Source organism: Petromyzon marinus (assembly GCF_048934315.1).
Source record: "Petromyzon marinus isolate PM22_M1 ecotype Great Lakes invasive population chromosome 70 unlocalized genomic scaffold, UKy_Petmar_22M1.pri1.0 chr70_unloc.1, whole genome shotgun sequence".
NCBI classification, from domain to species: Eukaryota; Metazoa; Chordata; class Hyperoartia; order Petromyzontiformes; family Petromyzontidae; genus Petromyzon; species Petromyzon marinus.
In genome coordinates, this window is record NW_027422603.1 from 523,246 (window position 1) to 593,840 (window position 70,595).

At 48.3% G+C, this 70,595-nt stretch overlaps 1 protein-coding gene across 1 annotated transcript; it reads right to left on the reverse strand.

Moving 5' to 3' along the window:
- Window positions 1-1,683: 1,683 nt before the first annotated feature.
- On the reverse strand, window positions 1,684-18,737 carry LOC116957159 (profilin-2-like). Its single transcript, XM_032979137.2, has 3 exons — window positions 18,273-18,737; window positions 3,163-3,355; window positions 1,684-2,129 (listed from the first exon to the last, which is right to left on the reverse strand). Exons 1-3 carry the CDS (start codon window positions 18,393-18,395, stop codon window positions 2,032-2,034), a joined length of 414 nt encoding a protein of 137 aa, XP_032835028.1. The 5' UTR covers window positions 18,396-18,737; the 3' UTR covers window positions 1,684-2,031.
- Window positions 18,738-70,595: the final 51,858 nt, after the last annotated feature.

Sequence of the window (70,595 nt, forward strand, 5' to 3'; positions counted from 1 at the left end):
AATGAAGAGGCTTACCGCAGCCTTTGCTCGGAGGTTCGAAGAGCCGTGAGGCGCTGCAAGAATGGGTGGTGGTCACGGGTTGCTCAGGAGATGGAATCTGCCTCAGTGGCCCGTGATCACAAGTCGCTATTTAATTCCATCAAAAATAACTTGCAGCACCACAACTATCACCATCCTTAGGGGAAAGAAAGGTTATCCGATCTACGACCCCCAGGAACAGGTTTTTGTAGATTTCCAGAGTATTTATGTGGAGTTATTGGGGAGAGGAAATCCCCCAGGCCAAAAAACATCATGGGGCAAGGTGGGGATGACCCTGCTGGGGCTGTGGTGCCTCAAATATTGTAAAAAGTTGTCACCCCCTGTGAGTGGCTGGCTGAGGTGCCATCTGTTGAGGACGTACTGAAGGCAATCCAGCGTCTGAGAGGAGGAAACGTTCCGGGCAGAGATGATCTCCCAAGTGAACTGCTGAGGGAAGGTGGCGTTTGTTTGCAGACTGACCTATATGACATCATAATAACAGTCTGGACGGGTTCTGTACGATTAGAAGGATGCCCTGGTGGTCCCCCTCTTTAAGCAGATGTGTAAATATATATTCTTAGTTTTTTCGGTAAAGTCACGTTGAAGGGAAACAACAAAATAATAAAATATATATAAAACAATAAAAAAATAAAAAATTCTCACGATGTTTCGACCATAACTCAAACGGTCATCTTCAGGTGTGTTGGTTTGCATATTAACCAACACACCTGAAGATGACCGTTTGAGTTATGGTCGAAACGTCGTGAGAATTTTTTATTTTTTATTGTTTTATATATATTTTATTATTTTGTTGTTTCCCTTCAACGTGACTTTACCGAAAAAACTAAGAATATGAATTACTGCAGTCACGAAAGCTTTAAATCAAAATCAGATGTGTAAATGTTGTGGATTCACACTTCACCATACCGGTGGGCTAAAGTAGTGAACTATTTGTTTTTTGTCAACGTGACACATTTTTTGCTGATTGGCCGTGTCGGGTGGTGGAGGGTTACGACACATTTATAAATAACGCGATCTAACCCAAAATCCTATATTATGAATGATATTGGTCGCGAAAGCCTACGTGTTAAACTGTAGGCAATTCCAACAAAACCTACATCTCTGCTTTATTGACCTGGTCAAGGCCTATGATACAATCAGTAGGCCTGGGCTCTGGGTTGTTCTTAGTGCTTTCGGAGTCCCTGACGCTCTGCTCACAATCATTAAGAACCTACATGATGGTGGGCAGATCCAGATAAAGCTACGTGGCCAGAAGTTGGAGCCATTCCCTGCTCACCTTGGGGTGCGACAGGGATTTCCTCTGGCTCCCACATTATTTTACTTATATTTTGACCACGTAGTTTGTGAAGTGTTCAATGGCTGTACTGGAGGAATTTCCATCTGGTACAGATACAATGGGAGGCTGATCGATGCCCGGGTGTGGTCGAGGGATGGCTCCCCTATTGGTCAACCACGTTATGTATGCCGACGACCTGGTAATTGCCGCTCACTCAGAGGAGGAGTTGGAGGCGCTGCTGCTGAACCTGGTGCTTGCCACTAAGAGGTGGGGCCTTTACCATCAGCCCCACTAAAACTAAGCACCTGCCTGGGTATTTTGTGTCATTAATCACACCACACACACCATACACGTCACCACGCAGGTAATAATTCAATCACGACTGTATGCATTTATTATCATTGGCATTCATGAGTAATAGGGATGATGATTCTGTGATGATGATTCTGTGATGATTATGATGATGATTCCGTGACGATGGTAGGAGTCTTGGTGGAGGTGGTGGAGGCGGTGATGGTAGTGGTGATGGCTGTAGTGGTGGTGGTGATGGCTGTAATGGTGGTGGTGATGGTAGTGGTGGTGATAGTAGTGGTGGTGGTGATGGTAGCAGTGATGGTGAAGGTGATGGTAGTGGTGGTGGTGATGGTAGTGCTGGTGCAGCTAGTGGAGGTGGTGGTGGCGGGCAGCTCCGCTCAACATGGGCATCATCAGCAGCGTCAGTAGCCGTTATCCCGGAGGTATCGTGCCACCTTGAACGCCTCCGTGTTGATCTCTCCACCGTGTACCCCATCCTTGCCCACCGCCACCACCAGCGCTACGGGGTGGGGGGGGGGCAGGGGGATGGAAGAAGGCACGACCAGTCGCATCATCAGCAGAAGCAGCATCATTCTCATCTCATCCCAATCTCCACCACCACCACCTCTACTCTGACCACCACGACCGCCACCACCTCCATCACCACCTACCCCAACCATCATGATCATCATCGCCACCTCCACCACCTCCACCACCTCCACCACCTCCACCATCATCACCACCTCCACTACCTCCACCACCTCCACCATCATCACCACCTCCACCACCTCCACCACCTCCACCACCGCCACCATCATCACCACCTCCACCATCATCACCACCTCCACCACCACCTCCACCATCATCACCACCTCCACCACCGCCACCATCAACACCACCTCCAACACCTTCACCACTAACACCACCATCGGGAAAGACCCACCTCGCCACCTATAACCTTAACAGACTGTTAGGGAGCAGCACCTACGAAGGCTGGCAAGGTACACGAGTGGGTGGGTGGCCAGCACCACGCCCGACCGCCTTTGTTTCCCGAGCAGCGATGTTTACTACACCACCACCGCTACACCAGGTACTAATTTGAGGCTGAGTCGACCTAGGGGAGGCCCAATACCGGTTCACATATTCGTCACTGGTGTCGGCCGTGGGCTCGGGTTGGTGGGCTCCTGGCAGAGTGCTAACCGATACACAACCGCTCACCACCACCTCTACCACCACCATCACCACCACCTTCACTTCCACCTCCACCACCACTTTCACTTCCACCATCACCACGACCACCATCACCACTACTACCTCCACCACCACAACCACCTCCACTTCCACCATCACCACGACCACCACCACGACCAATTCCACTTCCACACCTCCAACACCTCCACTTCCACCATCACCACTACCTTTACCACCACTACCACCACCATCACCACTTCCATCATCACCACGACCACCACCACCACTACTACCTCCACCACCACGACCACCTCCACTTCCACCACCACCACCACCACGACCAGCCAGCCAGCCAGCCTCACCTTTGGAGGCGGACGCGATGCTGATGTTGAGCGTTGGCTCCCCCGCGGCGCTCTTGGTCTTGAGGTCCATAGTCCAGTCGTCGGCCAGGTTCAGCTGGTCCCTGAGCACCGAGCACTTTGCCCCGCCCAGGGTCAGCCCGTTGATGAAGAACTTCTGCCGGTCCTTGCCCAGGATCACGTCCAGCTCGGCCGCCTTCACGTGACAAAGGCACGGGCAAAAAAGGTCACCACCACCGCCCCGGCTGGTCCACAGATAAAGGTCCCCCAGGTGGACCACACAGATAAAGGTCCCCCAGGTGGACCACACAGATAAAGGTCCCCCAGGTGGACCACACAGATAAAGGTCCTCTAGGTGGTCACACAGATAAAGGTCCCCCAGGTGGACCACACAGATAAAGGTCCCCCAGGTGGACCACACAGATAAAGGTCCCCCAGGTGGACCACACAGATAAAGGTCCCCCAGGTGATCACACAGATAAAGGTCCCCCAGGTGGACCACACAGATAAAGGTCCCCCAGGTGGACCACACAGATAAAGGTCCCCCAGGTGGTCACACAGATAAAGGTCCCCCAGGTGGACCACACAGATAAAGGTCCCCCAGGTGGACCACACAGATAAAGGTCCCCTAGGTGGACCACACAGATAAAGGTCCCCCAGGTGGACCACACAGATAAAGGTCCTCTAGGTGGTCACACAGATGAAGGTTCCCCAGGTGATCACACAGATAAAGGTCCTCCAGGTGGTCACACAGATAAAGGTCCCCAAGCTGATCACACGGACAAAGGTCCCCCAGGTGACCACACAGATAAAGGTCCCCCAGGTGGACCACACAGATAAAGGTCCCCCAGGTGATCACACAGATAAAGGTCCACCAGGTGGACCACACAGATAAAGGTCTCCCAGGTGGTCACACAGATAAAGGTCCCCCAGGTGATCACACAGATAAAGGTCACCCAGGTGATCACACAGATAAAGGTCCCCAAGCTGATCACACGGACAAAGGTCCCCCAGGTGACCACACAGATAAAGGTCCCCCAGGTGGACCACACAGATAAAGGTCCCCCAGGTGATCACACAGATAAAGGTCCCCCAGGTGGTCACACAGATAAAGGTCCCCCAGGTGGACCACACAGATAAAGGTCCCCCAGGTGGTCACACAGATAAAGGTCCCCCAGGTGGACCACACAGATAAAGGTCCCCCAGGTGGACCACACAGATAAAGGTCTCCCAGGTGGACCACACAGATAAAGGTCCCCCAGGTGGACCACACAGATAAAGGTCCCCCAGGTGGTCACACAGATAAAGGTCCCCCAGGTGATCACACAGATAAAGGTCCCCCAGGTGATCACACAGATAAAGGTCCCCCAGGTGATCACACAGATAAAGGTCCCCCAGGTGGACCACACAGATAAAGGTCCCCCAGGTGGTCACACAGATAAAGGTCCCCCAGGTGGACCACACAGATAAAGGTCCCCCAGGTGGACCACACAGATAAAGGTCCCCCAGGTGGACCACACAGATAAAGGTCCCCCAGGTGAACCACACAGATAAAAGTCCCCCAGGTGGACCACACAGATAAAGGTCCCCCAGGTGGTCACACAGACAAAGGTACCACGCACAGACAAAGGTCTCCCGTGTAGCCGTTACAGACTGTAGGTGCAAATGCTGTTAGAGAGAAGCAGTGCCTATGGTGGGCACTGTGGCTCACGAGAAGGTGGGTGGCCAGCACCACGCCCGGCCGCCTTTGTCTCCCGAGTGGCAATGTTTGTACAACATCTCACCAGGTACTCATTTGAGGCTAAATCTACCTAGGGGAGGCCCAGGACTGGTGTTGGTGACCGAGAGCGGGAATCAAACTCAGGTCGCCAGGTTCATAGTGCAGTGCTAACCTCTACACCACCGCTGCCTAAAGTTATACATACACACAGATGTACATACACACAGATACACATTCAGATATACATACACACAGCTATACATACACACAGATATACATACACACAGATATACACACAGATATACATACACACAGACATACATACACACAGATATACATTCAGATATACATACACAGAGATACACATACACAGAGATACACATACACACAGATATACATACACACAGATATACAAACACAGATATACATTCAGATATACATACACACAGATATACACACAGATATACATTCAGATATACATACACACAGATATACACACACAGATATACATACACACAGATATACATACACACAGATATACATTCAGATATACATACACACAGATATACATATACACAGATATACACACACAGATATACACACAGATATACATACACACAGATATACATACAGATATACATACACACAGATACACATTCAGATATACATACACACAGATATACACACAGATATACATACACACAGATATACAAACACAGATATACACACAGATATACATACACACAGGTATACACACAGATATACATACACACAGATATACACACACAGATATACATACACACAGATATACATACACACAGATATACATTCAGATATACATACACACAGGCATACATACAGATATACATACAGTGAGGGAAAAAAGTATTTGATCCCCTGCTGATTTTGTACGTTTGCCCACTGACAAAGAAATGCTCAGTCTATAATTTTAATAGTAGGTTTATTTGAACAGTGAGAGACAGAATAACAACAAAAAAATCCAGAAAAACGCATGTCAGAAATGTTATAAATTGATTTGCATTTTAATGAGGGACATAAGTATTTGACCCCCTCTCAATCAGAAAGATTTCTGGCTCCCAGGTGTCTTTTATACAGGTTACAAGCTGAGATTAGGAGCACACTCTTAAAGGCAGTGCTCCTAATCTCAGCTTGTTACCGGTATAAAAGACACCTATCCACAGAAACAATCAATCAATCAGATTCCAAACTCTCCACCATGGCCAAGACCAAAGAGCTCTCCAAGGATGTCAGGGACAAGATTGTCGACCTACAAAAGGCTGGAATTGGCTACAAGACCATTGCCAAGCAGCTTGGTAAGAAGGTGCCAAAAGTTGGTGCGATTATTCGCAAATGGAAGAAACACAAAAGAACTGTCAATCTCCCTCGGCCTGGGGCTCCATGCAAGATCTCACCTCGTGGAGTTGCAATGATCATGAGAACGGTGAGGAATGAGCCCAGAACTACACGGGAGGATCTTGTCAATGATCTCAAGGCAGCTGGGACCATAGTAATCAAGAAAACATTTGGTAACACGCTACGCCGTGAAGGACTGAAATCCTGCAGCGCACGCAAGGTCCCCCTGCTTAAGAAAGCACATATACATGCCCGTCTGAAGTTTGCCCATGAACATCTTAATGATTCAGAGGACAACTGGGTGAAAGCGTTGTGGTCAGATGAGACCAAAATAGAGCTCTTTGGCATCAACTCAACTCGCTGTGTTTGGAGGAGGAGGAATGCTGCCTATGACCCCAAGAACACCATCCCACCGTCAAGCATGGAGGTGGAAACATTATGCTTTGGGGGTGTTTTTCTGCTAAGGGGACAGGACAACTTCACCGCATCAAAGGGACGATGGACGGGGCCATGTACCGTCAAATCTTGGGTGAGAACCTCCTTCCCTCAGCCAGGGCATTGAAAATGGGTCGTGGATGGGTATTCCAGCATGACAATGACCCAAAACACACGGCCAAGGCAACAAAGGAGTGGCTCTAGAAGAAGCACATTAAGGTCCTGGAGTGGCCTAGCCAGTCTCCAGACCTTAATCCCATATAAAATCTGTGGAGGGAGCTGAAGGTTCGAGTTGCCAAACGTCAGCCTCGAAACCTTAATGACTTGGAGAAGATCTGCAAAGAGGAGTGGGACAAAATCCCTCCTGAGATGTGTGCAAACTTGGTGGCCAACTACAAGAAACGTCTGACCTCTGTGATTGCCAACAAGGGTTTTGCCACCAAGTACTAAGTTATGTTTTGCAGAGGGGTCAAATACTTATTTCCCTCATTAAAATGCAAATCAATTTATAGCATTTTTGACATGCGTTTTTCTGGATTTTTTGTCGTTATTCTGTCTTTTACTGTTCAAATAAACCTACCATTAAAATCATAGACTGATCATTTCTTTGTCAGTGGGCAAAGGTACAAAATCAGCAGGGGATCAAATACTTTTGTCCCTCACTGTACACACAGATATACATACACACAGATATACACACAGATATACATACACACAGATACACATACACAGATATACATACACACAGATATACATACACACAGATATACATACACACAGATATACATACAGATATACATACACACAGATATACATACACACAGATACACATACACACAGATATACATACACACAGATATACATACACACAGATACACATACAGATATACATACACACAGATATACATACAGATATACATACACACAGATACACACACACAGATACACATACACACTTATATACATACACACAGATATACATACACACTTATATACATACACGTACATACGTACACACATAGACATACATAGATATACATACATATACACAAGTAGATACACACACACGACACCGATCCCCCGTTTAGCCTTAATAGACTGTTGGGGCAAATGCTGTTAGCGAGCAGCACCTATGAAGGCCGGCACGGCACACGAGGGGGTGGGTGATCGGCACCACTCCCGGCCGCCTTTGTCTCACGATGAGCAGTCGGTCCTTAGGCGCTCTCTCTCTCTCTGTGTGTGTGGCCTTTCAGCGCCAGATTTGTTGTCTCCCAAGAACTTTTTGGTTCGCAGTAGCGACGCGACGAAGGTGGATGGGTGAGTGGGTTGGTGGGTGAGTGGATAGTGGGTGGATGGGTGAGTGGGTGGGTGGGTGAGTGAGTGAGTGGGTCGGTGGGTGAGTGGGTGGGTGAGTGGGTGGGTGGGTGAGTGGATAGTGGGTGAGTGGGTGGGTGGGTGAGTGAGTGAGTGGGTCGGTGAGTGAGTGGGTGGGTGGGTGGATGGGTGAGTGGGTGGGTGGGTGAGTGGGTGGGTGGGTGGGTGAGTGGGTGGGTGGGTGGGTGAGTGGGTGGTGGGTGAGTGAGTGGGTGGGTGGGTGGGTGAGTGGGTGGGTGGGTGAATGGGTGGGTGAATGGGTAGTGGGTGAGTGATTGAGTGGGTGAATGGGTGTGTGGGTAAGTGAGTGAGTGAGTGGGTGAATGTGTGGGTGAGTGTGTGGGTGGGTGAGTGGGTAGTGGGTGAGTGGGTGTGTGGGTGAGTAGGTGGGTCAGTGGGTAGTGGGTGAGTGGGTGTGTGGGTGAGTAGGTGGGTGAGTGGGTGAGTGGGTGGATAAGTGAGTGGGTTGGCGGATGGATGAGTGAGTGGGTGAGCGGGTGGGTGAGTGGGTGGGTGAATGGATAAGTAGTTGGATGATTGGTTGGTTCTCTATCTCCCATAGCGAAACCCCCAAACACAGAGGAACTGCAGCTATCGGGCCAAAACCACACCCGCAGTGCTGAACAGAAATGCCCTGCAGCTGCAAATTCCTCAACTGCAGCATCGCCCCTTCCACCCCCGACTGCGATAACCTATTAACTATTAGCTAACTAAACATTTCATGTCGCCAAGTGTAAGCCTCCCCCCCCAGAGCGACGTAATTCTCTCTCAGTAGCGACCTGTGTGTAGATTTGTAGCGGCAGCCAAATAACTCGCGTGATTCTACGGACTCACAGAACCGCATAAAGTCCCGCAGAGATCCCGAGACTTATATTGAACCATAGAGACCCACAGAGACCAAGTTAAAACCATAGAGACCCATAGTTAAACTGAGCTATTTTTTTAAAAAAATGTTTTTAACTAGGTAAGGACCCCCTGAGCGACGTAGCTTTTTCTCAGAAGCGACCTGGCCATCACGAACGACGGCTCTCGACGAAGTGGCGGACGTTTATAGCAGCAGCAGACAAACACTCGGAGCGCGTGGAGATGTTGGTTACAAATGTGGAGGGGTAAAACCGACCACGGGGAGAGAGAGAGAGAGACAGAGACGAAAACTCCAAATATACAGCAGCAGCAACAGGCGTCGTCAGGGTCGGGATGGAACCCACGACCTCCTGTGTACCAGGCGAGGTAGTCAACATCTCATAGACACTGTGGTGGTGATGATGATGAGAGAGATACACTCAGAGACTCCACATCTACAGCAGCAGCAGCAGTAGGCGTCGTCAGGGTCCGGGATGGAACCCACGACCTCCTGTACACCAGGCGAGGTAGTCAACATCTCATAGCCACCGTGATGATGATGATGATGAGAGAGAGACGCAGACTCCAAATATACAGCAGCGGGCGTCAGGGTCCGGGATGGAACCCACGACTTCCTGTACACCAGGCGAGGTAGTCAACATCTCCTAGCCACTGTGGTGGTGATGATGAGAGAGAGACACTCAGAGACTCCACATCTACAGCAGCAGCAGCAGTAGGCGTCGTCAGGGTCCGGGATGGAACCCACGACCTCCTGTACACCAGGCGAGGTAGTCAACATCTCATAGCCACTGTGATGATGATGATGATGAGAGAGAGACACTCAGAGACTCCACATCTACAGCAGTAGCAGCAGGCATCGTCAGGGTCGGGATGGAACCCACGACCTCCTGTACACCAGGCGAGGTAGTCAACATCTCATAGCCACTGTGGTGGTGGTGGTGATGAGAGAGAGACACTCAGAGACTCCACATCTACAGCAGCAGCAGCAGTAGGCGTCGTCAGGGTCGGGATCGAACCCAAGACCTCCTGTACACCAGGCGAGGTAGTCAACATCTCATAGCCACTGTGGTGGTGATGATGATGAGAGAGAGACACTCAGAGACTCCACATCTACAGCAGTAGCAGCAGTAGGCGTCGTCAGGGTCGGGATCGAACCCACGACCTCCTGTACACCAGGCGAGGTAGTCAACATCTCATAGCCACCGTGATGATGATGATGATGAGAGAGAGACGCAGACTCCAAATATACAGCAGCGGGCGTCAGGGTCCGGGATGGAACCCACGACTTCCTGTGTACCAGGCGAGGAAGTCAACATCTCCTAGCCACTGTGGTGGTGATGATGAGAGAGAGACACTCAGAGACTCCACATCTACAGCAGCAGCAGCAGTAGGCGTCGTCAGGGTCCGGGATGGAACCCACGACCTCCTGTACACCAGGCGAGGTAGTCAACATCTCATAGCCACTGTGGTGGTGATGATGATGAGAGAGAGACACTCAGAGACTCCACATCTACAGCAGTAGCAGCAGTAGGCGTCGTCAGGGTCGGGATCGAACCCACGACCTCCTGTACACCAGGCGAGGTAGTCAACATCTCCTAGCCACTGTGGTGGTGGTGATGATGAGAGAGAGACACTCAGAGACTCCAAATATACAGCAGCAGCAGGCGTCGTCAGGGTCGGGATGGAACCCACGACCTCCTGTACACCAGGCGAGGTAGTCAACATCTCATAGCCACCGTGATGATGATGATGATGAGAGAGAGACGCAGACTCCAAATATACAGCAGCGGGCGTCAGGGTCCGGGATGGAACCCACGACTTCCTGTACACCAGGCGAGGTAGTCAACATCTCCTAGCCACTGTGGTGGTGATGATGAGAGAGAGACACTCAGAGACTCCACATCTACAGCAGCAGCAGCAGTAGGCGTCGTCAGGGTCCGGGATGGAACCCACGACCTCCTGTACACCAGGCGAGGTAGTCAACATCTCCTAGCCACTGTGGTGGTGGTGATGATGAGAGAGAGACACTCAGAGACTCCACATCTACAGCAGCAGCAGCAGGCGTCGTCAGGGTCGGGATGGAACCCACGACCTCCTGTACACCAGGCGAGGTAGTCAACATCTCATAGACACTGTGGTGGTGATGATGATGAGAGAGAGACACTCAGAGACTCCACATCTACAGCAGCAGCAGCAGGCGTCGTCAGGGTCGGGATGGAACCCACGACTTCCTGTGTACCAGGCGAGGTAGTCAACATCTCCTAGCCACTGTGGTGGTGGTGATGATGATGAGAGACACTCAGAGACTCCACATCTACAGCAGCAGCAGGCGTCGTCAGGGTCGGGATGGAACCCACGACTTCCTGTGTACCAGGCGAGGTAGTCAACATCTCCTAGCCACTGTGGTGGTGGTGATGATGATGAGAGACACTCAGAGACTCCACATCTACAGCAGCAGCAGGCGTCGTCAGGGTCGGGATGGAACCCACGACTTCCTGTGTACCAGGCGAGGTAGTCAACATCTCCTAGCCACTGTGGTGGTGGTGATGATGATGAGAGACACTCAGAGACTCCACATCTACAGCAGCAGCAGCAGTAGGTGTCGTCAGGGTCCGGGATGGAACCCACGACCTCCTGTGTACCAGGCGAGGTAGTCAACATCTCATAGCCACTGTGATGATGATGATGAGAGAGAGACACTCAGAGACTCCACATCTACAGCAGTAGCAGCAGTAGGTGTCGTCAGGGTCCGGGATGGAACCCACGACCTCCTGTACACCAGGCGAGGTAGTCAACATCTCATAGCCACTGTGGTGGTGATGATGATGAGAGAGAGACACTCAGAGACTCCACATCTACAGCAGCAGCAGCAGGCATCGTCAGGGTCCGGGATGGAACCCACGACATCCTACCTACAACATACGTACAGCACACGTACATACAACATGCATACAAAATTACAATCAACAAACATACAACATGCAAACAACACCGTCTGTGTGTGTGTGTGTGTGGCCTTACATCGTTACTGGGGAGACAAAGGCGGCCGGGCGTGGTGCTGGCCACCCACCCCCTCGTGTGCCACAGTGCCGGCAGCCTTCATAGGTGCTGCTACTTGCTACTAACAGCACTTGCCCCTACAGCCTGTTAAGGCTACACGGGGGATCTTTGTCTGTGTATAGGCGCTGCTGCTACTCGCTACTAACAGCACTTGCCCCTACAGCCTGTTAAGGCTACACGGGGGATCTTTGTCTGTGTATAGGCGCTGCTGCTACTCGCTACTAACAGCACTTGCTCCTACAGCCTGTTAGAGGCTACACGGGGGATCTTTGTCTGTGTATAGGCGCTGCTGCTACTCGCTACTAACAGCACTTGCCCCTACAGCCTGTTAGAGGCTACACGGGGGACCTTTGTCTGTGTATAGGCGCTGCTGCTACTCGCTACTAACAGCACTTGCCCCTACAGCCCTGCTAGAGGCTACACGGGGGATCTTTGTCTGTGTATAAGCGCTGCTGCTACTCGCTACTAACAGCACTTGCCCCTACAGCCTGTTAGAGGCTACACGGGGAATCTTTGTCTGTGTATAGGCGCTGCTGCTACACGCTACTAACAGCACTTGCCCCTACAGCCCTGTTAGAGGCTACACGGGGGATCTTTGTCTGTGTCTAGGACTCTAGGTGCTGCTACTACTCGCTACTAACAGCACTTGCTCCTACAGTCTGTTAAGGCTACACGGGGGATCTTTGTCTGTGTCTAGGTGCTGCTACTCGCTACTAACAGCACTTGCCCCTACAGCCTGTTAGAGGCTACACGGGGGATCTTTGTCTGTGTATAGGCGCTGCTGCTACTCGCTACTAACAGCACTTGCCCCTACAGTCTGTTAGAGGCTATACGGGGGATCTTTGTCTGTGTCTAGGTGCTGCTACTCGCTACTAACAGCACTTGCCCCTACAACCTATTAGAGGCTACACGGGGGATCTTTGTGTGTAGGTGCTGCTACTCGCTACTAACAGCACTTGCCCCTACAGCCCTGTTAGAGGCTACACGGGGGATCTTTGTCTGTGTATAGGCGCTGCTGCTACTCGCTACTAACAGCACTTGCCCCTACAGCCTGTAAGAGGCTACACGGGGGATCTTTGTCTGTGTATAAGCGCTGCTGCTACTCGCTACTAACAGCACTTGCCCCTACAGCCTGTTAGAGGCTACACGGGGGATCTTTGTCTGTGTATAGGCGCTGCTGCTACACGCTACTAACAGCACTTGCCCCTACAGCCCTGTTAGAGGCTACACGGGGGATCTTTGTCTGTGTCTAGGACTCTATGTGCTGCTACTACTCGCTACTAACAGCACTTGCTCCTACAGTCTGTTAAGGCTACACGGGGGATCTTTGTCTGTGTATAGGTGCTGCTGCTACTCGCTACTAACAGCACTTGCCCCTACAGCCCTGTTAGAGGTTACACGGGGGATCTTTGTCTGTGTATAGATGCTGCTACTCGCTACTAACAGAACTTGCCCCTACAGTCTGTTAAGGCTACACGGGGGATCTTTGTCTGTGTCTAGGTGCTGCTACTCGCTACTAACAGCACTTGCCCCTACAGCCTGTTAGAGGCTACACGGGGGATCTTTGTCTGTGTATAGGCGCTGCTGCTACTCGCTACTAACAGCACTTGCCCCTACAGTCTGTTAGAGGCTATACGGGGGATCTTTGTCTGTGTCTAGGTGCTGCTACTCGCTACTAACAGCACTTGCCCCTACAACCTATTAGAGGCTACACGGGGGATCTTTGTCTGTGTATAGGCGCTGCTGCTACTCGATACTAACAGCACTTGCCCCTACAGCCTGTTAGAGGCTACACGGGGGGTCTTTGTCTGTGTATAGGCGCTACTGCTACTAACAGCACTTGCCCCTACAGCCCTGTTAGAGGCTACACGGGGGATCTTTGTCTGTGTGTAGGCGCTGCTGCTACTCGCTACTAACAGCACTTGCCCCTACAGCCCTGTTAGAGGCTACACGGGGGATCTTTGTCTGTGTGTAGGCGCTGCTGCTACTCGCTACTAACAGCACTTGCCCCTACAGCCTGTTAGAGGCTACACGGGGGATCTTTGTCTGTGTATAGGCGCTGCTGCTATTCGCTACTAACAGCACTTGCCCCTACAGTCTGTTAAGGCTACACGGGGGGTCTTTGTCTGTGTATAGGCGCTACTGCTACTTGCTACTAACAGCACTTGCCCCTACAGCCCTGTTAGAGGCTACACGGGGGATCTTTGTCTGTGTGTAGGCGCTGCTGCTACTCGCTACTAACAGCACTTGCCCCTACAGCCTGTTAGAGGCTACAAGGGGGATCTTTGTCTGTGTATAGGTGCTGCTGCTACTCGCTAACAGCACTTGCCTCTACAGCCTGTTAGAGGCTACACGGGGGATCTTTGTCTGTGTGTAGGTGCTGCTACTCGCTACTAACAGCACTTGCCTCTACAGCCTGTTAGAGGCTACACGGGGGATCTTTGTCTGTGTGTAGGTGCTGCTACTCGCTACTAACAGCACTTGCCCCTACAGCCCTGTTAGAGGCTACACGGGGGATCTTTGTCTGTGTATAGGCGCTGCTGCTACTCGCTACTAACAGCACTTGCCCCTACAGCCTGTTAGAGGCTATACGGGGGATCTTTGTCTGTGTCTAGGTGCTGCTACTCGCTACTAACAGCACTTGCCCCTACAGCCTGTTAGAGGCTATACGGGGGATCTTTGTCTGTGTCTAGGTGCTGATACTCGCTACTAACAGCACTTGCCCCTACAGCCCTGTTAGAGGCTACACGGGGGATCTTTGTCTGTGTATAGGCGTTGCTGCTACTCGCTACTAACAGCACTTGCCCCTACAGTCTGTTAAGGCTACACGGGGGATCTTTGTCTGTGTATAGGTGCTGCTACTCGCTACTAACAGCACTTGCCTCTACAGCCTGTTAGAGGCTACACGGGGGATCTTTGTCTGTGTGTAGGTGCTGCTACTCGCTACTAACAGCACTTGCCCCTACAGCCCTGTTAGAGGCTACACGGGGGATCTTTGTCTGTGTATAGGCGCTGCTGCTACTCGCTACTAACAGCACTTGCCCCTACAGCCTGTTAGAGGCTATACGGGGGATCTTTGTCTGTGTCTAGGTGCTGCTACTCGCTACTAACAGCACTTGCCCCTACAGCCTGTTAGAGGCTATACGGGGGATCTTTGTCTGTGTCTAGGTGCTGATACTCGCTACTAACAGCACTTGCCCCTACAGCCCTGTTAGAGGCTACACGGGGGATCTTTGTCTGTGTATAGGCGTTGCTGCTACTCGCTACTAACAGCACTTGCCCCTACAGTCTGTTAAGGCTACACGGGGGATCTTTGTCTGTTTATAGGCGCTGCTGCTACTCGCTACTAACAGCACTTGCCCCTACAGCCCTGTTAGAGGCTACACGGGGGATCTTTGTCTGTGTATAGGCGCTGCTGCTACTTGCTACTAACAGCACTTGCCCCTACAGCCTGTTAGAGGCTACACGGGGGATCTTTGTCTGTGTATAGGTGCTGCTGCTACTCGCTACTAACAGCACTTGCCCCTACAGCCCTGTTAGAGGCTACACGGGGGATCTTTGTCTGTGTATAGGCGCTGCTGCTACTCGCTACTAACAGCACTTGCCCCTACAGCCTGTTAGAGGCTACACGGGGGATCTTTGTCTGTGTATAGGCGTTGCTGCTACTCGCTACTAACAGCACTTGCCCCTACAGTCTGTTAAGGCTACACGGGGGATCTTTGTCTGTTTATAGGCGCTGCTGCTACTCGCTACTAACAGCACTTGCCCCTACAGTCTGTTAAGGCTACACGGGGGATCTTTGTCTGTTTATAGGCGCTGCTGCTACTCGCTACTAACAGCACTTGCCCCTACAGTCTGTTTAGGCTACACGGGGGATCTTTGTCTTGGGGGCCTTACATCGGAAAATAGATCAGAGATGACGTTTCGGGCTATGTGCCTTCTTCTTCATCCCAAATAATCGTTTCACATACCACTTAAATGGAACTGTGTGCGCTGTACAAGGGCCATTGCCCGAAACGTTGCCTATTGTATACGTCTCCTCTCACAAAGACAAAGATTCCCCGTATAGCATTTAAAGACTGTTGGGGAAAGGGGGCGGGTGGCCAGCAACACGCTCGACCGCCTTTGTCTCCCTAGTGGCGATGTTTGCTACACACCGCCACCAGGTACTCATTTGAGGCTGAGTCGACCTAAAGGAGGTCCAGGACCGGTTCAGATAATCGTCACTGCTGGTGTTGGCCTCGAGCGAAAATCGGACTCGGGTGGGGAGGTTCGTAGTGCAGCTTAGCGCTAACCACTACAATACCGCTCCCCCCACAGACAGCGACACATAGAGATGGACATACAAAGAGACAAACACACACGGACACACACACATAGACACACACATAGACACACAGATACACACAGACACACACACACACATAGACACACAGACACACACACACAGACACACAGATACACAGAGACACACACATAGACACACAGATACACACAAACACACATAGACACACAGATACACACAGACACACACAAACACACGCGCACACACGTAGAAACACAGATACACACATAGACACACACAGACACACACATAGACACACACATAGACACACAGATACACACAGACACACACACAGACACACACATAGACACACAGATACACACATAGACACACAGACACACACATAGACACACACATAGACACACAGATACACACAGACACACACAAACAGACACGCACACACAGACGCACACACAGATACACACACAGACACACACATAGACACACACAGAAACACAAAGATACACACAGAACACACACACAGACACACACACACAAACAGACACATACACACACAGACACACAGATACACACATACACACAACAACAACCGCCATTCGCCACTAAGTGGCGGTGACGTCACCACGACGCTTGTGCCAGGCTATGTGCAACCTGAGGCCACGTGAAGTGTCGAACGCCCGCTGGCAGGAGGTCACGGGGCAGACCCAGGTGCCACGGGTCAACTGACTGAGATGACTGGCTGATGCACCACCTGTGCCCCCTACTATGCCAACCTGCTGTGCTTTAGCCACCCGGCGCTCCGCTCGTTGTTGTGAGCGTCGCTCCTCCACCCTCCGTTGTTGTTGGAGGGCGACTGCCTCCAACTGCCCAGTAGCATCCTTCACGAGCCTCCTCCACAGAGGCCGATCTTGACACCGCTGGTACCAGTCATCGGCAAGTCCACTCAGCTCCACGTCCTCCTATACCACATCACTCCATCTCTTCTCTAGCCCATGCCGCGCCCGCTTAGCCCCCTCGATCCGGCCAAACAAAAGCTGTTTCGGCATGCGGTGGCTGGGCATGCGGGCTACATGACCCAGCCAACGCAGCCTTGCCCGCCGGAGGAGCTCACCGATGGGACCTTGCCCAGATCTTTCAAGGATTTGTGAGCTCCTCACACAATGCAGCCTGGTTAAACCCAGGATGGATTGTAGGCAGGCCAGCCTAAATGTTTCTAACCGGCGAAGATGTTCCATTAAGGGGGTCCACGTTTCGCAAGCATAGAGAAGGGAGGGAATGACCGTGGCCGAGAAGACCTGAAGCTTAGTGCGGAGCGACAGACCAGGTAGCTTCCACACAGCGTTACGCAACCGATGAAAAGATATTGCCGCTCGACTGATTCGGAGTGAGACACACACACAGACACACACACAGACATACACACACACATACACACACAGACATACACACACACATACACACACACACAGACATACACACACACACGTACACACACAGACATACACACACACACATACACGCACAGACACACAGACACACACACAGACACCCCCCCACACAGACACACACAGACATACACACACACATACACACACAGACATACACACACACGTACACACACAGACATACACACACACACATACACAGACATACACACAGACACACACATACACACACACAGACACACACACAGACACACACACACAGACACACACACAGACACACACACAGATACACACAGACACACACACAGACACACACACAGACACACACACACAGACACACACACGGACACACATACACACACAGACACACACACACACAGACACACACACACAGACACACACACAGACACATACACATACAGAGACAAATACACACACACACATACGCACACACAGACATACACACACAGACACACACACACAGACACACACACACAAAGACACACACACACAGACACGTGTGTGTGTGTGTTACCGTGATGTTGGCGAGGAGTTTGCCATGCGACGCCCAAACGGTTTTGGTGGCGATGCCTACGACGGCGGCGTCCGTGAACTTGCCCATGGCCATGAGGTTCTCCACGTAGCTGTTCCACGACATCGTCCGCTCGGAAAGTTCGCTCGCCCGACAAGTTCGAGGTTCTATCGATGTATTGATTTATCTGTTTCGTAGTAAACTTTGGAGCAAATGTTTTTTCAAACGAAAAAAGGTGAAGTTTATTTTAAAAAAATGTTTTGCTGGTGGTGGGTTGGTGATGGTGGTGGTGGGTTGGTGGTGGGTTGGTGATGGTGGGTTGGTGATGGTGGTGGTGGGTTGGTGATGGTGGTGGTGGTGGGTTGGTGGTGGTGGTGGGTTGGTGATGGTGGTGGTGGTGGGTTGGTGATGGTGGTGGTGGGTTTGGTGATTGATGGGCTCAGCTCACACGCGAAGCTCAATCAGCCCGTGCGAGCGAGTGGCGACGCGGGGAAGGAAGTACCCCGACTACTTATACGGCTGTGCGTGTGTGTGTGCGTGTCTGCGTGTGTGTGTGCGTGCGTGTGTGTGCGTGAGTGTGTCTGCGTGTGTGTGTGCGCGTGTCTGCGTGTGTGCGTGTGTGCGTGTGTGTACTCACACTCACGCACGCACGCACACGCATTCTACGTACATTCAAGCACACAAAACATTTAACTCCAAAGACATACACACGTATATCTTTTTACAAATATATACACACACACATATGCATCTGCAAAGACATACACACATATGCATTTCGTGGTGGCCGGGTCATCGGTGGTGGTCGGGTCATTGGTGGTGGGTTTGCAGCGCATCTATGGGTCTGTGTGAGTGAGTCTATGGGTCTGTGTGGAGTGGGCCTATGGGTCTGTGTGTGAAGTGAGTCTATGGGTCTCTGTGTGAGTCTATGGGTCTCTGTGTGAGTGAATCTATGGGTCTCTATGTGAGTGAGTCTATGGGTCTCTGTGTGAGTCTATGGGTCTCTGTGTGAGTGAATCTATGGGTCTCTGTGTGAGTCTATGGGTCTAGGTGTGAGTGAGTCTATGGGTCTCTATGTGAGTGAGTCTATGGGTCTCTGTGTGAGTGAGTCTATGAGCCTCTGTGTGAGTCTATGGGTCTCTGTGTGAGTGAGTCTATGGGTATGTGTGAGTCTACGATTCTCTGTGTGAGTGGGTCTGTGTGAGTCTATGTATCTCTGTGTAACTGAGTCTGTGCGTTTCTGTGTGAGTGAGTCTATTGGTCTCTGTGTGATTGAGTCTATGGGTCTCTGTGTGAGTGAGTCTATGGGTCTGTGTGAGTGAGTCTATGGGTCTGTGTGAGTGAGTCTATGGGTCTCTGTGTGAGTGAGTCTATGGGTCTCTGTGTGAGTGAGTCTATGGGTCTCTGTGTGAGTAAGTCTATGGGTCTCTGTGTGAGTGAGTCTATGGGTCTGTGTGAGTGAGTCTATGGTTCTGTGTGAGTGAATCTATGGGTCTCGGTGTGAGTGAGTCTATGGGTCTAGGTGTGACTCAGTCTATGGGTGTGTGTGAGTCTATGGGTCTCGGTGTGAGTCTATGGGTCTCTGTGTGAGTGAGTCTATGGGTCTCTGTGTGATGAGTCTATGGGTCTCTATGTGAGTGAGTCTATGGGTCTCTGTGTGAGTGAATCTATGGGTCTCTGTGTGAGTCTATGGGTCTCTGTGTGAGTGAGTCTATGGGTCTCTGTGTGAGTGAGTCTATGGGTCTCTGTGTGAGTGAGTCTATGGGTCTCTTTGTGAGTCTATGGGTCTCTGTGTGAGTGAGTCTATGGGTCTCTGTGTGAGTCTATGGGTCTCTGTGTGAGTGAGTCTATGGGTCTTTGTGTGAGTGAGTCTATGGGTCTCTGTGTGAGTGAGTCTATGGGTGTCTGTGTGAGTGAGTCTATGGGTGTCTGTATGAGGGAGTCTATGGGTGTTTGTGTGGAGTGAGTCTATGGCTCTGTGTGAGTCTATGATTCTCTGTGTGAGTCTATGGTTCTCTGTGTGAGTCTATGGTTCTCTGTGTGAGTGAATCTATGGGTCTGTGTGGAGTGAGTCTATGGGTCTCTGTGTGAGTGAGTCTATGGGTCTCTGTGTGAGTGAGTCTATAGGTCTCTGTGTGAGTGAGTCTATGGGTCTCTGTGTGAGTGAGTCTATGGGTCTACGTGTGAGTGAGTCTATGGGTCTCTGTGTCAGTGAGTTTATGGGTATCTGTGTGAGTGAGTCTATGGGTCTGTGTGGAGTGAGTCTATGGGTCTCCGGGTGTGAGTGAGTCTATGGGTCTCTGTGTGAGTGAGTCTATGGGTCTCTGTGTGGAGTGAGTCTATTGGTCTCTGTGTAAGTGAGTCTATGGGTCTCTGTGTGAGTGAGTCTATGGGTCTCTGTGTGAGTGAGTCTATGGGTCTGTGTGAGTGAGTCTATGGGTTTCTGTGTGAGTGATTCTGTGTCTCTGTGTGAGTGAGTCTATGGGTCTCTGTGTGAGTGAGTCTATGGGTCTCTGTGTGAGTCTATGGATCTCTGTGTGAGTGAATCTATGGGTCTCTGTGTGAGTCTATGGGTCTCTGTGTGAGTGAGTCTATGGGTCTGTGTGGAGTGAGTCTGTGGATCTGTGTGAGTCTATGATTCTATGTGTGAGTGAGTCTATGGTTCTCTGTGTGAGTGAGTCTATGGTTCTCTGTGTGAGTGAGTCTATGGGTCTAGGTGTGAGTGAGTCTATGGGTCTGTGTGAGTTAGTCTATGGTTCTGTGTGAGTGCGTCTATGGGTCTCTGTGTGAGTGAGTCTATGGGTCTCTGTGTGAGTGATTCTATGAGTCTCTGTGTGAGTGAGTCTATGGGTCTCTGTGTGAGTGAGTCTATGGGTCTCTGTGTGAGTCTATGGGTCTGTGTGGAGTGAGTCTATGGGTCTCTGTGTGAGTGAGTCTATGGGTCTCTGTGTGGAGTGAGTCTATGGGTCTGTGTGAGTGAGTCTATGGGTCTGTGTGTGAGTGAGTCTATAGGTCTCTGTGTGAGTGAGTCCATGGGTCTCTGTGTGAGTGAGTCTATGGGTCTCCGTGTGAGTGGGTCTATGGGTCTATGTGTGAGTGAGTCTATGGGTCTCTGTGTGAGTGAGTCCATGGGTCTCGGTGTGAGTGAGTCTATGGGTCTCCGTGTGAGTGAGTCAATGGGTCTGTGTGGAGTGAGTCTATGGGTCTCTGTGTGAGTGAATCTATGGGTCTCTGTGTGAGTCTATGGGTTCTCTGTGTGAGTCTATGGGTCTCTGTGTTAGTGAGTCTATGAGTCTCTGTGTGAGTGAGTCTATGGGTCTCTGTGTTAGTGAGTCTATGGGTCTCTGTGTGAGTGAGTCTATGGGTCTCTGTGTGAGTCTATGGGTCTCTGTGTGAGTGAGTCTATGGGTCTCTGTGTGAGTGAGTCTATGGGTCTGTGTGGAGTGAGTCTATGGGTCTCTGTGTGAGTGAATGTATGGGTCTCTGTGTGAGTCTATGGGTCTCTGTGTGAGTGAGTCTATGAGTCTCTGTGTGAGTCTATGGGTCTCTGTGTGAGTGAGTCTATGGGTCTCTGTGTGAGTGAGTCTATGGGTCTGTGTGGAGTGAGTCTATGGCTCTGTGTGAGTCTATGATTCTCTGTGTGAGTCTATGGTTCTCTGTGTGAGTCTATGGTTCTCTGTGTGAGTGAGTCTATGGGTCTAGGTGTGAGTGAGTCTATGGGTCTGTGTGAGTGAATCTATGGGTCTCTGTGTGAATAAGTCTATGGGTCTCTGTGTGAGTGAGTCTATGGGTCTGTGTGGAGTGAGTCTATGGCTCTGTGTGAGTCTATGATTCTTTGCGTGAGTCTATGGGTCTCTGTGTGAGTCTATGGTTCTCTGTGTGAGTGAGTCTATGGGTCTAGGTGTGAGTGAGTCTATGGGTCTGTGTGAGTGAATCTATGGGTCTCTGTGTGAGTAAGTCTATGGGTCTCTGTGTGAGTGAGTCTATGGGTCTGTGTGGAGTGAGTCTATGGCTCTGTGTGAGTCTATGATTCTCTGTGTGAGTCTATGGTCCTCTGTGTGAGTCTATGGTTCTCTATGTGAGTGAGTCTATGGGTCTAGGTGTGAGTGAGTCTATGGGTCTCTGTGTGAGTGAGTCTATGGGTCTCTGTGTGAGTGAGTTTATGAGTCTCTGTGTGAGTCTATGGGTCTTTGTGTGAGTGAGTCTATGGGTCTGTGTGAGTCTACGATTCTCTGTGTGAGTGGGTCTGTGTGAGTCTATGTATCTCTGTGTAACTGAGTCTGTGCGTTTCTGTGTGAGTGAGTCTATTGTTCTCTGTGTGAGTGAGTCTATGGGTCTCTGTGTGAGTGAATATATGGGTCTCTGTGTGACTGAGTCTATGGGTCTCTGTGTGAGTGATTCTATGGGTCTAGGTGTGAGTGAGTCTGTGGGTCTCTGTGTGAGTGAGTCTATGGGTCTCTGTGTGAGTGAGTCTATGGGTCTCTGTGTGAGTGAGTCTATGGGTCTCTGTGTGAGTGAGTCTATTGGTCTCTGTGTGAGTGAATCTATGGGTCTCTGTGTGAGTGAGTCTATGGGTCTCTGTGTGAGTGAGTCTATGGGTCTAGGTGTGAGTGAGTCTGTGGGTCTCTGTGTGAGTGAGTCTATGGGTCTAGGTGTGAGTGAGTCTATGGGTCTCTGTGTGAGTGAGTCTGTGGGTCTCTGTGTGAGTGAGTCTATGGGTCTCTGTGTGAGTGAGTCTATGGGTCTAGGTGTGAGTGAGTCTATGGGTCTCTGTGTGAGTGAGTCTGTGGGTCTCTGTGTGAGTGAGTCTGTGGGTCTCTGTGTGAGTGAGTCTATGGGTCTCTGTGTGAGTGAGTCTATGGGTCTCTGTGTGAGTGAGTCTATGGGTCTAGGTGTGAGTGAGTCTATGGGTCTCTGTGTGAGTGAGTCTATGGGTCTCTGTGTGAGTGAGTCTATGGGTCTCTGTGTGAGTGAGTCTATGGGTCTCTGTGTGAGTGAGTCTATGGGTCTCTGTGTGAGTGAGTCTGTGGGTCTAAGTGTGAGTGTGTCTATGGGTCTCTGTGTGAGTGAGTCTATGGGTCTAGGTGTGAGTGAGTCTATGGGTCTCTGTGTGAGTGAGTCTGTGGGTCTCTGTGTGAGTGAGTCTGTGGGTCTCTGTGTGAGTGAGTCTATGGGTCTCTGTGTGAGTGAGTCTATGGGTCTCTGTGTGAGTGAGTCTATGGGTCTAGGTGTGAGTGAGTCTATGGGTCTCTGTGTGAGTGAGTCTATGGGTCTCTGTGTGAGTGAGTCTATGGGTCTCTGTGTGAGTGAGTCTATGGGTCTCTGTTTGAGTGAGTCTATGGGTCTCTGTGTGAGTGAGTCTATGGGTCTCTGTGTGAGTGAGTCTATGGGTCTCTGTTTGAGTGAGTCTATGGGTCTCTGTGTGAGTGAGTCTGTGGGTCTCTGTGTGAGTGAGTCTATGGGTCTCTGTGTGAGTGAGTCTATGGGTCTCTGTGTGAGTGAGTCGATAGGGCGCGGCAGTTGAAACAAAAGACGTTCGTGCGTGTGGGAGTGTGTACAGGGTGTGTGTGTGTGCCTGTGTGTGTGGGAGTGTGTACAGGGTGTGTGTGTGTGCCTGTGTGTGTGAGAGTGAGTACAGGGGGTGTGTGTGTGTGCCTGTGTGTGTGGGAGTGTGTACAGGGTGTGTGTGTGCCTGTGTGTCTGAGAGTGAGTACAGGGGGTGTGTGTGTGCCTGTGCGTGTGGGAGTGTGTACAGGGGGTGTGTGTGTGTGCCTGTGCGTGTGTGTGCCTGTGCGCGTGGGAGTGTGTACATGGGGTGTGTGTGTGTGCCTGTGCGTGTGTGTGCCGGTGTGTGTGGGGGAGTGTGTACAGGGTCTGTGTGTGTGCCTGTGCGTGTGGGAGTGTGTACAGGGGGTGTGTGTGTGTGTGCCTGTGCGTGTGTGTGCCTGTGCGTGTGGGAGTGTGTACAGGGTCTGTGTGTGTGCCTGTGGGTGTGGGAGTGAGTACTGGCTGACAGAGGAGGTGTTCAGGATTGTTGAGTAAAAGCGACAGGCCCACTGTCATCGGCTACAGAATCCCACGTCAGAGAATGACGAGGCTTACCGCAGCCTTCGCTCGGAGGTTCGGAGAGCCGTGAGGCGCTGCAAGGATGGGTGGTGGTCGCGGGTTGCTGAGGAGATGGAGTCTGCCTCAGTGGCCCGTGATCACAATTCTCTATTTAACTCCATCAAAAAAGTAACCTGCAGCGCCACACCTATTACCATCATTAGGGGAAAAAACGGTGATCCAATCTCCGAGCCCCAGAAACAGGTTTGCAGATTTGCTGAGCATTTCTGTGAGGTCCTGGGGGAGGGAAAATCCCTCAGCCAGAAAAACATCGTGGCACAAGGTGAGGATGACCCTGCTGAGGCTGCGGTGCCTCAAATATTGGAAGAAGTCACCCCCTGTGAGTGGCTGGCTGAGGTGCCATCTGTTGAGGAAGTACTGAAGGCAATCCGGAGTCTGAGACCAGGAAAGGCAGCGGGCAGAGATGATCTCCTAAGCGAAATGCTGAGGGAGGGTGGCGTTTGTGCACAGACTGCCCTATATGACATCATAACAACGGTCTGGACCACTGGACGGGTTCCGCAGGATTGGAAGGATGCCCTGGTGGTCCCCCTTTTTAAGAAGGGTGACCGCACAGACTGTAACAACTACAGGGGCATCTCACTCCTCAGTGTGCCGGGAAAGGTCCTGGCAAGGATTATTCAACATCGCCTCACCAGGCACGCTGAGGAGAGGCTTGCGGAGCCCCAATGCGGTTTCAGGAAAGGGTGGTCCTGCACAGATGCCATATTTTCTGTTCATCTGCTACAGCAGAGGTTTAGTGAATTCCAACAAGACCTACATCTCTGCTTTATTGACCTGGTCAAGGCCTATGATACCATCAGTAGGCCTGGGCTCTGGGTTGTTCTTCGTGCTTTTGGAGTACCTGACCCTCTGCTCATGATCATTAAGGACCTTCATGATGGTGAGCGGGCCCGGGTAAAACTACGTGGCCGGGAGTCAGAGCCATTCCCTGTACACCTTGGGGTGCGACAGGGATGTCCTCCGGCTCCCACATTATTTAACATCTATTTTGACCACGTAGTTCGTGAAGCCTTCAATGGCTGTACCAGGGGAATCTCCATATGGTACAGATATAATGGGAGGCTGATCGACGCCCGGGTGCAGTCAAGGGATGGCTCCTTATTGCTCAACCACGTTATGTATGCTGATGATTTGGTAATAGCTGCTCATTCAGAGGAGGAGTTGGAGATGCTGTGGCTGAGACTGGAGCGTGCCACTAAGAGGTGGGGCCTTACCATCAGCCCCACCAAAACTAAGCACCTGCCTGGGTATTTTGTACCATCGGACACTCCACCCCCACAACTCCCAATCGGTGATGGGGCAGTTGTGGAGAGAGTGAAGAGTTTCCCATACCTGGGCAGTGTGCTTATGAATGGCTCCAGTTTAACAGCAGAGGTCTCACTCCGAATCAGTCAAGCGGCAATATCTTTTCATCGGTTGCGTAATGCTGTGTGGAAGCTACCTGGTCTGTCACTCTGCACTAAGCTTCAGGTCTTCTCGGCCACGGTCATTCCCTCCCGTCTCTACGCTTGCGAAACGTGGACCCCCCTAATGGAACATCTTCGCCGGTTAGAAACATTTAGGCTGGCCTGCCTACGATCCATCCTGGGTTTAACCAGACTGGATTGTGTGAGGAGCTCACAAATCCTTGAAAGATCTGGGCAAGGTCCCATTGGTGAGCTCCTCCGGCGGGGAAGGCTGCGATGGCTGGGTCATGTAGCCCTCATGCCCAGCCACCGCATGCTGAAACAGCTTTTGTTCGGCCGGATTGAGGGGGCTAAGCGGGCGCGGCACGGGCTAGAGAAGAGATGGAGTGATGTGGTACAGGAGGACGTGGAGCTGAGTGGACTTGCCGATGACTGGTACCAGCGGTGTCAAGATCGGCCTCTGTGGAGGAGGCTCGTGAAGGATGCTACTGGGCAGTTGGAGGCAGTTGCCCTCCAACAACAACGGAGGGCGGAGGAGCGACGCTCATAACAACGAGCGGAGCGCCGGGTGGCTAAAGCACAGCAGGTTGGCACAGTAGGGGGCACAGGTGGTGCATCAGCCAGTCATCTCAGTCAGTCGACCCGTGGCACCTGGGTCTGCCCCGTGACCTGCTGCCAGCGGGCGTTCGACACTTCACGTGGCCTCAGGGTGCACATAGCCTGGCACAAGCGTCGTGATGACGTCACCACCACTTAGTGGCGAATGGCGGTTGTTGTTGTTGTGTGAGTACAGGATATGTGTGTGTGTGTGCCTGTGCGTGTGGGAGTGAGTACAGGGGGTGTGTGTGTGGGAGTGAGTACAGGATGTGTGTGTGTGTGGGAGTGTGTACAGGGTGTGTGTGTGCCTGTGCGTGTGGGAGTGAGTTAGTTTATAGTTTAGTTTAATTGATTTGGTATAGCCCTGTGAGCCATTCGGCTCTTGAATCGGGTGCAACCGCAACAAACAAAAAAACAAAAACATGAACAAGAAAACATCTTAAAGTGACTTTGTGTGATTGTGCAAACAGAAAATACAGGGAAAAAAAAACATCAAAATATTCCTGAAATAGCACCGTACCGTACACCAACGCTGTGTGCAAAAATCCCAGTGGGATGCAAGTCAAACAACAACAACAACAACCACAAGACAACTAAGATTAAGGCCATCAGTCTAACTCCGTACTACAATAAACAAAAACATGGCCAAACCAAAAAACTTTTAGAAATCACCAAAATAAATCCATAAATGCAATGTAACAGTGATCATAGGAACTGTGACCGAGTTTTTAACAATAAACTACATAAATGACATGTAACACCAAACCCCAGAGCCACAGCTGGCTGCATGAGTCACTCCACAAACAACAGGAGCATCAGTTGGAGTATCACATTTTTCAATGCACCTTTAAGATCAGCACACTAAATCAAAATACAGATAATACTTTGCAGCGGTCATCCGGAGCGAAACTTTTTATTTTATTTTAGGCCACTGAATAGCAGTGGCAGCTAAGGGTGTACAACTCCTCTAGAGCAGTTTTGAGTGAAGATCTCTCATAGGTAGTGATTCAAGTTGCAGTTTATTGGCAATAGCATTCCAGACCCTGGGGGCATCAATAGCAAAGGCCCTTCCAGTTTTTGTACGGCAATAGGGAATGTGAAACTGGTAAATGAGTGAAGACCTGAGGTCAAATTTGTTCTTTGAAACAGAGAGGAGATCCAGCAGGTAGTCTGCGGATATTTTTGTAAGTACATCGTGAATAAATAAGATCTGGTGCACAAGCCGTCGAACATTAAGAGATGTTAAGTTTGACCCAATGTAGAGATCACAGTGGTGAGTCCTATATGGGCAGTTCAATGCAAATCTTAAGGCCGAGTGATAGATGGAATCAAGCTTCTTCAATACAGTACTTGGGGCTGATTTATACACGATGTCACAGTAATCAAGTAGAAGCAGTATGGTAGCTTTTATCAATTCCAAACGGAACATAGGGGGGAAGCAGTGCTTGTGTCGATACAGAAACCCAATTTTTATTTTTGTCTTTTTACCAATATAATCAATGTGATCTTCAAAATTCAGTTTTGAATCCAGGATGACCCCAAGATACTTATAGAACTTAACTTGCTCTATTTGATCATTATTTAAGTATTGTAATTTGGGAAAAATAACTTCCTGCTTTAGTCCCGGTGAGAAGCATAGCACCTTGGTTTTGGAGGTATTTAGGACTAGTTTAAGAGCAACAAGCTGATGTTGTAGTTTGTTGAAATTACCCTGGAGCTTAGCAATCACGTCATCTGGAGAGCGGCCAGCAGTAATCAGTATCGTGTCATCTGCAAAAAGATTTACCCTGGAATGATCCAGGTCAGTGCCCAAGTCATTGACATAAAGAGAGAACAAGAGGGGGCCGAGGATGGAACCCTGTGGAACCCCTTTTGTTATCTTAACACTGTTTGACCTCCAACAATCTGTGAATACAGTTTGGGTGCGAGAAGAGAGGTAATTTTTTTTACCATTTTACTGTGTTTTTGGAAAAACCGAGGCAACTTAGTTTACCAAGCAGGGTGTTGTGGTCTACTGTATCAAAAGCTTTGGACAGGTCAAGAAAAAGACAGGCACAGTACTGCTTATTATCAAGGCTACTGTAAATTTGATTCAGATAGTCTAATGCAGCAGATGTGGTGCTGTATTTTTTTCGGAACCCAGATTGTTTTAGATGTAGTAGATTGTTGGTGGACAGGAAACTGCTGTCAATAATTTTTCAAAAATTTTCATCAACGGGGACAAAATTGAGATAGGTCGGTAGTTATTTGGATCATCTTTAGGGCCCCCTTTGTGAAGTGGACGGACATAGGAATGTTTCCATTCTAGAGGAACTGATTCTTCTTTGATGGACAGGTTGAAAATATGGGCGATAGGTTTGTATATTAGGTGACCAACAGTTAGTAGAGCAAAGACGGGAAAACTATCTGCTCCGGTAGAGGAGGACCCTTTGAGGTAGGACAGCTGTTTCAGAACATTACTTTCGTGGATTGGCTGGAAAATAAATTCGTTTAATGTTTGGACAGGGGTGTAGGAATTTGCATGAGCAGGGGTGACTCCCAATACATTATCAAAAAGATTACCAGCTTCAGAAAAATGAAGGTTAAAATTGTCAACTATTTTTTTGGGATCTGAAAAATATTCCCTATTTCGGTTTAGCTCAACGGGCAGATTGTCTGTTTTGGATGCCTTTTCGATACATTTGATTGTTTTCCAAAAAATCCTGGCATTTCCATGTGATTCCAGGAGAGTGGAGGAAAAGTAGGCATTTTTTGCATGCCATATTTTTTTGACGCATATATTCCTTAAAATCCTGTACTCTAGCCAGTCATTTACCAAATTACTTTTCTGTGCACATGCCCAAGCCTTGTCCCTAGTTTTCATGAGCTTTGTAATCAAAGGATCATACCATGGTGGGAGGTTGCCTTTAGTTTTAAATCTAACCAACGGAGCATGTTTGTCAAGAATTTGGAGAAACGTGTACCTGAAAGTCTCCCAAGCCGTAGTCAGGTTGGGGATATCACAGACCTTGTCAATATCCGAGTGAAGCAAATCATTAGTAAATGTCTGAGTGCTGAAGTGCCTCAAAGAGTGCTTCTCAACAATTTTAGGGGGGCTTTGGGTCTGGCTGATGATGTCACCACAAAAATGAAGGAGTGATCACTAAGGTTATTTCCCAGAACACCAGTCAGTGCGAAATTGTGAGGGGCATTTGTCAATAGGACGTCAAGCAGAGTTGACTGTCCCGGATTTTTTAGGTTGGGTCTTGTGGGGACATTTATTAATTGAAACAGGTTAAAATCATCTATAAAATTTGTGGCCACGGCTGGCGGGTTTAGCCAATTCCAATTTAGATCACCCACTAAAACTATTTCACCTTTTGGGAGGCCCTCAAAAAGCTCTCTCAGTGCAGATGCAGCTTCAACATCCTTCCCACTAGGCGGTCTATAGCAGCACACTACCAATATCTGTTTATTATTTGGGAGAGTTATTCTGAGAGCTAAACCTTCAAAGCAACATTTTTTAAACAAGGAGTGAGCTGGTGAACATGCAATAGTATTACGAACATAGATGGCAATTCCACCTCCTTTAGATCCTCGGTCAAGCCGAAAAAGGTTGTAGTTGTCAATCGTAATCTGCAAGTCATTGACGGTAGGAGTGAGAAATGTTTGTTAGGCAAAAAATGTCCGGGTCAAGATTTGCCACTTCTAGTCTTAGTTGACTTAATTTAGTCACAAGCCCTCTGATGTTGACATGTAGAACACCAACACCTTTTCTGCCAGAAAAATCTGCAGAATTATACGAGTTCTTTACATTTGGGCCAGGATGAAGCTCAATACCACCCAGAAATAAGAAAAGTAGAATGAATAGTTTGCACAAGTATTTTCTGTGAAAGGATGAAGACCGGCGAACCTTGGACGAATAGCAGTAGCTCGCAGATGGTGTCAATTTTAAGAGCAGAATGAAGTTTGGAAGGAGTTCTGGTGAAGTAATAAGACAAAGATAGGGTTCAAAAGGATACAAAGATGGAGTGTAGAAGTGTCTATGAGCTGTTTCATTAGCAGGTGTAGTGGCAAATCGAGCAACAGGCATGGACGCAAAGTAATGAGGGTAGCTGTTTGTAGAGTTGAGTGTGGCACTAGAGAATTGCCATCTCTAAAATATCCGGGGTAAACACAGATTAACAACACAAGCGGAAAAGAAAAAATATATCTATACTTGTAGCTACTGCTGTAGAAGTTGCTGTAGCAGCTGCTGTAGCTGGATCCGTTGCTGCGACTGTAACTGTTTCTGCTGCAGCAGCAGCAGCTGCTGTAGTTGCTGCTGTAGTAATTGCAGCTGCTGTTGTAGCAGCTGCTGCTGTAGCTGCATCTGTTGTTGCTGTAGCTGCTGCTGTAGTAGTTGCAGCAGCTCCTGCAGCTGCACCCGTTGTTGCTGTAGCTGCTGTAGTTGCTGCTGTAGTAGTCGAAGCAGCCGCTGCAGCTGCCGCAGCAGTCACAGCAGCTGCTGCAGCTGCTGTAGTAGTCGCTGTAGTAGTTGTAGCAGCTGCTGTAGCTGCTACAGTAGTTGTAGCAGCTGCTGTAGCTGCACCCGTTGTTGCTGTAGCTGCTGTAGTTGCTGATGTAGTAGTTGTAGCAGCTGCTGTAGTAGTTGCAGCAGCTGCTGTAGCTGCACCTGTTGTTGCTGTAGCTGCTGTAGCTGCTGCTGTAGCAGCTGCAGCAGCTGCTGTAGTTGTTGCTGTAGCTGCACCCGTAGTTGTAGCAGCTGCTGTAGCTGCACCTGTTGTTGCTGTAGCTGCTGTAGCTGCTGCTGTAGCAGCTGCAGCAGCTGTTGTAGTTGTTGCTGTAGCTGCTGCTGCTGCAGCTGCTGTAGCAGCTGCAGTAGCTGCAGCAGCTGCTGTAGCTGCACCCGTAGTTGTAGCAGCTGCTGTAGCTGCACCCGTTGTTGCTGTAGCTGCTGTAGCTGCTGCTGTAGCAGCAGCTGCTGTAGTTGTTGCTGTAGCTGCTGAAGCTGCTGCTGCAGACGCAGCAGGGGGTGTGTGTGCCTGTGTGTGTGGGAGTGTGTACAGGGTGTGTGTGTGCCTGTGTGTGTGGGAGTGTGTACAGGATGTGTGTGTGTGTGGGAGTGTGTACAGGATGTGTGTGTGCATGTGGGAGTGTGTACAGGGTGTGTATGTGGGAGTGTGTACAGGGTGTGTGTGGGAGTGTGTACAGGATGTGTGTGTGTGTGTGGGAGTGCGTACAGGGTGTGTGTGTGTGTGTGGGAGTGTGTACAGGATGTGTGTGTGTGTGTGTACAGGGTGTGTGTGTGTGTGGGAGTGTGTACAGGGTGTATGTGTGTGTGGGAGTGTGTACAGGGTGTGTGTGTGTGGGAGTGTGTACAGGGTGTGTGTGTGTGTGGGAGTGTGTACAGGGTGTGTATGTGGGAGTGTGTACAGGGTGTGTGTGGGAGTGTGTACAGGATGTGTGTGTGGGAGTGTGTACAGGATGTGTGTGTGTGTGGGAGTGTGTACAGGATGTGTGTGTGTGTGCGTGTGGGAGTGTGTACAGGATGTGTGTATGTGTGGGAGTGTGTACAGGGTGTGTGTGCCTGTGGGAGTGTGTACAGGATGTGTGTGTGTGTGTGGGAGTGTGTACAGGATGTGTGTGTGCATGTGGGAGTGTGTACAGGGTGTGTATGTGGGAGTGTGTACAGGGTGTGTGTGCCTGTGGGAGTGTGTACAGGGTGTGTGTGTGTGTGAGTGTGTACAGGATGTGTGTGTTTGTGTGGGAGTGTGTACAGGGTGTGTATGTGGGAGTGTGTACAGGGTGTGTGTGTGTGTGGGAGTGTGTACAGGATGTGTGTGTACAGGGTGTGTGTGTGGGAGTGTGTACAGGGTGTGTGTGTGTGTGGGAGTGTGTACAGGATGTGTGTGTGTGTACAGGGTGTGTGTGTGGGAGTGTGTACAGGGTGTGTGTGTGTGTGGGAGTGTGTACAGGGTGTGTGTGTGTGTGGGAGTGTGTACAGGATGTGTGTGTGTGTGTACAGGGTGTGTGTGTGGGAGTGTGTACAGGGTGTGTGTGTGGGAGTGTGTACAGGGTGTGTGTGTGGGAGTGTGTACAGGATGTGTGTGTGGGAGTGTGTACAGGGTGTGTGTGGGAGTGTGTACAGGATGTGTGTGTGGGAGTGCGTACAGGGTGTGTGTGTGTGTGGGAGTGTGTACAGGATGTGTGTGTGTGTGTGTACAGGGTGTGTGTGTGTGTGGGAGTGTGTACAGGGTGTATGTGTGTGTGGGAGTGTGTACAGGGTGTGTGTGTGTGGGAGCGTGTACAGGGTGTGTGTGTGGGAGTGTGTACAGGGTGTGTGTGTGGGAGTGTGTACAGGATGTGTGTGTGTGGGAGTGTGTACAGGGTGTGTGTGTGTGTGTGGGAGTGTGTAGAGGGTGTGTGTGGGAGTGTGTACAGGATGTGTGTGTGTGGGAGTGTGTACAGGGTGTGTGTGGGAGTGTGTACAGGGTGTGTGTGTGGGAGTGTGTAGAGGGTGTGTGTGTGTGTGGGAGTGTGTACAGGATGTGTGTGTGTGGGAGTGTGTGCAGGGTGTGTGTGTGTGTGGGAGTGTGTACAGGATGTGCGAGTGTGCGAGTGTGTACAGGGTGTGTGTGTGGGAGTGTGTACAGGGTGTGTGTGTGTGTACAGGATGTGTGTGTGGGAGTGTGTACAGGGTGTGTGTGTGGGAGTGTGTACAGGATGTGTGTGTGTGTGGGAGTGTGTACAGGGTGTGTGTGTGGGAGTGTGTACAGGATGTGTGTGTGCGTGGGAGTGTGTACAGGGTGTGTGTGTGTGTGGGAGTGTGTACAGGGTGTGTGTGTGTGCGTGTGGGAGTGTGTACAGGGTGTGTGTGTGTGTGTGTGGGAGTGTGTACAGGGTGTGTGTGTGTGTGGGAGTGTGTACAGGATGTGTGTGTGTGGGAGTGTGTACAGGGTGTGTGTGTGTGTGTACAGGGTGTGTGTGTGGGAGTGTGTACAGGGTGTGTGTGTGTGTGTGGGAGTGTGTACAGGATGTGTGTGTGTGTGTACAGGGTGTGTGTGTGTGTGGGAGTGTGTACAGGGTGTATGTGTGTGTGGGAGTGTGTACAGGGTGTGTGTGTGTGGGAGCGTGTACAGGGTGTGTGTGTGGGAGTGTGTACAGGATGTGTGTGTGTGTGTACAGGGTGTGTGTGTGGGAGTGTGTACAGGGTGTGTGTGTGGGAGTGTGTACAGGATGTGTGTGTGTGGGAGTGTGTACAGGGTGTGTGTGTGTGTGTGGGAGTGTGTAGAGGGTGTGTGTGTGTGTGGGAGTGTGTACAGGATGTGTGTGTGTGGGAGTGTGTACAGGGTGTGTGTGTGGGAGTGTGTACAGGGTGTGTGTGTGGGAGTGTGTAGAGGGTGTGTGTGTGTGTGTGGGAGTGTGTACAGGATGTGTGTGTGTGGGAGTGTGTACAGGGTGTGTGTGTGTGTGGGAGTGTGTACAGGATGTGCGAGTGTGCGAGTGTGTACAGGGTGTGTGTGTGGGAGTGTGTACAGGGTGTGTGTGTGTGTACAGGATGTGCGTGTGGGAGTGTGTACAGGGTGTGTGTGTGTGTGTGGGAGTGTGTACAGGGTGTGTGTGTGTGTGGGAGTGTGTACAGGATGTGTGTGTGGGAGTGTGTACAGGGTGTGTGTGTGTACAGGGTGTGTGTGTGGGAGTGTGTACAGGATATGTGTGTGTGTGTACAGGGTGTGTGTGTGGGAGGGTGTACAGGATGTGTGTGTGTGGGAGTGTGTACAGGGTGTGTGTGTGTGTGGGAGTGTGTACAGGATGTGTGTGTGTGTGTGTACAGGGTGTGTGTGTGGGAGTGTGTACAGGGTGTGTGTGTGGGAGTGTGTACAGGGTGTGTGTGTGGGAGTGTGTACAGGATGTGTGTGTGTGGGAGTGTGTACAGGGTGTGTGTGTGTGTGGGAGTGTGTACAGGATGTGTGTGTGTGTGTACAGGGTGTGTGTGTGGGAGTGTGTACAGGGTGTGTGTGTGTGTGTGTACAGGATGTGTGTGTGTGTGTACAGGGTGTGTGTGTGGGAGTGTGTACAGGGTGTGTGTGTGTGTGGGAGTGTGTACAGGGTGTGTGTGTGTGTGGGAGTGTGTACAGGATGTGTGTGTGGGAGTGTGTACAGGATGTATGTGTGTGTGTACAGGGGGTGTGTGTGGGAGTGTGTACAGGATGTGTGTGTGTGGGAGTGTGTACAGGATGTGTGTGTGGGAGTGTGTACAGGATGTGTGTGTGTGTGTGTACAGGATGTGTGTGTGGGAGTGTGTACAGGGTGTGTGTGTGGGAGTGTGTACAGAGTGTGTGTGTGTGTGGGAGTGTGTACAGGGTGTGTGTGTGTGTGGGAGTGTGTACAGGGTGTGTGTGTGTGTGTACAGGGTGTGTGTGTGGGAGTGTGTACAGGTGTGTGTGTAGGAGTGTGTACAGGGTGTGTGTGTGTGTGGGAGTGTGTACAGGGTGTGTGTGTGGGAGTGTGTACAGGATGTGTGTGTGTGAGTGTGTACAGGATGTGTGTGTTCGTGTCGGAGTGTGTACAGGGTGTGTGTGTGTGCGTGTGGGAGTGTGTACAGGATGTGTGTGTGTGTGTGGGAGTGTGTACAGGGTGTGTGTGTGTGTGTACAGGGTGTGTGTGTGGGAGTGTGTACAGGGTGTGTGTGTGGGAGTGTGTACAGGGTGTGTGTGTGGGAGTGTGTACAGGGTGTGTGTGTGTGTACAGGGTGTGTATGTGTGTGTGTACAGGGTGTGTGTGTGGGAGTGTGTACAGGGTGTGTGTGTGTGTACAGGGTGTGTGTGTGGGAGTGTGTACAGGATGTGTGTGTGCGTGGGAGTGTGTACAGGGTGTGTGTGTGTGTGGGAGTGTGTACAGGGTGTGTGTGTGTGCGTGTGGGAGTGTGTACAGGGTGTGTGTGTGTGTGTGTGGGAGTGTGTACAGGGTGTGTGTGTGTGTGGGAGTGTGTACAGGATGTGTGTGTGTGGGAGTGTGTACAGGGTGTGTGTGTGTGTGTACAGGGTGTGTGTGTGGGAGTGTGTACAGGGTGTGTGTGTGTGTGTGTGTGGGAGTGTGTACAGGATGTGTGTGTGTGTGTACAGGGTGTGTGTGTGTGTGGGAGTGTGTACAGGGTGTATGTGTGTGTGGGAGTGTGTACAGGGTGTGTGTGTGTGGGAGCGTGTACAGGGTGTGTGTGTGGGAGTGTGTACAGGATGTGTGTGTGTGTGTACAGGGTGTGTGTGTGGGAGTGTGTACAGGGTGTGTGTGTGGGAGTGTGTACAGGATGTGTGTGTGTGGGAGTGTGTACAGGGTGTGTGTGTGTGTGGGAGTGTGTAGAGGGTGTGTGTGTGTGTGGGAGTGTGTACAGGATGTGTGTGTGTGGGAGTGTGTACAGGGTGTGTGTGTGGGAGTGTGTACAGGGTGTGTGTGTGGGAGTGTGTAGAGCGTGTGTGTGTGTGTGTGGGAGTGTGTACAGGATGTGTGTGTGTGGGAGTGTGTACAGGGTGTGTGTGTGTGTGGGAGTGTGTACAGGATGTGCGAGTGTGCGAGTGTGTACAGGGTGTGTGTGTGTGTGTGTACAGGATGTGCGTGTGGGAGTGTGTACAGGGTGTGTGTGTGTGTGTGGGAGTGTGTACAGGGTGTGTGTGTGTGTGGGAGTGTGTACAGGATGTGTGTGTGGGAGTGTGTACAGGGTGTGTGTGTGTACAGGGTGTGTGTGTGGGAGTGTGTACAGGATATGTGTGTGTGTGTACAGGGTGTGTGTGTGGGAGGGTGTACAGGATGTGTGTGTGTGGGAGTGTGTACAGGGTGTGTGTGTGTGTGGGAGTGTGTACAGGATGTGTGTGTGTGTGTGTACAGGGTGTGTGTGTGGGAGTGTGTACAGGGTGTGTGTGTGGGAGTGTGTACAGGGTGTGTGTGTGGGAGTGTGTACAGGATGTGTGTGTGTGGGAGTGTGTACAGGGTGTGTGTGTGTGTGGGAGTGTGTACAGGATGTGTGTGTGTGTGTGTACAGGGTGTGTGTGTGGGAGTGTGTACAGGGTGTGTGTGTGTGTGTGTACAGGATGTGTGTGTGTGTGTACAGGGTGTGTGTGTGGGAGTGTGTACAGGGTGTGTGTGTGTGTGGGAGTGTGTACAGGGTGTGTGTGTGTGTGGGAGTGTGTACAGGATGTGTGTGTGGGAGTGTGTACAGGATGTATGTGTGTGTGTACAGGGGGTGTGTGTGGGAGTGTGTACAGGATGTGTGTGTGTGGGAGTGTGTACAGGATGTGTGTGTGGGAGTGTGTACAGGATGTGTGTGTGTGTGTGTACAGGATGTGTGTGTGGGAGTGTGTACAGGGTGTGTGTGTGGGAGTGTGTACAGGGTGTGTGTGTGTGTGGGAGTGTGTACAGGGTGTGTGTGTGTGTGGGAGTGTGTACAGGGTGTGTGTGTGTGTGTGTACAGGGTGTGTGTGTGGGAGTGTGTACAGGTGTGTGTGTAGGAGTGTGTACAGGGTGTGTGTGTGTGTGGGAGTGTGTACAGGGTGTGTGTGTGGGAGTGTGTACAGGATGTGTGTGTGTGAGTGTGTACAGGATGTGTGTGTTCGTGTCGGAGTGTGTACAGGATGTGTGTGTGCGTGTGGGAGTGTGTACAGGATGTGTGTGTGTGTGTGGGAGTGTGTACAGGGTGTGTGTGTGTGTGTACAGGGTGTGTGTGTGGGAGTGTGTACAGGGTGTGTGTGTGGGAGTGTGTACAGGGTGTGTGTGTGGGAGTGTGTACAGGGTGTGTGTGTGTGTACAGGGTGTGTATGTGTGTGTGTACAGGGTGTGTGTGTGGGAGTGTGTACAGGGTGTGTGTGTGTGTACAGGGTGTGTGTGTGTGTGTACAGGGTGTGTGTGGGGAGTGTGTACAGGGTGTGTGTGTGTGGGAGTGTGTACAGGATGTGTGTGTGTGGGAGTGTGTACAGGGTGTGTGTGTGTGTGGGAGTGTGTACAGGGTGTGTGTGTGTACAGGGTGTGTGTGTGTGTGTACAGGGTGTGTGTGTGGGAGTGTGTACAGGGTGTGTGTGTTTGGGAGTGTGTACAGGATGTGTGTGTGTGTGGGAGTGTATACAGGGTGTGTGTGTGTGTACAGGGTGTGTGTGTGTACAGGGTGTGTGTGTGTGAGTGTGTACAGGGTGTGTGTGTTTGGGAGTGTGTACAGGATGTGTGTGTGGGAGTGTGTACAAGGTGTGTGTGTGCGTGTGGGAGTGTGTACAGGATGTTTGTGTGTGGGAGTGTGTACAGGGTGTGTGTGTGGGAGTGTGTACAGGGTGTGTGTGTGTGTGTGGGAGTGTGTACAGGGTGTGTGTGTGTGTGTACAGGATGTGTGTGTGTGGGAGTGTGTACAGGGTGTGTGTGTGTGTGGGAGTGTGTACAGGGTGTGTGTGTGTGGGAGTGTGTACAGGGTGTGTGTGTGTGTACAGGATGTGTGTGTGTGTGGGAGTGTGTACAGGGTGTGTGTGGGAGTGTGTACAGGGTGTGTGTGTGTGTGGGAGTGTGTACAGGGTGTGTGTGTGTGTGTACAGGATGTGTGTGTGTGGGAGTGTGTACAGGGTGTGTGTGTGTGTGGGAGTGTGTACAGGGTGTGTGTGTGTGTGGGAGTGTGTACAGGGTGTGTGTGTGTGTACAGGGTGTGTGTGTGGGAGTGTGTACAGGGTGTGTGTGGGAGTGTGTACAGGGTGTGTGTGTGTGTGGGAGTGTGTACAGGGTGTGTGTGTACAGGGTGTGTGTGTGTGTGTACAGGGTGTGTGTGTGAGAGTGTGTACAGGGTGTGTGTGGGAGTGTGTACAGGGTGTGTGTGTGTGTGGGAGTGTGTACAGGGTGTGTGTGTGTGTGTACAGGATGTGTGTGTGTGGGAGTGTGTACAGGGTGTGTGTGTGTGTGGGAGTGTGTACAGGGTGTGTGTGTGTGTGGGAGTGTGTACAGGGTGTGTGTGTGTGTACAGGGTGTGTGTGTGGGAGTGTGTACAGGGTGTGTGTGGGAGTGTGTACAGGGTGTGTGTGTGTGTGGGAGTGTGTACAGGATGTGTGTGTGTGTGTGTACAGGATGTGTGTGTGTGTGGGAGTGTGTACAGGGTGTGTGTGTGTGTGGGAGTGTGTACAGGGTGTGTGTGTGTGTGTGTACAGGATGTGTGTGTGTGTGGGAGTGTGTACAGGGTGTGTGTGTGTGTGGGAGTGTGTACAGGGTGTGTGTGTGTGTGTGGGAGTGTGTACAGGGTGTGTGTGTGTGTGTGTACAGGATGTGTGTGTGTGTGTGTGGGAATGTGTACAGGGTGTGTGTGGGAGTGTGTACAGGGTGTGTGTGTGTGTGGGAGTGTGTACAGGGTGTGTGTGGGAGTGTGTACAGGGTGTGTGTGTGTGTGGGAGTGTGTACAGGGTGTGTGTGTGTGTGTGGGAGTGTGTACAGGGTGTGTGTGTGTGTGTGGGAGTGTGTACAGGGTGTGTATGTGGGAGTGTGTACAGGGTGTGTGTGGGAGTGTGTACACGGTGTGTGTGTGTGTGGGAGTGTGTACAGGGTGTGTGTGTGGGAGTGTGTACAGGGTGTGTGTGTACAGGGTGTGTGTGTGTTTGTACAGGGTGTGTGTGTGGGAGTGTGTACAGGGTGTGTGTGTGTGTGTACAGGATGTGTGTGTGTGTGGGAGTGTGTACAGGGTGTGTGTGTGTGTGGGAGTGTGTACAGGGTGTGTGTGTGTGTGTGGGAGTGTGTACAGGGTGTGTGTGTGTGTGGGAGTGTGTACAGGGTGTGTGTGTGTGTGTGGGAGTGTGTACAGGGTGTGTGTGTGTGTGTGTACAGGATGTGTGTGTGTGTGTGTGGGAGTGTGTACAGGGTGTGTGTGGGAGTGTGTACAGGGTGTGTGTGTGTGTGGGAGTGTGTACAGGGTGTGTGTGTGTGTGGGAGTGTGTACAGGGTGTGTGTGTGTGTGGGAGTGTGTACCGGGTGTGTGTGTGTGTGGGAGTGTGTACAGGGTGTGTGTGTGTGTGGGAGTGTGTACAGGGTGTGTGTGTGTGTGTACAGGATGTGTGTGTGTGTGGGAGTGTGTACAGGGTGTGTGTGGGAGTGTGTACAGGGTGTGTGTGTGTGTGTACAGGGTGTGTGTGTGGGAGTGTGTACAGGGTGTGTGTGTTTGGGAGTGTGTACAAGATGTGTGTGTGTGTGTGGGAGTGTGTACAGGGTGTGTGTGTGTGTGTGTACAGGATGTGTGTGTGTGTGTGTACAGGGTGTGTGTGTGTGTGGGAGTGTGTACAGGATGTGTGTGTGTGTACAGGGTGTGTGTGGGAGTGTGTACAGGATGTGTGTGTGTGTGTGGGAGTGTGTACAGGATGTGCGAGTGTGGTGCTCGTAGGAAGCTGTGGACGCCGCTGATAGGGCCCGCTGGAGTCGACACCGAGCTGCAACCCCAACCGCACTCACGTACACGTGTTCACACGCGTGCGTGTGTGCGTGTGTGTGTACACGCGTGTGTGTTTGTACACGCGTGTACACGCGCGCGTGTGTGTGTGCATGTGTGTGTGTGTACACATGCGTGTGTGTACACGTGTGTCTGTGTGTACACGCGTGTGTGTGTACAGTTCGTGAAGGACGCTACTGAGAAGTTGAAGGCAGTCAGCAACAACGGAGGGCGGAGGAGCGACGCTCACAACAACGAACGGAAGGCCGGGTGGCTAAAGCACAGCAAGTTGGCACAGTAGGGGGCACAGGTGGTGCATCAGCCACTCGTCATCTCAGTCAGTCGACCCGTGGCACCTGCTGGGTTTGCCCCGTGACCTGCCAGCGGGCGTTCAACACTTCACATGGCCTCAACGTGCACCTAGCCTGGCACAGGCGCCGTGGTGACATCACCGCCACTTAGTGGCGAATGGCGGTTATTGTTGTGTGTGTGTGCGCAACCCCCTACCTCCTTGTGGTGCCGGACGGGCAACGCTGCCGTGGACAGTGCCGTGGGGGGAGGGCCAATTCCGATTGGCTTTTCCTCTCAGGGCGTTTGGAGCAACCACAGCGGCTAAATGGGGGCTCTGGACAGGTACGAGGGGCTGATAACCCTTCAATAAATTACCACTAAACCACATTCTAAAATATCTAATTAATAAGCTTGTGCCGGAGGCCCCGGGGGGAACAGGCGTCTTTGACGTTTCCTGGCCAAACCCCATTTGTTGGAGCCAGGATATTGAATCTCTACCCTCGGGGCTCCTCCAGAAACAACAAAAAGCCACTACGGATGGCCACGTCGAATGTTCGAACGCTCACTGCGGAGGAGAGGCTGCCACTCCTCTGTCTGGAGCTGGACCGGTACCGCCTGAATCTCTGTGGCATTCAGGAGGTCCGGCGGACCGGTTCTGACTCCTGCCCCCATGAGGGGTGGACAGTCCTCTACTTTGGGCAGCAGACTGCCAAACAACAGGGTGTAGTTCTTCCTCTGAACAAAATAATGACGGGGGCGTGGGAGCATGACGGTGAGGTGTGGGAAGCTGTAAGCCCAAGGCTACTTTGGGCTCACCTTCCCATCAACCGGAGGCGAGGAGTGGTAGTCGTGGTTACTCATGCCCCCACCGAAGACGAACATCCGTGGAGGGATGCAGGCAAGGCCGATGAGTCAGATGCCTTCTATGATCTCCTGTCACAGGTGCTGGCTAAAGTGGCCCCTTGGGATAGTCATCTTGTTGGGTGACTTCAATGCCCAAGTTGGTCATGATGCTGGCACTTGGTCTGGAGTGATTGGGAGGCATGGGCCAGATCAGCTCAATAACAACAGTAGGAAGCTGCTAGATTTTTGTGCAGCCCATGGGCTTGTAATTACCAACATGCTGTTCCGGCATCGGCGCATCCACACAACATCATGGATGCATGCCGGGTCCAAGCAAGAACATCTGCTGGATTACATAGTGACGGAACAGCGGATGCGAACCCATGTCCTTGACACCAGAACCTACCATTGAGCTGATCTGCCCTCTGACCATCGACTTGTCATTTGTAGGATGTGCCTGCCATTCTTCCACTCCGGTAGTGGGTGTACACCCAGGACCCCATTCCAACCTAAGGTGGCCTGGTCTCAGCTAGCTGATAAAAGTTGCAAGTGAAAATTTCATCATCGCTTGCGGCTAGGGTTGGCATCGTCCCCCACTCCTCCTGATCTCGAGGGTAAATGGGCAAGGTTTAGGACTGTGACTCATGCAGCTGCAATGGCTGCTTTGGATATGTGGTCCAGACCTCCCCAGAGACCCTGGCTGACAGAGGAGGTGTTCAGGCTGGCTGAGAAAAAGCGACAGGCCCACTCTAATCGTCTACAGCATCCCACGTCAGAGAATGAGGAGGTTTACCTTGCAGCCTTTGCTCGGAGGTTTGGAGAGCCGTGAGGCACTGCAAGGATGGGTGGTGGTCACGGGTTTGCTGAGGAGATGGAGTCTGCCTCAATGGCCTGCGATCACAAATCCCTATTTAACTCCATCAAAAAGTAACCTGCAGCGCCACACCTCTTACCATCATGAGGGGAAAAAACGGTGATCCAATCTCCGACCCCCAGGAACAGGTTTGCAGATTTGCTGAGCATTTCTGTGAAGTCCTGGGGGAGGGGAAATCCCTCGACATGGAAACATGGTGGGACAAAGTGGGGATGACCCTGCTGAGGCTGCTGTGCCTCAAATATTTGAATAAGTCACCCCCTGTGAGTGGCTGGCTGAGGTGCCATCTGTTAATGAAGTACTAAAGGCGATCCAGAGTCTGAGACCAGGAAAGGCACCGGGCAGAGATTATCTCCCAAGCGAAATGCTGAGGGAGGGTGGCGTTTGCACACAGACTGCCCTATATGACATCATAACAACAGTCTGGACCACTGGACGGGTTCCGCAGGATTGGAAGGATGCCCTTGTGGGGAGGACCGCACATACTGTAACAATTACAGGGGCATCTCACTTCTCAGTGTGCTGGGAAAGGTCCGGGCAAGGATTATTCATACCATCAGTAGGCCTGGGCTCTGGGTTGTTCTTTGTGCTTTCGGAGTCCCTGACCCTCTGCTCACAATCATTAAGGACCTTCATGATGGTAAGTGGGCCCGGGTAAAACTACGTGGCCGGGAGTCGGAGTCATTCCCTGTTCACTTTGGGGTGCGACAGGGATGTCCTCTGACTCCCACATTATTTAACATCTTTTTCGACCACGTAGTCCGTGAAGCCTTTGATTGCTGTACCAGAGGAATTTCCATCTGGTACAGATACAATGGGAGGCTGATCGATGCCCCGGGTGCGGTCAAGTGATGGCTCCCTATTGGTCAACCATGTTATGTATGCTGATGATCTGGTAATTTCCGCTCACTTAGAGGAGAAGTTGGAGGCGCTGCTGCTGAACATGGAGCTTGCCACTAAGAGATGGGGCCTTACCATCAACCCCACCAAAACTAAGCACCTGCCTGGGTATTTTGTACCATCCGGTAACCCACCCTCACAACTCCCAATCGGTGATGGGGCAGTTGTGGAGAGAGTGGAGAATTTCCCATTCCTGGGCAGTGTGCTCATGACTGGCTCCGGTTTGACAGCAGAAGTTTCACTCAGAACCAGTCGAGCGGCATTATATTTTCATTGGTTGCGTAACGCTGTGTGGAAGCTACCTGGTCTGTCGCTCCGCACGCAGCTTCTCGGCCACGGTCATTCCATCCATCCTCTAGGCATGCGAAACGTGGACCCCCCTAATGGAACATCTTCGCAGATTGGAAACATTTAGGCTGGCCTGCCTACGATCCATCCTGGGTTTAACCAGGCTGGATTGTGTGAGGAGCTCACAAATCCTAGAAAGACCTGGGCAAAGTCCCATCGGTGAGCTCCTCCGGCAGGCAAGGCTGCATTGGTTGGGTCATGTAGCCTGCATGCCCAGTCACCGCATGCCTAAACAGCTTTCGTTCCGCCGGATCGAGGGGGCTAAACGGGCGCGGTACGGACTCGAAAAGAGATGGAGTGATGTGGTACAGGAGGACGTGAAGCTGAGTGGACTTGTCGATGACTGGTACCAGCGGTGTAAAGGTCGGCCTCTGTGGAGGAGGCTCGTGAAGGACGCTACTGGGCAGTTGGAGGCAGTCGCCCTCCAGCAACAACGAAGGGTGGAGGAGCGACGCTCACAACAACGAGCGGAGCGCCGGGTGGCTCAAGCACAGCAGGTTGGCACAGTAGGGGGCACAGGTGGTGCATCAGCCAGTCATCTCAGTCATCTCAGTCATTCGACCTGTGCCACCTGGGTCTGCCCCGTGAACTCCTGCCAGCGGGCGTTCGACACTTCACGTGGCCTCAAGGTGCACATAGCCTGGCACAATCTTCGTGGTCACGTCACCGCAACTTAGTGGAGATTGGCGGTTGTTGTTGTTGTGTCTGTGTAATAGGTGCTCGATTCCAGCACTTGTCCCAACAGTCTCTGGAGGCTATTTTAAACGGGATCTTCGTGCGCAACAGAGTAGGGGTACTGTGTGTGCAAGAGAGAACCTCATACAATTGAGGAACACACGCGACACACAAATACAAAGATCCCCCGTCTAGCCTTAATAAACTGTTGGGGCAAGTGCTGTTAGTAGCGAGTATCAGCACCTATGAAGGCTACCGGCACTGTGGCACACGAGGGGGTGGGTGGCCAGCACCACGCCCGGCCGCCTTTGTCTCGCCAGTGGCGATGTTTACTACACACCGCTACACCAGGTACTATTTTGAGGCTGAGTCGACCTAGGGGAGGCCCATGTTTGGTTCAGATAATCATCACCGCTGTTGGCCTTGAGCAGGAGTCGAACCCGGGTCGCCAGGTTCGTAGCGCAGCGCGCTAACCGCTGCATCACCGCTCCCCACTCACACGCACACACAAAGGCAAAGATCCCCTGTATATAGCCTCAACAGATTGTTGGGGCAAGTGCTGATAGCGAGCACCCGTTCCACACACACGCGTGTACACACACGTGTACAAACACGCAGACACACACACGCGTGTACACACACACACACGCGTGTACGCACACACACACGCTTTTATACACATGGACACACACACACACGCTTGTACACACACACACGTACACACATGCATTTACGCACACACGTGTGCGCACACATGCGCGAACACGTGCACACGCATTACACAACGTCAATGTAGCCGACACGGCACAAATGCGTGACCAATTTCCTCGTCGAAAGGGGATGTGAGTGTGTCTCTGTGTGTACTGTCCGTGTGTGTGAGTGTGTCTGCTTCGAAGTGTCCGTGTGGTGTCTTTGTCTTTTCTGATTGGGTGTGTGCACGTGCGTCTGGGTGTGAGTGTGTGCACGTGTGTCTGTGCGTGTACGTGTGTGTGTGTCTGTCTTTAAGTGTCTGTGTGTGTCTTTGTCTTTTGTGAATGGATCTGTGTACGCGAGTTTCTGCGTACGTGTGTCTGTGTGTGTGTCTGTAGTTACGGGAGCGGTAGTGTAGTGGTTAGCGCGCTGCGCTACGAACCTGGCGACCCGGGTTCGATTCCCGCTCACGGCCATTACCAGTGACGATTATCTGAACCGGTCCCGGGCCTTCTCTAGGTCGACTCAGCCTCAAATGAGTACCTGGTGCGGTGTGTAGTAAACATTGCCACTGGGGAGACAAAGGCGGCCGGGCATGGTGCTGACCACCTACCCCCTCGTATGCCTTGCTGGCCTTCATAGGTGCTCGCAAACAGCACTTGCCCCTACAGTCTGTTTAGGGCGACACGGGGGATCTTTGTCTTTGTGTGTGTACGTGTTTGTGTTTGTGCAATTACAGGGTGCTTGATTTTCTTTTTAACACTTATATGGGACTATCGCTTTTAATGCAAAAAAGAACGGATAATACACTCTAACATGATAACAAATGTATGTTAATAGCTTCAAAAAGTCGGAAGAGTCTCCACTTGTTCGCCATCATTGTCAACACGTGCCTGGAATCTTTTCCAGGAGGCCTCCAGAGCAAATTCTCCGAAGTGTTAACATTGTTTTGAAGCACCCTATGTTAATACATATGCATGGTGCCGAACCTGAGAGGGCCACGGCAAGCGATGCACCGTCATCGCGTACACCCCGTGGGCGGGCGTTGTACCTGGCCCTAGCGGGTATTGGTCAGCGCTGGGATAGCGCGGGCACCACGCGTAGCGTGCGGTGGGAGCTCCCGCAGGGGAGAGTGGGAGAGTGTCAGCCCAGGGGCAGGCTTGCCCTGGGCCATGGCACTCTGCTTGACCCCGTAGACACGTGATCCGGAGTGTCCACAGAGAGGTCCCCAGGTGGGAGGGTGATCACGTGTCTGGGAATAGCTCTCGAGAAGGATCGAGAGGGATCTAGAACGCTTGAGAAGGCGGGCGGGGCCAAGGGCGGGAGTGGCCCTGACCTGGGCGGGGGGATATAAGGCGGGTCCCTGAGAGGGACCGGGGTCGCTGCATGCTACAAGCTGAAGCTGCACGTCTACAAGCTGGAAGCTCTACGTAATACGAGTCATCAACACGTTGTCGGGGACCCGAGTGAGGGTCTGACTCTTCGAAGCTGTAACTGCTACGTATAGGGTAGTTAGCTGGGTGACCACCACCCTAGGCTGTATCTGGTGAAGGGGCAGTTACCCCTTTGTGTTACGTGCTGCTGCTGCTGCTACGATAAATGTGTTACGTCTGTGACTCAGTTGGACTCACTACACATATATGGATCTCTACACAAGTGTAGCGATGCCGACACACATTGCAATTATCATGGGAGCCTTTATTTCAGACGCAGCACTGTCTGTGCCCAGACTTGTTCTTGTGACTTGTACTCCGTCTCCTCTAGGACGTCCCATCCCCTTGAGCTCTCCCCCTTTGTGCCCTCGCGAGCTGTCCTCTGGAAGTTTCGCTCGCCCCACTGCTCCGGGCAAATCCTCCCTCTCGCCCATCAACGGTTGTCAACCGTCGCCTCAAGCCCTCAAGCGGCTCCCCGCCTTTTCCGGTTTCCAAAATCTCTTCTTCCAATCCATTTGAACATTTCCTCCCGACCAATCACTATGGAGGCCTCTGCACCAATAGGAGGCCTTGGATTCGGGTCAATGATCTAGAATTTACGGTCATTACACAAGTCTATGGGTGTCTGTGCGAATCTATGTGTCTCTGTGCAAGTATATGGGTCTCTGTGTGGGTGTACGGGTCTCTATATAAGTTTATGGGTCTGTGTGTAGTCTATGCATGTCTATGGGTGTCTGCGTGAGTCTATTGCTCTCTGTGCGAGTCTAAGTGTCTTTGTGTAAGTCTATGGGTTTGGTTGAGTCTCTGTGTAAGTATGCGAGTCTCTGTGAGTCTGTGTGCAGTCTAATATACTGGTTTCTATGTTAAGAGTCTAGGAAATTGTGTGGCCAAACCCCAAATATAAATTATGGACTGTACTCAACACTGGCCATCAATTCAACATTGCTCCAATAGACTTCAATGTCAAAGGCTCTCATAGACGCAATCTCAAAGGCTCCTGAAGACTTTAATGTTAAAAGCTCCCATATAATTCAATGTAAAAGGCTCCAATGAACGTAATGACCCACCCCCACTGGATATCTGTCAAAAAGAGCTGGACCGCGAGGTGGCAACACTGAGGCACAGCAGCTGTACCGTGTCATGGCCACACGGTGGGGCTGCAGCTGTGGTTATTTAGCAGGCGTCCATGTTGGTGAGGTTATTTAGCTGGCGCCCATGTTGGTGAGGTTATTTAGTCAGAGTCCATGTTTGTGAGATTATTTAGCGAGTGTCCATGTTGGCGAGGTTATTTAGTGAGTATCTATGTTGGTGAGGTTATTTAGTGAGTGTCCATGTTGGTTAGGTTATTTAGTGAGTGTCCATGTTGGTGAGGCTTTTAGTGAGTGTCCATCTTGGTGAGGTTATTTAGTGAGTGTCCATGTTGGTGAGGTTATTTAACTGGCGTTCATGTTGGTGAGGCTTTTAGTGAGTGTCCATGTTGGTGAGGTTATTTAGCGAGTGTCCATGTTGGTGAGGTTATTTCGTGAGTATCTATGTTGGTGAGGTTATTTAGTGAGTGTCCATGTTGGTGAGGTTATTTAGTGAGTGTCCATGTTGGTGAGGTTATTTAGCTGGCGTTCATGTTGGTGAGGTTATTTAGTCAGAGTCCATGTTGGTGAGGTTATTTAGTGAGTGTCCATGTTGGTGAGGTTATTTAGCTGGCATTCATGTTGGTGAGGTTAATTAGTGAGTGTCCATGTTGGTGAGGTTTTTTAGTGAGTGTCCATGTTGGTGAGGTTATTTAGCTGGCATTCATGTTGGTGAGGTTATTTAGTGTGTGTCCTTGTTGGTGAGGTTATTTAGTGAGTGTCCATGTTGGTGAAGTTATTTAGTGAGTGTCCATGTTGGTGAGGTTAGTTTGCTGGTGTCTATGTTGGTGAGGTTATTTAGTGAGTGTCCATGTTGGTGAGGTTATTTAGCGAGTGTCCATGTTGGTGAGGTTAGTTTGCTGGCGTTCATGTTGGTGAGGTTATTTAGTCAGTGTCCATGTTGGTGAGGTTATTTAGTGAGTGTTCATGTTGGTGAGGTTAGTTTGCTGGTGTCCATGTTGGTGAGGTTATTTAGTGAGTGTCCTTGTTGGTGAGGTTATTTAGTGAGTGTCCATGTTGGTGAGGTTATTTAGTGAGTGTCCATGTTGGTGAGGTTATTTAGTGAGTGTCCTTGTTGGTGAAGTTATTTAGCTGGCGTCTATGTTGGTGAGGTTATTTAGAGAGTGTCCATGTTGGTGAGGTTATTTTGCTGGTGTCCATGTTTGTGAAGTTATTTAGTGAGTGTCCATGTTGGTGAGGTTATTTAGTGAGTGTCCATGTTGGTGAGGTTATTTATCTGGCGTCCATGTTGGTGAGGTTATTTAGTCAGTGTCCATGTTGGTGAGGTTATTTAGTGAGTGTCCATGTTGGTGAGGTTATTTATCTGGCGTCCATGTTGGTGAGGTTATTTAGTCAGTGTTCATGTTGGTGAGGTTATTTAGTTGGAGTCCATGTTGGTGAGGTTTTTTAGTGAGTGTTCCTATTGGTGATGTTTTTAGCGAGTGTCCATGTTGGTGAGGTTTTTAGTGAGTGCCCATGTTGGTGAAGTTATTTAGTGAGTGTCTATGTTGGTGAGGTTATTTAGTGAGTGTTCCTGTTGGTGAGGTTATTTAGTGAGTGTCCATGTTGGTGAGGTTATTTAGTGAGTGTCCATGTTGGTGAGGTTATTTAGTGAGTGTCAATGTTGGTGAGGTTATTTAGTGAGTGTCTATGGTGGTGAGATTAGTTTGCTGGTGTCCTTGTTGTTGAGTTTATTTAGTGAGTGTCCATGTTGGTGAAGTTATTTAGTCAGTGTCCATGTTGGTGAGGTTATTTAGTGAGTGTCCATGTTGGTGAGGTTTTTAGTGAGTGTCCAAGTTGGTGAGGTTATTTAGTGAGTGTCCATCTTGGTGAGGTTATTTTGCTGGTGTCCATGTTGGTGAGGTTATTTAGTGAGTGTCCATGTTGGTGAAGTTATTTAGCGAGTGTCCATGTTGGTGAGGTTATTTAGTGAGTGTCCATGTTGGTGAGGTTATTTAGTGAGTGTCTATGGTGGTGAGGTTAGTTTGCTGGTGTCCATGTTGTTGAGTTTATTTAGTGAGTGTCCATGTTGGTGAGGTTATTTAGTGAGTGTCCATGTTGGTGAGGTTATTTAGTGAGTGTCTATGTTGGTGAGGTTATTTAGTGAGTGTCCATGTTGGTGAGGTTATTTAGTGAGTGTCCTTGTTGGTGAGGTTATTTAGTGAGTGTCCATGTTGGTGAGGTTATTTAATGAGTGTCCATGTTGTTGAGGTTATTTTGCTGGCGTTCATGTTGGTGAGGTTAGTTTGCTGGTGTCCATGTTGGTGAGGTTATTTAGTGAGTGTCCATGTTGGTGAGGTTATTTAGTGAGTGTCCATGTTGGTGAGGTTATTTAGTGAGTGTCCATGTTGGTGAGGTTATTTAGTGAGTGTCCTTGTTGGTGAAGTTATTTAGCTGGCGTCTATGTTGGTGAGGTTATTTAGAGAGTGTCCATGTTGGTGAGGTTATTTAGTGAGTGTTCCTGTTGGTGATGTTTTTAGCGAGTGTCCATGTTGGTGAGGTTTTTAGTGAGTGCCCATGTTGGTGAAGTTATTTAGTGAGTGTTCCTGTTGGTGAGGTTATTTAGTGAGTGTCCATGTTGGTGAGGTTATTTAGTGAGTGTCTATGGTGGTGAGGTTAGTTTGCTGGTGTCCATGTTGTTGAGTTTATTTAGTGAGTGTCCATGTTGGTGAGGTTATTTAGTGAGTGTCCATGTTGGTTAGGTGATTTAATGGCGTTCATGTTGGTGAAGTTATTTAGTGAGTGTTCATGTTGGTGAAGTTATTTAGTGAGTGTTCATGTTGGTGAGGTTATTTAGAGAGTGTCCATGTTGGTAAGGTTATTTAGTGAGCGTCCATGTTGGTGAGGTTTTTTAGCGAGTGTCCATGTTGGTGAGGTTATTTAGTCAGTTTCCATGTTGGTGAGGTTAGTTTGCTGGTGTCCATGTTGTTGAGTTTATTTAGTGAGTGTCCATGTTGGTGAGGTTATTTAGTGAGAGTCCATGTTGGTGAGGTTTTTAGTGAGTGTCCATGTTGGTGAGGTTATTTAGTGAGTGTCCATGTTGGTGAGGTTATTTAGCGAGTGTCCATCTTGGTGAGGTTATTTAGTGAGTGTCCATCTTGGTGAGGTTATTTATCTGGCATCTATGTTGGTGAGGTTATTTAGTGAGTGTCCATGTTGGTGAGATTATTTAGAGAGTGTCCATGTTGGTGAGGTTATTTAGTGAGTGTCTATGTTGGTGAGGTTATTTAGTGAGTGTCCATGTTGGTGAGGTTTTTAGTGAGTGTCCATGTTGGTGAGGTTATTTAGCGAGTGTCCATGTTGGTGAGGTTATTTTGCTGTTGTCCATGTTGGTGAGGTTATTTAGTGAGTGTCCATGTTGGTGAGGTTATTTTGTTATTGTCCATGTTGGTGAGGTTATTTAGTGAGTGTCCATGTTGGTGAGGTTATTTAGTGAGTGTCCATGTTGGTGAAGTTATTTAGTGAGTGTCCATGTTGGTGAGGTTATTTAGTGAGTGTCCATGTTGGTGAGGTTATTTAGTGAGTGTCCATGTTGGTGAGGTTATTTAGCTGGCGTTCATGTTGGTAAGGTTATTTAGCGAGCGTCCATGTTGGTGAGGTTATTTAGCTGGCGTTCATGTTGGTGAGGTTATTTAGTGGGTGTCCATGTTGGTGAGGTTATTTAGCGAGTGTTCATGTTGGTGAGGTTATTTAGCTGGCGTTCATGTTGGTGAGGTTATTTAGTGGGTGTCCATGTTGGTGAGGTTATTTAGCGAGTGTTCATGTTGGTGAGGTTTTTAGTGAGTGTCCATGTTGGTGAGGTTATTTAGCGAGTGTCCATGTTGGTGAGGTTTTTAGTGAGTGTCCATGTTGGTGAGGTTTTTAGTGAGTGTCCTTGTTGGTGAGGTTATTTAATGAGTGTCCATGTTGGTGAAGTTATTTAGCTGGCGTCTATGTTGGTGAGGTTATTTAGAGAGTGTCCATGTTGGTGAGGTTATTTAGTGAGTGTTCCTGTTGGTGATGTTTTTAGCGAGTGTCCATGTTGGTGAGGTTTTTAGTGAGTGCCCATGTTGGTGAAGTTATTTAGTGAGTGTTCCTGTTGGTGAGGTTATTTAGTGAGTGTCCATGTTGGTGAGGTTATTTAGTGAGTGTCTATGGTGGTGAGGTTAGTTTGCTGGTGTCCATGTTGTTGAGTTTATTTAGTGAGTGTCCATGTTGGTGAGGTTATTTAGTGAGTGTCCATGTTGGTTAGGTGATTTAATGGCGTTCATGTTGGTGAAGTTATTTAGTGAGTGTTCATGTTGGTGAAGTTATTTAGTGAGTGTTCATGTTGGTGAGGTTATTTAGAGAGTGTCCATGTTGGTAAGGTTATTTAGTGAGCGTCCATGTTGGTGAGGTTTTTTAGCGAGTGTCCATGTTGGTGAGGTTATTTAGTCAGTTTCCATGTTGGTGAGGTTAGTTTGCTGGTGTCCATGTTGTTGAGTTTATTTAGTGAGTGTCCATGTTGGTGAGGTTATTTAGTGAGAGTCCATGTTGGTGAGGTTTTTAGTGAGTGTCCATGTTGGTGAGGTTATTTAGTGAGTGTCCATGTTGGTGAGGTTATTTAGCGAGTGTCCATCTTGGTGAGGTTATTTAGTGAGTGTCCATCTTGGTGAGGTTATTTATCTGGCATCTATGTTGGTGAGGTTATTTAGTGAGTGTCCATGTTGGTGAGATTATTTAGAGAGTGTCCATGTTGGTGAGGTTATTTAGTGAGTGTCTATGTTGGTGAGGTTATTTAGTGAGTGTCCATGTTGGTGAGGTTTTTAGTGAGTGTCCATGTTGGTGAGGTTATTTAGCGAGTGTCCATGTTGGTGAGGTTATTTTGCTGTTGTCCATGTTGGTGAGGTTATTTAGTGAGTGTCCATGTTGGTGAGGTTATTTTGTTATTGTCCATGTTGGTGAGGTTATTTAGTGAGTGTCCATGTTGGTGAGGTTATTTAGTGAGTGTCCATGTTGGTGAAGTTATTTAGTGAGTGTCCATGTTGGTGAGGTTATTTAGTGAGTGTCCATGTTGGTGAGGTTATTTAGTGAGTGTCCATGTTGGTGAGGTTATTTAGCTGGCGTTCATGTTGGTAAGGTTATTTAGCGAGCGTCCATGTTGGTGAGGTTATTTAGCTGGCGTTCATGTTGGTGAGGTTATTTAGTGGGTGTCCATGTTGGTGAGGTTATTTAGCGAGTGTTCATGTTGGTGAGGTTATTTAGCTGGCGTTCATGTTGGTGAGGTTATTTAGTGGGTGTCCATGTTGGTGAGGTTATTTAGCGAGTGTTCATGTTGGTGAGGTTTTTAGTGAGTGTCCATGTTGGTGAGGTTATTTAGCGAGTGTCCATGTTGGTGAGGTTTTTAGTGAGTGTCCATGTTGGTGAGGTTTTTAGTGAGTGTCCTTGTTGGTGAGGTTATTTAATGAGTGTCCATGTTGGTGAGGTTATATAGCAAGTGTTCATGTTGGTGAGGTTATTTAGTGAGTGTCTATGTTGGTGAGGTTAGTTTGCTGGCATCCATGTTGGTGAGGTTATTTAGCGAGTGTCCATGTTTGTGAGGTTATTTATCTGGCGTCCATGTTGGTGAGGTTATTTAGCGAGCATCCATGTTGGTGAGGTTATTTAGCGAGTGTCCATGTTGGTGAGGTTATTTTGCTGTTGTCCATGTTGGTGAGGTTATTTAGTGAGTGGCCATGTTGGTGAGGTTATTTAGGTGTCGTTCATGTTGGTGAGGTTATTTAGTCAGAGTCCATGTTGGTGAAGTTATTTAGCGAGTGTCCATGTTGGTGAGGTTATTTAGTGAGTGTCTATGTTGGTGAGGTCATTTAGCAGGCGTCCATGTTGGTGAGGTTATTTAGCGAGCGTCCATGTTGGTGAGATTTTTTAGCAGGCGTCCATGTTGGTGAGGTTATTAAGTGAGTGTCCATGTTGGTGAGATTTTTTAGCAGGCATCCATGTTGGTGAGGTTATTTAGTGAGTGTCTATGTTGGTGAGGTTATTTTGTGAGTTTCCATGTTGGTGAGGTTATTTAGTGAGTGTCTATGGTGGTGAGGTTAGTTTGCTGGTGTCCATGTTGTTGAGTTTATTTAGTGAGTGTCCATTTTGGTGAGGTTATTTTGCTGGTGTCCATGTTGGTGAGGTCATTTAGCGAGTGTTCATGTTTGTGAGGTTATTTAGCTGGCGTTCATGTTGGTGAGTTTATTTAGTCAGAGTCCATGTTGGTGAAGTTATTTAGCTGGCGTCCATGTTGGTGAGGTTATTTAGCTGGCATCCATGTTGGTGAGGTTATTTAGCGAGTGTCCATGTTGGTGAGGTTATTTATCTGGCGTCCATGTTGGTGAGGTTATTTAGCTGGCGTCCATGTTGGTGAGGTTATTTAGCTAGTGTCCATGTTGGTGAGGTTATTTATCTGGCGTCCATGTTGGTGAGGTTATTTAGCGAGTGTCCATGTTGGTGAGGTTGTTTAGAGAGTGTCCATGTTGTAAGGTTATTTAGCGAGCGTCCATGTTGGTGAGATTTTTTAGCGAGTGTCCATGTTGGTGAGGTTATTTAGAGAGTGTCCATGTTGGTAAGGTTATTTAGCGAGTGTCCATGTTGGTGAAGTTATTTAGCGAGCGTCCATGTTGGTGAGATTTTTTAGCGAGTGTCCATGTTGGTGAGGTTATTTAGCCAGTGTCCATGTTGGTGAGGTTTTATAACTGGCGTTCATGTTGGTGAGGTTATTTAGTCAGAGTCCATGTTGGTGAGATTTTTTAGCAGGCGTCCATTTTGGTGAGGTTATTAAGTGAGTGTTCATGTTGGTGAGGTTAGTTAGTGAGTGTCTATGGTGGTGAGGTTAGTTTGCTGGTGTCCATGTTTGTGAGTTTATTTAGTGAGTGTCCATGTTGGTGAGGTTATTTAGTGAGTGTCCATGTTGGTGAGGTTATTTAGTGAGTGTCTATGTTGGTGAGGTTATTTAGTGAGTGTCCATGTTGGTGAGGTTATTTAGTGAGTGTCCTTGTTGGTGAGGTTATTTAGTGAGTGTGCATGTTGGTGAGGTTATTTAGTGAGTGTCCATGTTGTTGAGGTTATTTTGCTGGCGTTCATGTTGGTGAGGTTAGTTTGCTGGTGTCCATGTTGGTGAGGTTATTTAGTGAGTGTCCATGTTGGTGAGGTTATTTAGTGAGTGTCCATGTTGGTGAGGTTATTTAGTGAGTGTCCATGTTGGTGAGGTTATTTAGTGAGTGTCCTTGTTGGTGAAGTTATTTAGCTGGCGTCTATGTTGGGGAGGTTATTTAGAGAGTGTCCATGTTGGTGAGGTTATTTAGTGAGTGTTCCTGTTGGTGATGTTTTTAGCGAGTGTCCATGTTGGTGAGGTTTTTAGTGAGTGCCCATGTTGGTGAAGTTATTTAGTGAGTGTTCCTGTTGGTGAGGTTATTTAGTGAGTGTCCATGTTGGTGAGGTTATTTAATGAGTGTCTATGGTGGTGAGGTTAGTTTGCTGGTGTCCATGTTGTTGAGTTTATTTAGTGAGTGTCCATGTTGGTGAGGTTATTTAGTGAGTGTCCATGTTGGTTAGGTGATTTAATGGCGTTCATGTTGGTGAAGTTATTTAGTGAGTGTTCATGTTGGTGAAGTTATTTAGTGAGTGCTCATGTTGGTGAGGTTATTTAGAGAGTGTCCATGTTGGTAAGGTTATTTAGTGAGCGTCCATGTTGGTGAGGTTTTTTAGCGAGTGTCCATGTTGGTGAGGTTATTTAGTCAGTTTCCATGTTGGTGAGGTTAGTTTGCTGGTGTCCATGTTGTTGAGTTTATTTAGTGAGTGTCCATGTTGGTGAGGTTATTTAGTGAGAGTCCATGTTGGTGAGGTTTTTAGTGAGTGTCCATGTTGGTGAGGTTATTTAGTGAGTGTCCATGTTGGTGAGGTTATTTAGCGAGTGTCCATCTTGGTGAGGTTATTTAGTGAGTGTCCATCTTGGTGAGGTTATTTATCTGGCGTCTATGTTGGTGAGGTTATTTAGTGAGTGTCCATGTTGGTGAGGTTATTTAGAGAGTGTCCATGTTGGTGAGGTTATTTAGTGAGTGTCTATGTTGGTGAGGTTATTTAGTGAGTGTCCATGTTGGTGAGGTTTTTAGTGAGTGTCCATGTTGGTGAGGTTATTTAGCGAGTGTCCATGTTGGTGAGGTTATTTTGCTGTTGTCCATGTTGGTGAGGTTATTTAGTGAGTGTCCATGTTGGTGAGGTTATTTTGCTGTTGTCCATGTTGGTGAGGTTATTTAGTGAGTGTCCATGTTGGTGAGGTTATTTAGTGAGTGTCCATGTTGGTGAAGTTATTTAGTGAGTGTCCATGTTGGTGAGGTTATTTAGTGAGTGTCCATGTTGGTGAGGTTATTTAGTGAGTGTCCATGTTGGTGAGGTTATTTAGCTGGCGTTCATGTTGGTGAGGTTATTTAGCGAGCGTCCATGTTGGTGAGGTTATTTAGCTGGCGTTCATGTTGGTGAGGTTATTTAGTGGGTGTCCATGTTGGTGAGGTTATTTAGCGAGTGTTCATGTTGGTGAGGTTATTTAGTCAGAGTCCATGTTGGTGAGGTTTTTAGTGAGTGTCCATGTTGGTGAGGTTATTTAGCGAGTGTCCATGTTGGTGAGGTTTTTAGTGAGTGTCCATGTTGGTGAGGTTTTTAGTGAGTGTCCTTGTTGGTGAGGTTATTTAATGAGTGTCCATGTTGGTGAGGTTATATAGCAAGTGTTCATGTTGGTGAGGTTATTTAGTGAGTGTCTATGTTGGTGAGGTTAGTTTGCTGGCATCCATGTTGGTGAGGTTATTTAGCGAGTGTCCATGTTTGTGAGGTTATTTATCTGGCGTCCATGTTGGTGAGGTTATTTAGCGAGCATCCATGTTGGTGAGGTTATTTAGCAAGTGTCCATGTTGGTGAGGTTATTTTGCTGTTGTCCATGTTGGTGAGGTTATTTAGTGAGTGGCCATGTTGGTGAGGTTATTTAGGAGTCGTTCATGTTGGTGAGGTTATTTAGTCAGAGTCCATGTTGGTGAAGTTATTTAGCGAGTGTCCATGTTGGTGAGGTTATTTAGTGAGTGTCTATGTTGGTGAGGTTATTTAGCAGGCGTCCATGTTGGTGAGGTTATTTAGCGAGCGTCCATGTTGGTGAGATTTTTTAGCAGGCGTCCATGTTGGTGAGGTTATTAAGTGAGTGTCCATGTTGGTGAGATTTTTTAGCAGGCGTCCATGTTGGTGAGGTTATTTAGTGAGTGTCTATGTTGGTGAGGTTATTTTGTGAGTTTCCATGTTGGTGAGGTTATTTAGTGAGTGTCTATGGTGGTGAGGTTAGTTTGCTGGTGTCTATGTTGTTGAGTTTATTTAGTGAGTGTCCATTTTGGTGAGGTTATTTTGCTGGTGTCCATGTTGGTGAGGTTATTTAGCGAGTGTTCATGTTTGTGAGGTTATTTAGCTGGCGTTCATGTTGGTGAGGTTATTTAGTCAGAGTCCATGTTGGTGAAGTTATTTAGCTGGCGTCCATTTTGGTGAGGTTATTTAGCTGGCATCCATGTTGGTGAGGTTATTTAGCGAGTGTCCATGTTGGTGAGGTTATTTATCTGGCGTCCATGTTGGTGAGGTTTTTTAGCTGGCGTCCATGTTGGTGAGGTTATTTAGCGAGTGTCCATGTTGGTGAGGTTATTTATCTGGCGTCCATGTTGGTGAGGTTATTTAGCGAGTGTCCATGTTGGTGAGGTTGTTTAGAGAGTGTCCATGTTGGTGAGATTATTTAGTGAGTGTCTATGTTGGTGAGGTTATTTAGTGAGTGTCTATGTTGGTGAGGTTTTTAGTGAGTGTCCATGTTGGTGAGGTTATTTAGCGAGTGTCCATGTTGGTGAGGTTATTTTGCTGTTGTCCATGTTGGTGAGGTTATTTAGTGAGTGTCCATGTTGGTGAGGTTATTTTGCTGTTGTCCATGTTGGTGAGGTTATTTAGTGAGTGTCCATGTTGGTGAGGTTATTTAGTGAGTGTCCATGTTGGTGAAGTTATTTAGTGAGTGTCCATGTTGGTGAGGTTATTTAGTGAGTGTCCATGTTGGTGAGGTTATTTAGTGAGTGTCCATGTTGGTGAGGTTATTTAGCTGGCGTTCATGTTGGTGAGGTTATTTAGCGAGCGTCCATGTTGGTGAGGTTATTTAGCTGGCGTTCATGTTGGTGAGGTTATTTAGTGGGTGTCCATGTTGGTGAGGTTATTTAGCGAGTGTTCATGTTGGTGAGGTTATTTAGTCAGAGTCCATGTTGGTGAGGTTTTTAGTGAGTGTCCATGTTGGTGAGGTTATTTAGCGAGTGTCCATGTTGGTGAGGTTTTTAGTGAGTGTCCATGTTGGTGAGGTTTTTAGTGAGTGTCCTTGTTGGTGAGGTTATTTAATGAGTGTCCATGTTGGTGAGGTTATATAGCAAGTGTTCATGTTGGTGAGGTTATTTAGTGAGTGTCTATGTTGGTGAGGTTAGTTTGCTGGCATCCATGTTGGTGAGGTTATTTAGCGAGTGTCCATGTTTGTGAGGTTATTTATCTGGCGTCCATGTTGGTGAGGTTATTTAGCGAGCATCCATGTTGGTGAGGTTATTTAGCGAGTGTCCATGTTGGTGAGGTTATTTTGCTGTTGTCCATGTTGGTGAGGTTATTTAGTGAGTGGCCATGTTGGTGAGGTTATTTAGGTGTCGTTCATGTTGGTGAGGTTATTTAGTCAGAGTCCATGTTGGTGAAGTTATTTAGCGAGTGTCCATGTTGGTGAGGTTATTTAGTGAGTGTCTATGTTGGTGAGGTTATTTAGCAGGCGTCCATGTTGGTGAGGTTATTTAGCGAGCGTCCATGTTGGTGAGATTTTTTAGCAGGCGTCCATGTTGGTGAGGTTATTAAGTGAGTGTCCATGTTGGTGAGATTTTTTAGCAGGCGTCCATGTTGGTGAGGTTATTTAGTGAGTGTCTATGTTGGTGAGGTTATTTTGTGAGTTTCCATGTTGGTGAGGTTATTTAGTGAGTGTCTATGGTGGTGAGGTTAGTTTGCTGGTGTCCATGTTGTTGAGTTTATTTAGTGAGTGTCCATTTTGGTGAGGTTATTTTGCTGGTGTCCATGTTGGTGAGGTTATTTAGCGAGTGTTCATGTTTGTGAGGTTATTTAGCTGGCGTTCATGTTGGTGAGGTTATTTAGTCAGAGTCCATGTTGGTGAAGTTATTTAGCTGGCGTCCATTTTGGTGAGGTTATTTAGCTGGCATCCATGTTGGTGAGGTTATTTAGCGAGTGTCCATGTTGGTGAGGTTATTTATCTGGCGTCCATGTTGGTGAGGTTTTTTAGCTGGCGTCCATGTTGGTGAGGTTATTTAGCGAGTGTCCATGTTGGTGAGGTTATTTATCTGGCGTCCATGTTGGTGAGGTTATTTAGCGAGTGTCCATGTTGGTGAGGTTGTTTAGAGAGTGTCCATGTTGGTAAGGTTATTTAGCGAGTGTCCATGTTGGTGAGATTTTTTAGCGAGTGTCCATGTTGGTGAGGTTATTTAGAGAGTGTCCATGTTGGTAAGGTTATTTAGCGAGTGTCCATGTTGGTGAAGTTATTTAGCGAGCGTCCATGTTGGTGAGATTTTTTAGCGAGTGTCCATGTTGGTCAGGTTATTTAGCCAGTGTCCATGTTGGTGAGGTTATTTAGTCAGAGTCCATGTTGGTGAGATTTTTTAGCAGGCGTCCATTTTGGTGAGGTTATTAAGTGAGTGTTCATGTTGGTGAGGTTAGTTAGTGAGTGTCTATGGTGGTGAGGTTAGTTTGCTGGTGTCCATGTTTGTGAGTTTATTTAGTGAGTGTCCATGTTGGTGAGGTTATTTAGCTGGCGTTCATGTTGGTGAGGTTATTTAGTGAGTGTCCATGTTGGTGAGGTTATTTAGCCAGTGTCCATGTTGGTGAGGTTTTATAACTGGCGTTCATGTTGGTGAGGTTATTTAGTCAGAGTCCATGTTGGTGAGATTTTTTAGCAGGCGTCCATTTTGGTGAGGTTATTAAGTGAGTGTTCATGTTGGTGAGGTTAGTTAGTGAGTGTCTATGGTGGTGAGGTTAGTTTGCTGGTGTCCATGTTTGTGAGTTTATTTAGTGAGTGTCCATGTTGGTGAGGTTATTTAGCTGGCGTTCATGTTGGTGAGGTTATTTAGTGAGTGTCCATGTTGGTGAGGTTTTTAGTGATTGCCCATGTTGGTGAGGTTATTTAGTGAGTGTCCATGTTGGTGAGGTTATTTAGTGAGTGTCTATGGTGGTGAGGTTAGTTTGCTGGTGTCCATGTTGTTGAGTTTATTTAGTGAGTGTCCATGTTGGTGAGGTTATTTAGCTGGCGTTCATGTTGGTGAGGTTATTTATCTGGCGTCCATGTTGGTGAGGTTATTTAGCGAGCGTCCATGTTGGTGAGGTTATTTAGTGAGTGTCTATGTTGGTTAGGTTATTTAGTGAGTGTCCATGTTGGTGAGGTTTTTTAGCGAGTGTCCATGTTGGTGAGGTTATTTAGTGAGTGTCTATGTTGGTGAGGTTTTTTAGTGAGTGTCCATGTTGGTGAGGTTTTTTAGCGAGTGTCCATGTTGGTGAGGTTTTTTAGCGAGTGTCTATGTTGGTGAGGTTATTTAGTGAGTGTCCATGTTGGTGAGGTTATTAAGTGAGTCCATGTTGGTGAGATTTTTTAGCAGGCGTCCATGTTGGTGAGGTTATTTAGTGAGTGTCCATGTTGGTGAGGTTTTTAGTGATTGCCCATGTTGGTGAGGTTTTTAGTGATTGCCCATGTTGGTGAGGTTATTTAGTGAGTGTCCATGTTGGTGAGGTTATTTAGTGAGTGTCTATGGTGTGAGGTTAGTTTGCTGGTGTCCATGTTGTTGAGTTTATTTAGTGAGTGTCCATGTTGGTGAGGTTATTTATCTGGCGTCCATGTTGGTGAGGTTATTTAGCGAGTGTCCATGTTGGTGAGGTTATTTAGCGAGCGTCCATGTTGGTGAGGTTATTTTGCTGGTGTCCATGTTTGTGAGGTTATTTAGTGAGTGTCCATGTTGGTGAGGTTATTTTGCTGGTGTCCATGTTTGTGAGGTTATTTAGTGAGTGTCCATGTTGGTGAGGTTATTTAGCTGGCGTTCATGTTGGTGAGGTTATTTAGTCAGAGTCCATGTTGGTGAAGTTATTTAGCGAGTGTCCATGTTGGTGAGGTTATTTTGCTGGTGTCCATGTTTGTGAGGTTATTTAGTGAGTGTCCATGTTGGTGAGGTTATTTAGCTGGCGTTCATGTTGGTGAGGTTATTTAGTCAGAGTCCATGTTGGTGAAGTTATTTAGCGAGTGTCCATGTTGGTGAGGTTATTTAGCGAGTGTCCATGTTGGTGAGGTTATTTAGTTGGCGTTCATGTTGGTGAGGTTATTAAGTGAGTGTCCATGTTGGTGAGGTTATTTAGCGAGTGTCCATGTTGGTGAAGTTATTTAGCGAGTGTCCATGTTGGTGAGGTTATTTAGCGAGTGTCCATGTTGGTAAGGTTATTTAGCGAGCGTCCATGTTGGTGAGGTTTTTTAGCGAGTGTCCATCTTGGTGAGGTTATTTTGCTGGTGTCCATGTTGGTGAGGTTATTTAGTCAGAGTCCATGTTGGTGAGGTTATTTAGAGAGTGTCCATGTTGGTGAGGTTATTTAGCGAGCGTCCATATTGGTGAGGTTTTTTAGCGAGTGTCCATCTTGGTGAGGTTATGTTGCTGGTGTCCATGTTGGTGAGGTTATTTAGTGAGTGTCCATGTTGGTGAGGTTTTTTAGTCAGTGTCCATGTTGGTGAGGTTATTTTGCTGGTGTCCATGTTGGTGAGGTTATTTAGTGAGTGTCCATGTTGGTGAAGTTATTTAGCGAGTGTCCATGTTGGTGAGGTTATTTATCTGGCGTTCATGTTGGTGAGGTTATTTAGTCAGAGTCCATGTTGGTGAAGTTATTTAGTGAGTGTCCATGTTGGTGAGGTTATTTAGCTGGCATCCATGTTGGTGAGGTTATTTAGCGAGTGTCCATGTTTGTGAGGTTATTTATCTGGCGTCCATGTTGGTGAGGTTATTTAGCGAGCATCCATGTTGGTGAGGTTTTTTAGCGAGTGTCCATGTTGGTGAGGTTATTTTGCTGTTGTCCATGTTGGTGAGGTTATTTAGTGAGTGTCCATGTTGGTGAGGTTTTATAACTGGCGTTCATGTTGGTGAGGTTATTTAGTCAGAGTCCATGTTGGTGAGATTTTTTAGCAGGCGTCCATTTTGGTGAGGTTATTTAGTGAGTGTCCATGTTGGTGAGGTTTTTAGTGAGTGCCCATGTTGGTGAGGTTATTTAGTGAGTGTATGTTGGTGAGGTTATTTAGTGAGTGTCTATGGTGGTGAGGTTAGTTTGCTGGTGTCCATGTTTGTGAGTTTATTTAGTGAGTGTCCATGTTGGTGAGGTTATTTAGCTGGCGTTCATGTTGGTGAGGTTATTTAGTGAGTGTCCATGTTGGTGAGGTTATTTAGCTGGCGTTCATGTTGGTGAGGTTATGTAGCTGGCGTCCATGTTGGTTAGGTTATTTAGCGAGTGTCCATGTTTGTGAGGTTATTTATCTGGCGTCCATGTTGGTTAGGTTATTTAGCGAGTGTCCATGTTGGTGAGGTTATTAAGCTGGCGTTCATGTTGGTGAGGTTATTTAGCTGGCGTTCATGTTGGTGAGGTTATTTAGTGAGTGTCCATGTTGGTGAGGTTTTTTAGTGAGTGTCCATGTTGGTGAGGTTTTTAGTGATTGCCCATGTTGGTGAGGTTATTTAGTGAGTGTCCATGTTGGTGAGGTTTTTAGTGATTGCCCATGTTGGTGAGGTTATTTAGTGAGTGTCCATGTTGGTGAGGTTATTTAGTGAGTGTCTATGGTGGTGAGGTTAGTTTGCTGGTGTCCATGTTGTTGAGTTTATTTAGTGAGTGTCCATGTTGGTGAGGTTATTTAGCTGGCGTTCATGTTGGTGAGGTTATTTATCTGGCGTCCATGTTGGTGAGGTTATTTAGCGAGTGTCCATGTTGGTGAGGTTATTTAGAGAGTGTCTATGTTGGTGAGGTTTTTTCGTGAGTGTCCATGTTGGTGAGGTTATTTATCTGGCGTCCATGTTGGTGAGGTTATTTAGCGAGTGTCCATGTTGGTGAGGTTATTTAGCGAGCGTCCATGTTGGTGAGGTTATTTAGTGAGTGTCTATGTTGGTGAGGTTATTTAATGAGTGTCCATGTTGGTGAGGTTATTTAGTGAGTGTCCATGTTGGTGAGGTTATTTAGTGAGTGTCCATGTTGGTGAGGTTATTAAGTGAGTCCATGTTGGTGAGATTTTTTAGCAGGCGTCCATGTTGGTGAGGTTATTTAGTGAGTGTCCATGTTGGTGAGGTTATTTAGTGAGTGTATGTTGGTGAGGTTATTTAGTGAGTGTCTATGGTGGTGAGGTTAGTTTGCTGGTGTCCATGTTTGTGAGTTTATTTAGTGAGTGTCCATGTTGGTGAGGTTATTTAGCTGGCGTTCATGTTGGTGAGGTTATTTAGTGAGTGTCCATGTTGGTGAGGTTATTTAGCTGGCGTTCATGTTGGTGAGGTTATGTAGCTGGCGTCCATGTTGGTTAGGTTATTTAGCGAGTGTCCATGTTTGTGAGGTTATTTATTTGGCGTCCATGTTGGTTAGGTTATTTAGCGAGTGTCCATGTTGGTGAGGTTATTAAGCTGGCGTTCATGTTGGTGAGGTTATTTAGCTGGCGTTCATGTTGGTGAGGTTATTTAGTGAGTGTCCATGTTGGTGAGGTTTTTTAGTGAGTGTCCATGTTGGTGAGGTTTTTAGTGATTGCCCATGTTGGTGAGGTTATTTAGTGAGTGTCCATGTTGGTGAGGTTTTTAGTGATTGCCCATGTTGGTGAGGTTATTTAGTGAGTGTCCATGTTGGTGAGGTTATTTAGTGAGTGTCTATGGTGTGAGGTTAGTTTGCTGGTGTCCATGTTGTTGAGTTTATTTAGTGAGTGTCCATGTTGGTGAGGTTATTTATCTGGCGTCCATGTTGGTGAGGTTATTTAGCGAGTGTCCATGTTGGTGAGGTTATTTAGCGAGCGTCCATGTTGGTGAGGTTATTTTGCTGGTGTCCATGTTTGTGAGGTTATTTAGTGAGTGTCCATGTTGGTGAGGTTATTTTGCTGGTGTCCATGTTTGTGAGGTTATTTAGTGAGTGTCCATGTTGGTGAGGTTATTTAGCTGGCGTTCATGTTGGTGAGGTTATTTAGTCAGAGTCCATGTTGGTGAAGTTATTTAGCGAGTGTCCATGTTGGTGAGGTTATTTTGCTGGTGTCCATGTTTGTGAGGTTATTTAGTGAGTGTCCATGTTGGTGAGGTTATTTAGCTGGCGTTCATGTTGGTGAGGTTATTTAGTCAGAGTCCATGTTGGTGAAGTTATTTAGCGAGTGTCCATGTTGGTGAGGTTATTTAGCGAGTGTCCATGTTGGTGAGGTTATTTAGTTGGCGTTCATGTTGGTGAGGTTATTAAGTGAGTGTCCATGTTGGTGAGGTTATTTAGCGAGTGTCCATGTTGGTGAAGTTATTTAGCGAGTGTCCATGTTGGTGAGGTTATTTAGCGAGTGTCCATGTTGGTAAGGTTATTTAGCGAGCGTCCATGTTGGTGAGGTTTTTTAGCGAGTGTCCATCTTGGTGAGGTTATTTTGCTGGTGTCCATGTTGGTGAGGTTATTTAGTCAGAGTCCATGTTGGTGAGGTTATTTAGAGAGTGTCCATGTTGGTGAGGTTATTTAGCGAGCGTCCATATTGGTGAGGTTTTTTAGCGAGTGTCCATCTTGGTGAGGTTATGTTGCTGGTGTCCATGTTGGTGAGGTTATTTAGTGAGTGTCCATGTTGGTGAGGTTTTTTAGTCAGTGTCCATGTTGGTGAGGTTATTTTGCTGGTGTCCATGTTGGTGAGGTTATTTAGTGAGTGTCCATGTTGGTGAAGTTATTTAGCGAGTGTCCATGTTGGTGAGGTTATTTAGCTGGCGTTCATGTTGGTGAGGTTATTTAGTCAGAGTCCATGTTGGTGAAGTTATTTAGTGAGTGTCCATGTTGGTGAGGTTATTTAGCTGGCATCCATGTTGGTGAGGTTATTTAGCGAGTGTCCATGTTTGTGAGGTTATTTATCTGGCGTCCATGTTGGTGAGGTTATTTAGCGAGCATCCATGTTGGTGAGGTTATTTTGCTGTTGTCCATGTTGGTGAGGTTATTTAGTGAGTGTCCATGTTGGTGAGGTTTTATAACTGGCGTTCATGTTGGTGAGGTTATTTAGTCAGAGTCCATGTTGGTGAGATTTTTTAGCAGGCGTCCATTTTGGTGAGGTTATTTAGTGAGTGTCCATGTTGGTGAGGTTTTTAGTGAGTGCCCATGTTGGTGAGGTTATTTAGTGAGTGTATGTTGGTGAGGTTATTTAGTGAGTGTCTATGGTGGTGAGGTTAGTTTGCTGGTGTCCATGTTTGTGAGTTTATTTAGTGAGTGTCCATGTTGGTGAGGTTATTTAGCTGGCGTTCATGTTGGTGAGGTTATTTAGTGAGTGTCCATGTTGGTGAGGTTATTTAGCTGGCGTTCATGTTGGTGAGGTTATGTAGCTGGCGTCCATGTTGGTTAGGTTATTTAGCGAGTGTCCATGTTTGTGAGGTTATTTATCTGGCGTCCATGTTGGTTAGGTTATTTAGCGAGTGTCCATGTTGGTGAGGTTATTAAGCTGGCGTTCATGTTGGTGAGGTTATTTAGCTGGCGTTCATGTTGGTGAGGTTATTTACTGAGTGTCCATGTTGGTGAGGTTTTTTAGTGAGTGTCCATGTTGGTGAGGTTTTTAGTGATTGCCCATGTTGGTGAGGTTATTTAGTGAGTGTCCATGTTGGTGAGGTTTTTAGTGATTGCCCATGTTGGTGAGGTTATTTAGTGAGTGTCCATGTTGGTGAGGTTATTTAGTGAGTGTCTATGGTGGTGAGGTTAGTTTGCTGGTGTCCATGTTGTTGAGTTTATTTAGTGAGTGTCCATGTTGGTGAGGTTATTTAGCTGGCGTTCATGTTGGTGAGGTTATTTATCTGGCGTCCATGTTGGTGAGGTTATTTAGCGAGTGTCCATGTTGGTGAGGTTATTTAGAGAGTGTCTATGTTGGTGAGGTTTTTTCGTGAGTGTCCATGTTGGTGAGGTTATTTATCTGGCGTCCATGTTGGTGAGGTTATTTAGCGAGTGTCCATGTTGGTGAGGTTATTTAGCGAGCGTCCATGTTGGTGAGGTTATTTAGTGAGTGTCTATGTTGGTGAGGTTATTTAATGAGTGTCCATGTTGGTGAGGTTATTTAGTGAGTGTCCATGTTGGTGAGGTTATTTAGTGAGTGTCCATGTTGGTGAGGTTATTAAGTGAGTCCATGTTGGTGAGATTTTTTAGCAGGCGTCCATGTTGGTGAGGTTATTTAGTGAGTGTCCATGTTGGTGAGGTTATTTAGTGAGTGTATGTTGGTGAGGTTATTTAGTGAGTGTCTATGGTGGTGAGGTTAGTTTGCTGGTGTCCATGTTTGTGAGTTTATTTAGTGAGTGTCCATGTTGGTGAGGTTATTTAGCTGGCGTTCATGTTGGTGAGGTTATTTAGTGAGTGTCCATGTTGGTGAGGTTATTTAGCTGGCGTTCATGTTGGTGAGGTTATGTAGCTGACGTCCATGTTGGTTAGGTTATTTAGCGAGTGTCCATGTTTGTGAGGTTATTTATCTGGCGTCCATGTTGGTTAGGTTATTTAGCGAGTGTCCATGTTGGTGAGGTTATTAAGCTGGCGTTCATGTTGGTGAGGTTATTTAGCTGGCGTTCATGTTGGTGAGGTTATTTAGTGAGTGTCCATGTTGGTGAGGTTTTTTAGTGAGTGTCCATGTTGGTGAGGTTTTTAGTGATTGCCCATGTTGGTGAGGTTATTTAGTGAGTGTCCATGTTGGTGAGGTTTTTAGTGATTGCCCATTTTGGTGAGGTTATTTAGTGAGTGTCCATGTTGGTGAGGTTATTTAGTGAGTGTCTATGGTGGTGAGGTTAGTTTGCTGGTGTCCATGTTGTTGAGTTTATTTAGTGAGTGTCCATGTTGGTGAGGTTATTTAGCTGGCGTTCATGTTGGTGAGGTTATTTATCTGGCGTCCATGTTGGTGAGGTTATTTAGCGAGTGTCCATGTTGGTGAGGTTATTTAGAGAGTGTCTATGTTGGTGAGGTTTTTTAGTGAGTGTCCATGTTGGTGAGGTTATTTATCTGGCGTCCATGTTGGTGAGGTTATTTAGTCAGAGTCCATGTTGGTGAAGTTATTTAGCGAGTGTCCATGTTGGTGAGGTTATTTAGCGAGTGTCCATGTTGGTGAGGTTATTTAGTTGGCGTTCATGTTGGTGAGGTTATTAAGTGAGTGTCCATGTTGGTGAGGTTATTTAGCGAGTGTCCATGTTGGTGAAGTTATTTAGCGAGTGTCCATGTTGGTGAGGTTATTTAGCGAGTGTCCATGTTGGTAAGGTTATTTAGCGAGCGTCCATGTTGGTGAGGTTTTTTAGCGAGTGTCCATCTTGGTGAGGTTATTTTGCTGGTGTCCATGTTGGTGAGGTTATTTAGTCAGAGTCCATGTTGGTGAGGTTATTTAGAGAGTGTCCATGTTGGTGAGGTTATTTAGCGAGCGTCCATATTGGTGAGGTTTTTTAGCGAGTGTCCATCTTGGTGAGGTTATGTTGCTGGTGTCCATGTTGGTGAGGTTATTTAGTGAGTGTCCATGTTGGTGAGGTTTTTTAGTCAGTGTCCATGTTGGTGAGGTTATTTTGCTGGTGTCCATGTTGGTGAGGTTATTTAGTGAGTGTCCATGTTGGTGAAGTTATTTAGCGAGTGTCCATGTTGGTGAGGTTATTTAGCTGGCGTTCATGTTGGTGAGGTTATTTAGTCAGAGTCCATGTTGGTGAAGTTATTTAGTGAGTGTCCATGTTGGTGAGGTTATTTAGCTGGCATCCATGTTGGTGAGGTTATTTAGCGAGTGTCCATGTTTGTGAGGTTATTTATCTGGCGTCCATGTTGGTGAGGTTATTTAGCGAGCATCCATGTTGGTGAGGTTTTTTAGCGAGTGTCCATGTTGGTGAGGTTATTTTGCTGTTGTCCATGTTGGTGAGGTTATTTAGTGAGTGTCCATGTTGGTGAGGTTTTATAACTGGCGTTCATGTTGGTGAGGTTATTTAGTCAGAGTCCATGTTGGTGAGATTTTTTAGCAGGCGTCCATTTTGGTGAGGTTATTTAGTGAGTGTCCATGTTGGTGAGGTTTTTAGTGAGTGCCCATGTTGGTGAGGTTATTTAGTGAGTGTATGTTGGTGAGGTTATTTAGTGAGTGTCTATGGTGGTGAGGTTAGTTTGCTGGTGTCCATGTTTGTGAGTTTATTTAGTGAGTGTCCATGTTGGTGAGGTTATTTAGCTGGCGTTCATGTTGGTGAGGTTATTTAGTGAGTGTCCATGTTGGTGAGGTTATTTAGCTGGCGTTCATGTTGGTGAGGTTATGTAGCTGGCGTCCATGTTGGTTAGGTTATTTAGCGAGTGTCCATGTTTGTGAGGTTATTTATCTGGCGTCCATGTTGGTTAGGTTATTTAGCGAGTGTCCATGTTGGTGAGGTTATTAAGCTGGCGTTCATGTTGGTGAGGTTATTTAGCTGGCGTTCATGTTGGTGAGGTTATTTAGTGAGTGTCCATGTTGGTGAGGTTTTTTAGTGAGTGTCCATGTTGGTGAGGTTTTTAGTGATTGCCCATGTTGGTGAGGTTATTTAGTGAGTGTCCATGTTGGTGAGGTTTTTAGTGATTGCCCATGTTGGTGAGGTTATTTAGTGAGTGTCCATGTTGGTGAGGTTATTTAGTGAGTGTCTATGGTGGTGAGGTTAGTTTGCTGGTGTCCATGTTGTTGAGTTTATTTAGTGAGTGTCCATGTTGGTGAGGTTATTTAGCTGGCGTTCATGTTGGTGAGGTTATTTATCTGGCGTCCATGTTGGTGAGGTTATTTAGCGAGTGTCCATGTTGGTGAGGTTATTTAGAGAGTGTCTATGTTGGTGAGGTTTTTTCGTGAGTGTCCATGTTGGTGAGGTTATTTATCTGGCGTCCATGTTGGTGAGGTTATTTAGCGAGTGTCCATGTTGGTGAGGTTATTTAGCGAGCGTCCATGTTGGTGAGGTTATTTAGTGAGTGTCTATGTTGGTGAGGTTATTTAATGAGTGTCCATGTTGGTGAGGTTATTTAGTGAGTGTCCATGTTGGTGAGGTTATTTAGTGAGTGTCCATGTTGGTGAGGTTATTAAGTGAGTCCATGTTGGTGAGATTTTTTAGCAGGCGTCCATGTTGGTGAGGTTATTTAGTGAGTGTCCATGTTGGTGAGGTTATTTAGTGAGTGTATGTTGGTGAGGTTATTTAGTGAGTGTCTATGGTGGTGAGGTTAGTTTGCTGGTGTCCATGTTTGTGAGTTTATTTAGTGAGTGTCCATGTTGGTGAGGTTATTTAGCTGGCGTTCATGTTGGTGAGGTTATTTAGTGAGTGTCCATGTTGGTGAGGTTATTTAGCTGGCGTTCATGTTGGTGAGGTTATGTAGCTGGCGTCCATGTTGGTTAGGTTATTTAGCGAGTGTCCATGTTTGTGAGGTTATTTATCTGGCGTCCATGTTGGTTAGGTTATTTAGCGAGTGTCCATGTTGGTGAGGTTATTAAGCTGGCGTTCATGTTGGTGAGGTTATTTAGCTGGCGTTCATGTTGGTGAGGTTATTTAGTGAGTGTCCATGTTGGTGAGGTTTTTTAGTGAGTGTCCATGTTGGTGAGGTTTTTAGTGATTGCCCATGTTGGTGAGGTTATTTAGTGAGTGTCCATGTTGGTGAGGTTTTTAGTGATTGCCCATGTTGGTGAGGTTATTTAGTGAGTGTCCATGTTGGTGAGGTTATTTAGTGAGTGTCTATGGTGGTGAGGTTAGTTTGCTGGTGTCCATGTTGTTGAGTTTATTTAGTGAGTGTCCATGTTGGTGAGGTTATTTAGCTGGCGTTCATGTTGGTGAGGTTATTTATCTGGCGTCCATGTTGGTGAGGTTATTTAGCGAGTGTCCATGTTGGTGAGGTTATTTAGAGAGTGTCTATGTTGGTGAGGTTTTTTAGTGAGTGTCCATGTTGGTGAGGTTATTTATCTGGCGTCCATGTTGGTGAGGTTATTTAGCGAGCGTCTATGTTGGTGAGGTTATTTAGTGAGTGTCTATGTTGGTGAGGTTATTTAATGAGTGTCCATGTTGGTGAGGTTATTTAGTGAGTGTCCATGTTGGTGAGGTTATTTAGTGAGTGTCCATGTTGGTGAGGTTATTAAGTGAGTCCATGTTGGTGAGATTTTTTTAGCAGGCGTCCATGTGGTGAGGTTATTTAGTGAGTGTCCATGTTGGTGAGGTTTTTAGTGATTGCCCATGTTGGTGAGGTTATTTAGTGAGTGTCTATGGTGGTGAGGTTAGTTTGCTGGTGTCCATGTTGTTGAGTTTATTTAGTGAGTGTCCATGTTGGTGAGGTTATTTATCTGGCGTCCATGTTGGTGAGGTTATTTAGCGAGTGTCCATGTTGGTGAGGTTATTTAGCGAGCGTCCATGTTGGTGAGGTTATATAGCAAGTGTTCATGTTGGTGAGGTTATTTAGTGAGTGTCTATGTTGGTGAGGTTAGTTTGCTGGCATCCATGTTGGTGAGGTTATTTAGCGAGTGTCCATGTTTGTGAGGTTATTTATCTGGCGTCCATGTTGGTGAGGTTATTTAGCGAGCATCCATGTTGGTGAGGTTATTTAGCGAGTGTCCATGTTGGTGAGGTTATTTTGCTGTTGTCCATGTTGGTGAGGTTATTTAGTGAGTGGCCATGTTGGTGAGGTTATTTAGGTGTCGTTCATGTTGGTGAGGTTATTTAGTCAGAGTCCATGTTGGTGAAGTTATTTAGCGAGTGTCCATGTTGGTGAGGTTATTTAGTGAGTGTCTATGTTGGTGAGGTTATTTAGCAGGCGTCCATGTTGGTGAGGTTATTTAGCGAGCGTCCATGTTGGTGAGATTTTTTAGCAGGCGTCCATGTTGGTGAGGTTATTAAGTGAGTGTCCATGTTGGTGAGATTTTTTAGCAGGCGTCCATGTTGGTGAGGTTATTTAGTGAGTGTCTATGTTGGTGAGGTTATTTTGTGAGTTTCCATGTTGGTGAGGTTATTTAGTGAGTGTCTATGGTGGTGAGGTTAGTTTGCTGGTGTCCATGTTGTTGAGTTTATTTAGTGAGTGTCCATTTTGGTGAGGTTATTTTGCTGGTGTCCATGTTGGTGAGGTTATTTAGCGAGTGTTCATGTTTGTGAGGTTATTTAGCTGGCGTTCATGTTGGTGAGGTTATTTAGTCAGAGTCCATGTTCGTGAAGTTATTTAGCTGGCGTCCATTTTGGTGAGGTTATTTAGCTGGCATCCATGTTGGTGAGGTTATTTAGCGAGTGTCCATGTTGGTGAGGTTATTTATCTGGCGTCCATGTTGGTGAGGTTTTTTAGCTGGCGTCCATGTTGGTGAGGTTATTTAGCGAGTGTCCATGTTGGTGAGGTT

Excerpts from the sequence above, each read along its gene's own strand:
- LOC116957159 (XM_032979137.2), bottom strand. The coding sequence starts at position 18,395 with ATGTCGTGGAACAGCTACGTGGAGAACCTCATGGCCATGGGCAAGTTC. Across the intron at positions 3,356-18,272 it reads AACTCCTCGCCAACATCACG|GCGGCCGAGCTGGACGTGAT; the intron begins GTAACACACACA and ends TGTCACGTGAAG. Across the intron at positions 2,130-3,162 it reads CATCGCGTCCGCCTCCAAAG|CGCTGGTGGTGGCGGTGGGC; the intron begins GTGAGGCTGGCT and ends CCCACCCCGTAG.